Here is a 72,089-nt window from a genome sequence, read left to right on the forward strand (position 1 = left end):
CTTCAATAATTTTGGAGCCTCTATCTATTGCCATGTCTCCAAAGAATCAAGGAAGAAGCTAGAGTCAATAACAGAGTTGGGGGTATTTGTGTGTTACACAGAAACTCCATACAACTATTGTGTGTATTTTCCATCCCTCATAATGATAGTTGTGCGATGGGATGTCAACTTTTAGGAAGACAAATCCATGTGGTGCTCTCTTGAGAGGGAGCTTCAAACCCACCAAAGGAGGATATTTTATCTCCAAAGGAGAAGCCTCAGAATGTTGTGGAGCAGCCATAAGTTGAGGAACAAAGAGTGGAGACAACCACTCAAGCAGAACCATCTAGAGAAGGTAAGAAGAGAACTGGAGAAGCTGAGAGACTTGTGCAGGATGCGAGAACCATCTAATGAATGAGCTAGTAGAGACTGAGCTATCCTCTTTCAAGGAAGAAGTGGAGAACATTGTATGGGTTTATGCAATGGTGGAGGAGAATGAATCCATTGTGAAGAACAATGTTTGGGAAGTAGTTCCAAGACTAGAAGAAAATTTAGTTATGGGTTCGAGATGGATCTTCAAGGTGAAGCAAACAACAAATGGAAGCATAGAAATGTACAAGTCCATATTTGTGGCCAAGGGGTACTCTTAGGTGGAGAGGATTGACTATGAGGAGACCTTTTCTCTTGCAGCAAGGTACTTATCTATCATATCAATCTTTGCTTTGGCCGCACAGATGGGGTGGAAGATCCACCAAATGGATGTGAAAATAACATTACCTAATGGAGTTATTGAGGAGGAGGTGTATATCAAGTAACCAAAAGGGTTCAAGACTTTTGATCGAGAGTCTCATGTGTGAAGACTCAAGTGAGCATTGTATGGTCTTAAGCAAGAACTCTGTGCTTAGTATACTAAGATCGATAGCTATCTCACCAGTTTGGACTTCACCAAAAGTGAAGCAGATGCAAACGTCTGTCATATTTTGGTAGAAGGTAAATTGTTGATTATTGTTTTATGTGTTGATGACTTGATCTTAACTGGTGATGAGAAAGTAATCAGATCTTGCAAGGAGGACCTTTCAAGAGAGTTCTAGATGAAGGACATAGGTCTCATGCACTACATCCTTGGATTGGAAGTATGAACAATGTAAACTTTCCAATGGGAACTGATACCATTACCCGTTTCGTAGAGGTAGCAAAAAAGTGACTCGATTTTGAAATGTGGCGATGCAGAATACACATATTTTTTGTTTAACATAGTTTTGGACACTTTAATTTTTTTATGTACATTAGTTTTTAGAATGTTAGTGATTTGCACGCTGATTTTAAAAAGTGTTGATTCTGCATCAAACCCTTTTTTTAAAAGACCTATTTTTTTTTTTAAAGTTTCTAATGTATTAAATGTAAATAATTATTTTCTAAATTTAACAATATTTGAAGTGGTCTTCTTCTTCATATGTTCTTGTTTTTATTTTATTTTTTATTTTTTTTGCGAGGTTTTTATTGTTTTGCATATTTAAATAAGAAGGTCAATATTTTAAAATTTCGATATTCTACATATTTATATATCGTTAATTAATTTTTCAATGCACATCAAATAATTGTTTCTAAAAAACAATAACTTTTAACAATTGACATAAAAATAACCATTTTCAACATAAATATAACTAAAAAATTACACATTTTGATAATTTTTTGCTAGAAATGACATGTCAAAATCACAATTTTTATAAGAAAAATTTAGAAAAAAATGGTCAAATAATATTTTTTTTTTTTTGAATTTCATGTCAAAAAATATTAATAATCACAAATTTTTTCAAAAAATAATGATTCACATAAAAATTAATGTGAAAATCACATAATACAAATATTGAACACATAACAACATTAATTGAATGCTTATTCTTCTCATAAAATATCAAAGTCAAAACATTACAAGTATAACTAATTAATAGTTACAAAAAATGAGCTTGATTTCCAAGTATAACTTAAATTTAATCAACAATATCACGTAATCCAAACTCTTCATCCTCTAGAGTTTAATCATTGTCTTCTTCCACAATATTTTCTGCTTCATTTTGCTCATTTTCCTCTTCTAATGGATCTTTGATGTCTGTGAATCTTCCAATGTATGCCTTTCCAATCATTCCATGTAATCATGGTTGAGGTTCCTTTGCCTTTTTTTTCCACACGCGATTCACTAAAATCCACTTTATTCAATTCAATTTCTTGCATTGCATCTGGAATGCAATGCAAGAAATTGAACATCATTAATTATTTGCTGAATAAAATTACACTGTATTGGATATTTTTCAATGGCAATGCAATTTCTTCCTTTTTGTAGGCAACATGCTAGTGTTGTACCTAATTATCAAGCACGAAATAAATAATGAAGTAAATTAGTATAATGACATATAAATTAAGAAAGAAGATATTGAAATTTAATTCCATATAATAAAACTTACTTGAGCCAGATAATAAATCCAAAATCCAATCTCCTTCATTTGAAAATGCGTCTATAAGGGAGTTAATCAATAACTATGGTTTTTGATAAATGTTAACTATCTCTCCTTTTGCTTCTTTGTTTTCATATGTTAGTTTTTTCACAATATCATCATAAACCAGTACTTGGCTATGACTCTTTCCATCTGCCTGATAAAAAACCATAGACATATAGCTATCATCTTTTGCCCAACTATCAATATGGATGAACTCACAATCATTTATAAATTCTTGATATTCACAGTTAAGAATATTTTACTTTTTCCTGTAACATGAAATAGTAAAAGTTCAATTAACTTGTACATAAATGAATTTTTTAACATTAATCAAACATACATTTTCAACGCCTTACCATGTAAGCTGCATCCTTGAGTTTGTTTTCCCCTTGAAGCTCGACAATAACATTGCCAAATGTGTGTCTGAATGAAATGTCACAAATCTCCATAATGGTGATGATGTGACTTCTACAAATCCCGCAACCACTTTACTAAGAGCATGATAAGTATAAGTGTCACTATCATATTCAATGTTTGGGATATTGAAACCATGGGGAATATCTGCAATAACTAGGGCATAATCCCTTTTAGATATGAGTTTAGCAATGTCTTCACAGTTGCCTTGTATTACTTAATATTGAATAGTTTTAAGCACATTCCAAATGAAATAAGTAAGATTTGGATCAAGTTCAACATTCCTAAGACGTTGCTTCTTCAATGTTTCAATCTTAACTTTATCAATAAAGGTTCTAAAACTATCTGGTGCTCCATTTTGATCCTTCCCCATATTTAATAAAATAAAAAAATATATGTATAAGTTATAAAATGAAAATAGTATACATATGAATAAAAATGAATGTATAAATCAACATACCTTTTTAAATGAAAGATAAAAAAAAAATTAGTGTTGATGTAGAACTTGAATCTGGATAGTTGCGTACAACATCATCCCAACTATCTTCATTCAACAATTTAACCATCTGCTCTTGCATTTTCATGTAAACTTTGTGATAGAATAGATAAAGTAAAAAAAGTTAATATAATGATATGTATAACAAATACTACCAAGAACATTATGTTATATTTAAAATAAAATTATAATCTAGAAATAAGTAAAAATAATTCAACAAACTTACTTTTGAAATTCCTCATAAATTTCTTCCAATGATAATTCCCTTGATCTCACACGAGATAATATTGCTTTGACAAGTTTTTCATCCTTACTCATTGCAATGCTCTCGAAGGTGTGATAGTCATATCTTCTGGAAGCTGCTTCATTTCAGGCCCTGATTTATTGTTGCTACATATCAATGATTTAGACCTTTTGGCCTTCTTGTTTTTAATGCCAATGTTCTCCCACATGCTAAAAATCTCATTAATCAATTCCATGTCTCTCTAGTTCTAAATGCCAACTGGAAAATGTTATCAATACCTCTGAACATAACAATATTTACTCTGCCACCTTTTGAATTTATTTTCTTCTCAATTTGATATCCTATTTCCATACAACATTCCTTTCGGAAATCTATAGTAACATTTATCTTATCCCCACCACATTTTTCTTCAAATTCACTATGAATAAATCTAACCCTTTGGATCAAAGTCATAGACATCTTACATTCGTTATCTTAATTATGTTCCCATGCCACTAACTTTGTTTCTGTATTTGATAAACCAACATAAATGATACATTTCATTGTTTCAAAACGTGGGTTATTGGGATATTCCTCCTTCAATTGCCTTTGAGCTTTTACAGAATGGTTCCCCCATGCACATAATAATTGTATTCAAAACATTTTGACTTATCAAATGCTTCTTTGTTGGGAACTTGAACTGGATCAACAAGAAGCACATAATTAACCACATGAACATATGGATTGTACCTCATCAATGTCTTCAAGTTGTGGACATGCAGGTGGTGTGGCTTTCTGCTTTGATATTTACATTGTTCTTCACTTGCCTTATAGATTTGTCTCACATTATGTTGAAATGTATGACCACCCTCAATTAAGTTTCTTTTTTTCAAGTTATTTCGAATGGAATTTTGTTTTGTTTTAATAATGCCATCCTCTAAATCAACTCCTGGTGTAATGATTTCCCTATTATCTTTTGAAGTCTCACTAGGATCTTAACTGTTGGTAATGACTACTTGAGAATGTTCAACTTTACTTTTCTTCCTCCTAACATTCTCATCATTAACAAGAACAAAGACATTCTTGGGCATTGTTACCTTTGCTCTCTTATGGATCTTCTCCTTTCTAACATCAGTTCCAATGTCATCCTCAGTAATGGCAACATATTCTTCAGTGTCAGTTTCAACTTCCTCATCTTCAAAAGTAATCTGTCTACCTTTGCTAGATTTATCCACTAAAGGAATTTTTTTTCTGATCCCTTGGATGTAGTTTTTTTAGTATCATAAATTACTACTTTTTGCTTGTTTTCCATATCTTCTTCTGACCCTGAGTATAAACTGCTCAAAACATTCATAATATTTTTCTCTATGAAATGAATGCCTCCCAACATAATTGAAAGAATTTCAACAAAATTTTGTCAAACAAAATATCGTATGTCAATAAAAACTAAGTTATAAAAATATAATGAGACAGTTACAATAACACAAAACACAAAAATAAATAACAATACTTACGATATCTTGTGCAATCTCATTTACAATTTGTTTACACAACTTTGTAGATACCTCTCTCGTGTCATACAGTGAATATAATAACTGATATTTAATCTTATCATGTGACTTGGGCGGTTTTTTATATAAACAAATTCAGTGTTCAATACCAAACACATGTCTATGACCTTTCCCAACACCTCATAAATTCCACTATCGTTAGGGATATCAACATATAGATATATTTTCACATCTTCACCTTCTCTTTCTTTCACATACCATACATTTTCTGGAAGTCTCACTTCTTTTGGTTTCTTCCAGTATGAAATTGTCTTCTTATCGTTTGAGGCACTTGATAGATTTATAGCTATCATCTCAGGTTTTTCGTTCAACAGTGCTTTTTGAGGATCCACCTTTAATTTTAGCAGTCATTCATCCAGAAAGATTCATAGAAATATTCTTTGATGCCATTTTCCTGCAAAAAAAAATACACATATATAAATCAGTAAGTTACAAAAAATAATAGCTTAAATTAACAAACAAAACGATAAATGATAATTAATTTTGTAAAATATAACAATTTAAAAAAAAAAATTAAAATAAGAAATTAAAAAAATACAGCTTCCAGCCGCCTCACTCCAGAAATCGGCCCGCCACCCATGTCAATGCCCAGGCCCCCACCCCACCCCGACAGCCCAATGGCCCGCCACCCGGGCCGGCAGTTGGGCCACCGGGGTGGTGCAAGGGGTTGGCAGCCAACCCCCCTGCTCCTCCCCCATAGGCCTGTTGGGCCACTGTGGAGCATGATTGGGCCCACCATGCCCACTGCGAATGTAGTGGGTAAATTTGAATCAATTAAATTTTTAATTTCTAAAAAAAAAAAAATCATTAAACCTATTCTATTTTAAAACTTGCACACGACAAAAGAGAAACTAACCTTTCAAATGCGATAATCTTTCATTGAATATGTTGTTGATAACAATGTAGATGCTCCACAAATTCACTCTAAGTATTTTAACGAACTTCGAAAAACCTTGATGTGATGTGAGGAATAGCGATAATGAAATTTATGTTATAGTGGAAATTACGGAATTATTTTACTGCACGGTTAATGTGGGACTAATTTGTTTTTATAAAAACTTTAACATGTAAATTTTGTTATGGTGATATAGAGAATTGTGATCAAACAAACATTACAGAATTGTTTTACCACACAGTGAGTGTGGGATTAATTTGGTTTTATAAAGAATTTAACATATAATTCTTGTTATGGCGATATAGTAAACTATGATATAGCGAATATTACAAAAAAAATTTACAGCACGATGAATGTGGGATTAATTTGTTTTAGAAGATATAATAAAAATTTAAAAAATACATTCAACTGTCTAGTAAATATTATATAGTTTAAGTAAAAAATTAATTTAGGTAAAAGATTTAGTTTACAATTTTAATTTAAATATTAAATTTAAAAGATCTATTTCATAAGAAAGTTTTAGTTAAATTTCTTTGATAAATTGTAGAAGAAAATTATGAAAGGAAATACATGGAATGAAATTTTTGGAGGGAAATTTTCATTCTTTAAGCTATATATTATCATTAGGAGAGAGTGCATTTGTATCATTCAACCTCTTCTATTTGAAAGGCATGGATTCTTCGGATAGTGAAATTTCGCTTTGTGAAGCATAAACATCTTCGTCACGTAATAACTCTATTCATATTGATGAATATAACGGAAATTCTTCCACTATGAATAGAGAGTCAAATCTTACACTTAGGCATAATCCTAAGGACTATTGAAGTAGCATTGATGAAATACATGATGAAGAGTTTCAAATAAATAAAGAGTCACGGTTTCCACTTAGTCCTAATCCTATGGACTATGAGAGCAGCAGTGATGAAGAGCATGATGGAGATTTTCATATAAAGAAAGAGTCGCGGTTTCCACTTAGTCCTAATCGTATGGACTATGAGAGCAGTAGTGATGAAGAGCATGATGAAGAATTTCAAATGAATAAAGTGTCACGATGTCCACTTAGTCCTAATCCTATGGATTATGAGAGTAGAAGTGATGAAGAGCATGATCAAGAATTTCAAAAGAATGGAGTGTCACAGTGTCCACTTAGTCCTAATCCTATGAACTATGAGAGCAACAGTGATGAAAAGCATGATGATGAATTTTAAAAGAATAGAGTGTTACGGTGTCCACTTAGTCCTAATCCTATGGAATATGAGAGCAACAATGATGAAGAGCATGATGAAGAATTTCAAATGAATAGAGTGTCACAGTGTCCACTTAGTCCTAATCCTATGGACTATGAAAGCAACAGTGATGAAGAACATGATGAAGAATTTCAAATGAATAGAGTGTCACGGTGTCCACTTAGTCCTAATCCTATGGACTATGAGAGTAGCAGTGATGAAGAACATGATGAATCATTTCAAATGAATAGAGTGTCATGGTGTCCACTTAGTCCTAATCCTATGGACTATGAGAGCAGTAGTGATGAATATTTTCAAATAAATAAAGAGTTGCAGTTTCCACTTAGTCCTAATCCTAAGGACTATGAGAGCAGTGGTGGCAAAGGACAGGATGAAGCACTTAATCCTAATCCTAAGGACTATGAGAGTAGCAGTGATGAAGGGCAGGATGAAAAATTTTCAGTAAGTAAAGAGTCACATTTTCGACGTAGTCCTAATCCTATAGACTACTAGAGAAACACTAACAATGCACATGATGAAGAATATCCAATAAACATCGAGTCAAATTTTCCATTTAGTCCTAATTCTAAGGACTATGAGAGTAACACTGAAGAAGGGCAAGATGAAGAATATCCTCCGAATCAGTATTTCAAAAGGACAGATGATCATAGTGAGGATAACATTCCTCAGAATGATGATGAAAATGCTTATACAAATGATGATCCAATGATGGAGATGTTGCCAAGAATTATTGTATTGAGGAGTTGGAGAAGACCTTTTCATATCAATCCAAAATGTTCTAGTTATACAAGGGGTAGAGAAGAATATCTGATGAGAAGAAGTTATATCAGCGCTCTCATTTCAAGTGAATGTTGTAAAAAAGATTGCTTGAAACATATGGATTTCAAGTTTGCATTAGAGAAAAGGAAGAGATATTTGTCAATGAACAAAAGCATGCAAAATTCATATTTAGTGTGGTGCGTGAAATCTACATTGTCAGGTTATGATTATCATATTGGGTCTTTATTTATCTGTAGAAAGGATTTCAGAATGTTTCATTCAGTGGGTAATTTTCGTCTGTTAAGAATCCAAGAAAATTTGGAAAAGGATCCAACATTTTATTCAGAAGTACATCATAAATGACAGTTTGGGCCATTATCAAATATTGCAATGTCATAGATGAAAGATTTCTTTTCAAAACATGGAGAATGTATGCCAAATAGAGAGACAATACATATTCCATTTAATTTCTCAAGACGAAAAATCTACAACTTATACAAAGAATATATAGAAGATGTTGAGGGACATGGTCGATTTATTAGATATCACTATTTTGTGAAGGTATGGAAGAAAGCATTCAACAATGTCCATATTCCTAAGAAGACAAGGATGGGGATTTGCAGTACATGTGCTTCTCTTAAATAAAAAAGGGATAAATGTGAAGGGTCAGAAAGAGGTAAGTATTCATAACTTTAACTTTTAAAATTTTATAGTCATCAACTATGAAAACGTATTTCTTAATGACTTTCTTTTATGTTGTGTAGATTCCATTGTCAAAGCACTTCAGGAGCATCACAAACAACAAACAAGTGAAAGGAAAAATTTGTACAAGAATCAAAATAAGTGTTATGAGAATCTGAATAAATATTTGGGTTTGATAATTCAAGGTATGGACCAGAAGAAAACACTTTTACCACATTTTGTTTGCACACCCAAAAATTTACAAGAGGAAAATTTTATTCAGTATCACTTGGTCGGTTGTATGGTATTCAAAGGGAAAATGTTGCCAAGGGTATACTTCACAGCTCCAAATATTCATAATGATGCAAATCTGACAATAACCATAATTCATGATGTGCTTTCTCATTGTTCTGGTAACCTTCTTGAAGTTTTGTATCTACAATTGGACAACACTTGTCGTGAAAACAAAAATCAGATTGTTTTTGGATATCTAAACATGCTTGTTGAATTGAGAAATTTTCAGAAGGTAAATGTTGGTTTCCTTCTTGTTGGGCACACTCATGACCATATTGATCAGGTGTTCAGTAATTTTTTAGTCACATTGAGGAGGAAGGAAGTTGGGATCTTGCCATCATTAATTGAAGGTATTAAGAAATCATACATGCCAGAGCCTACTTTTGATGTGTTGGAAGAAATTGTTGACATGTGAAGGTTTATTCTAGGATTGCATGGTGAGGAGAAATGCATTGAACAACTTAATGACATTAGCTTCCAACATCAATTTCGTATCAAAAAAATTGATGGGAAAACACTAATATGGGGCAAGAAGTATTCAACTACTGCAGAATGGGCACCGTCATCAGGTTTGGAATTTTTTAAGTTCATTCCAGATCATCCAATATTTGCATCAAATATATTGTTATTACAATCAGTTGCTAAAGTTCATAATGCACGCAGTTTTAAGGTTTAGATTCTCATAATAGTGGACATGAAGATGAACGCGACCTGGAGCTGCGCGAACCTGAGAGCCTGAAACCTGCGACTGCGCCTCAGTATGGATCCTCCGGATCCACCCCGTGGGGATCCGGATCTGCAAAGGGCCTTTTCTAACCTGGTTAAATCTCTTCCCCCGCAGCGACCCCGACCAGTAGCAACAAAGTTTGTAAAGAAACTCGATGTATTACAGGAAGTTCAACTGCCGCCTGCTACCCCACGCATGGCAGCCCTTTCTCTAGCAGAGAAAGGATTAATTGGACAGTTCACAGGGCTTTGGCCATCGCCCAGAACAGTACAAAGATGGGTTGAAAGGAACTGGTCGGACAAGATTCAGGGCAAAATATCTATTAGATTCTGTGGCAGAGGATATTTTACATTTCATTTTGAGACAAAGGAGGACAAAGATCTAATATTCAGGAACGGACCATATTTTATGGACTCCAGGGGCCTCTACCTCAATAAATGGACTCCGGATTTCGACCCAGAACTTGATATCCCGAATGCTGTTCCAGTTTGGGTACGGCTGCCTCATCTTCCTCTTCACTGCTGGGGGGATGAATCAGTCAAAGCTATAGGAAATGCGGTGGGAAAATACATAGATCGCAGTGAACCCAAAGACAACATGCAGGCATGCGCAAGGATCTGTGTTGAAGTCAACCTAGGCCGAGGACTGCCGGAGGCGATCAAGCTGAAAGTGGATGATTGGAGCCATATCCAGCAACTGGACTACGAGCAGATACCATTTAAATGCAAGGTATGTCACGAATACGGACATTTTGCAAATAGATGCACAAAAATTGTGAATGTAGACAATGATGAGCAAGAAGGCCACTGGGAACCTGTTAAAAAGAAAAAATCATCGCCTCCCCTCAAATCACCTATGGATACTGATTCCCCTGGAACCTCCAATCAGCAACCTTCTTCCCCTCCCTCTCTGATTCCCGATCCACCTCTCCCCCCCTCTTCCAATCCCTTCTCGATCCTTTCTGAGGCTGAATCGGGCCCTGACATCCCCTCCATTGAACCCCCACCCCATTAATCTACTCCTCCCTCCATGCAGCCCCCTCCTGAACCTCTCGCTTCGAGAATTACCAGGAGCTCTTCAAAGGACCATGGAGCGCCCAGTGATGTTCCAAAAAAGCAAGTCCCTGGAAGAAAATCAGCGAAACAGCAAAGGGATGAAAGTGCACAAAAAGATACAACATTGGGCACTCAAACACCAATAGAGTCCTTTATACTTGGGCACCTGGAAAAAGAAAACAGTAATAAAGGACATGAGAGGCGAGCACCTCTCCACATATCAAGTACCTCATGATGAAAATACTATCTTGGAACAGCAGGGGATTAGGGCACCCCTCCAAGTTATTTGCCCTTAAGGATCTAATCCACAGTGAGAACCCTGAAATCATGCTTATACAAGAAACAAAGCAAGATCAATGTGAAATGAATAGAGTCATTAGTCAGTAGAAACATTTTTGTGGAAGCATAAGCGAGGCAAGAGGAGCCTCAGGCGGTATAACAACATTATGGGATAGTAACAAATGGATGTGTAGCTATACTAATGTTCATCAAAACTGGATTCGAACCGCACTGGACAACAGAACCGGAGGCCAATCAGTGACAGTGTATAATGTGTATGCTCCAAATCAGTATAGAGAAAAAGAGATATGCTGGGACACTCTGAAAGCAACCATAGATCTGGACCAGAATACCAATCTCATTGTAGCAGGAGACTTCAATCTAGTGCTGCATGCTAATGAAAAAAGAGGAGGTAATTTCACCCCTGATCCTTCCAGAAGTCGATTAGAGACCATAATACAGGATCATGATCTAGTTGATGTCAGACCCAAAAATCGTAGGTATACCTGGAGTAATAGAAGAATTGGTGCCAGCAACATCATGGAACGGCTGGATAGATTCCTCATTAGCATAACATACCTTTCCACTTTCTCAACAGGATACTCAAATATCCTCAATATGTCGGCCTCTGATCACTATCCGATAACTTTAACTCTCCAAAGCCACTGCCCGCTAGGGCCCATACCCTTCAAATATAGCTCAATATGGAACCGGATACCAGCTGCAAAAGAAGTGGTGCAAGCGACATGGATCCATCATGTAGAGGGGTCTCCAAGTTATATCTGGGAGACAAAACTTAAACGAGTAAGGCAGGCTTTAAAGAGCTGGGCAAGGAGCAATTATCGAGAGCCTGAATTAAATAAACAGAAAATCAAGCAAGAGTTAGAAGAGATTCAACAGAGAATTGAAAGGTAGGGGCTATCTCAGCAGAATAAAGAACAGGAAGGTAAATTATATTCACAGCTGCACCAAACCCTCAGGGACGAAGAAATAAAGTGGAGATTGAAATCAAGGCAACTTTGGTTGGAGGAAGGAGATAAAAACACAGCTTATTTTCATAAGCAAGCCACTGTGCGAAAACTTAGAAACATAGTGAGCACAATAATGGACAATGAGGGAAACTGATATAGTACCCAGGAGTCTATAAAGGAAGCAGCCACCAGGCATTTTTGTCAACTTCTGACTGAAGACAAAGGTTCAGAAGATTACTCAAACATGCTCCAGTATTTGCCTAAAGGGGTCACTCAAGAAATGAACAACAATCTTACGAAAGAAGTGGAAGAAGAGGAAATTAAAGCAGCTATTTGGAATTTACATCCGGATAAACCACCAGGACCGGATGGATTCCCCATCTGCTTCTATAGGGAATACTGGTAAATAATTAAAAAATATCTCTTAAAGATGATTCGATGGGTGATGAGAAAAGGTAAAATGGGGGGATTCACCAACTCCACTTACCTTGCTTTAATTCCAAAAGAAAATCGCCCTTCCTCCTTCTCGAGATTCCGGCCAATCTCATTATGCAACTCAGCCTACAAAATAATTTCGAAAATATTGGCAGCCATACTTAAACCTCTCCTTCCCTCCTTGATTTCTGAAAATCAAGGGGGCTTTCTCCCCAACAGGCACATCACTGATTCTATACTCCTTGTACAAGAGGCCATCCACTTAAGTTTAACCAGGAAGGAAAAAGGATTTGTCATAAAGCTGGATCTTGCAAATGCTTTCGATAGGGTAAGGCACTCCTATCTGTATGCTGTTCTTCATAAAATTGGGTTCGATCCTTCCTTCATCACTATGATTGCAGCATGTATAACTGGACCTTGGATCTCCCCTTTAATAAATGGGAGACCATGTGCAGTCTTCCAATCATCCCGTGGTCTCAGACAAGGTTGCCCGCTTTCTCCCTATCTGTTCATCCTCATGGCTGAATCATTCAGTCAAGTCTTGGACTATAACAGGAGAGTAGGATTAATCACTGGCATCGAGATCGAACATGGAGCAAAGAACATCAATCATTCACAGTTTGCAGACGATACTCTGCTGATAGGAGGAGCATCCACTACAATAGCAAGGCGATTTAAAAAGCTCTTGGACCAATTTATGGATTACTCAGGAGGGAAATTCAACCAGATAAAAAGTTGCATTTATGGATGGAATACTGCAAATCATACCATCCACAGCATAGCAAGCATATTTGGAGTTACTTGCAGTCTAATATGGAACCACTTCTCCTACTTAGGAATGCCAGTAAGTTTGGGGCCCTTGAAAGCTAACACCTGGAATGAGATACTGGATAAAATAAAGAGGAAAGTGCAGCAATGGGGCACAATGTGGTTGAACCCAGCAGGAAGGCTAATTCTACTAAAATCAGGTATTGCATCTCTCCCCATATACCGTTTTTCTTTATATCATGCTCCAGCTGCTTTCCATCAGAAAATGGAAAGAGTTCTCAGGCACTTCCTTTGGCAAGGAGGGAAAACGGATAAAAGCAAATTCAATCTAGTAAGCTGGAAGAACATAATCCAATCTCAGGAGAAAGGAGGATTGGGCATCAGATCCCCAAAGCTTCTCAACTTGGCCCTCGGAGCAAAAATAGTATGGAGACTGATCACAGGGCCTACAGTGTGGTGGAAGAAGGTTTTGGAGGTAAAATACCTAAACTGTACAAGGCAGCAGCTTCTGGAGTCTAATATCCCTAACAGAGATTGTACAAAAATCTGGCATCTTTGTAAGAAGGCAATACCATTCATGTATCAAAATATCTCTAAGGTCCTAGGCGGGGGAAACAGTATCAATTTCTCTATAGACAAAATCCTCGGGCAGCAGCCTATCGGATCCAAAGCAGAGGCAATCCCAATCATAAACTGGCTCAATGATAAAGGATTCTCCCACCTGTCCCAAATATCAAAATGGGATACCCATACTCATGCCTGAATAGGCTGGAATTTTCCGGACCCCCCCAATGAGTTGGAAAACAGCCTCATCGCCCTAAAGACGCTCCTCCACAGCAAAGCTCCGGTTCAAGAAGGTTCACTGGATGGGTATTGATGGGATCCATCTGGAACACAATACACAGTTAAAGCGGGACATCAATATCTTTGTGACAACACCTATCAACAGGAATTCTGGAACCACTGGAAAATAGTATGGAGAGCAGAGGCACCCCCGAAGGTTAAGTTCTTCATTTGGCTTCTTCTGAAAGGGAAAACATTAACAACGGAAAATCTAATAAAGAGAGGCATAATGGGCCCATCTAGGTGCCCAAACTGTTGCAGATCAGAGGAAACAATGCAGCACTTATTTATTGATTGCCCGGTTGCTGGTGAATGCTGGAAGGAAATGGCCTCAATTGGAGAATCACCATGGGAACCCCAGAATACAATTGCAGAAACGATCTATAAATGGAGGAAGAACTGTCCTTGGAAGGAGAAAAGAAGCCAACTGGCTCAAAGAGTATGGAACACCATACCACTCACACTTCTATGGCGCATTTGGCTAGCGCGAAATGGTAAGGTCTTCCAAGAAAAAGGATTCAGTACCAGGAAAATTTGCCATAAGGCCAAAATGTTGGCTCTAGAATCAATAACAAATCACACTAATGGAAAAATTGATGCAACAAATTACAGTACAGAGGAGAGAAATCTTCTCAGCTACATTCTGGAGAACATATCCAGTGCTCAGGAAACCAGCAGGAGGGGGACAAAGGTGAAGGAAGCAAATAGCGCATGGAAACTGAGATTGAAGGAAGAGGAACTTTCTAACTGGATGAGTAACTGCAATAGATTCTGCTTATTCTTTGATGGCGCATCAAAGTCGAATCCGGGTTTGGCAGGTGCAGGGGGCCTTATTTGTAATGCAAATGGAGACCGCATCCTTCAATATGAATGGGGGCTAGGGGAGAACTCCAACAATAGAGCTGAAGGACTAGCCCTGTTTCAAGGACTCACCCAACTAATCAAACTTGGGATAAAGAAGGCAGCGGTGTTCGGGGATTCCTCAATAAGCATTTGACTTATGGCACACCGACAGAGCACCCCAAATATACTCCTCCAACAGATAAATCAGCAAAACCAAATCCTTCACGAGACAATGGAAGAGGTAAGTTATCATCACATCCTACGCAGTTTGAACAAGGAAGCGGATAAGCATGCCAACAGTGCATGCGAAAGGCCCATTGGCAGTCTGTGCTGTAATTCCAGCGTGACATTCTAACCACTGCCATGACCCTTTCATATCAAGTCAACAACACGTGGTCCCCAGCTGACAGAACTAGTGGGATAGATCAAGTAATCTGTGCCGGCGACAGAATAGGACATGTGGGTAGGATTTTGCCCAGATATGCAATCAGGAACCCGTCTAAAAACGCGAGAAGGCACAGGCTCTCAGGCGTGGATTGTCCTTTCAGATCGATCCTCCATGCTATGCAAGATTTGCATCTGATCACTCTGCGGATCAGCAATAATCCCAAGAAGCCCAACTCGGCATCTTCCCGCCTTCGAAGCAAGCAGTCCAATTCTATTTATACAACAGAGAATAGATCTCATCAACGCATTAGGCAAAGTGGTCCGGGTAAGCATTGGCACTGCAGTATTTGGCATAGCGCTCAAGAGAACTGTCCATCCACCAAGCCTGCTCGAGTTATAGTAGCTGCCTCGCCCAGCTACAATCGTGCTCTAGAGACTCGAGTTTCAGTGGCTGATATTTCAAACAGGAAGTCGCCTGAGACAAACATGGATCGCTCAGAAGACTGTCTTCATTGTGCAGACCTTCAGGCAGAATTTGAGGAGCTAAGAGCGCAGCAGCGCATCATGGAGGACCAGTATAGGATTCTTAATGAGAAATACAGTGCAGAAATTAATCTTCTTTTGCACAGAGTGTCCTCTCTCCATGAACAGTTCAGAAACTTGGTGAATCACTGTAGTCATGCAGAAGAGTCGATTTCAATCCTACAGTACATGATGGATAAAAAGAACAAGGCTGCTCCCGGCTCCTCCAGTGCAAAACAGGTGGATCCAGACCCAAATCCGGAAGAGTCCACGCCTAGGCAGATCAGTCATATTGAAATAGATTAATTATGATGTGTAGATGTAAATTTTGGTCTTTGCAATTTGTTAGGATTTATAGTAGTTTAGGAAGTTTCAGAGGCAGAACTACTAGAACAAGGATCAAGTAAGGGACCCTTTTTGTAATTCCTCTGATCCATGATATCCAGAAAGTATTGTATGTATGGAGAACTGACTCCTTTTTTCAGCTCTTAATATAGCAACCGAAATTTGTCTAAAAAAAAAAAAAGTTCATAATGCACGCAGACATAATAGAGATATAAATTATTTTGATTTCCTAGAAGAAATTAAAAAATGTATTACATATACATATGAGTACTTTGATATTGTTGATTTAGTTTGGTGGGAGTCTTTTTTCAATAATCATAGTGACATCATTTCAAGAACAACAAACGAAGATATACCTTTGAAAAATCCATTTATTTGGACACAAAATGTGTCAAATGAACATGAGGAAAGAAACATTATTGAACAACAACAATCGCAAGGTATTATTAATTCTTCATAGGAAGAGGAAAGAGAGATGTATATTGGTTCCATAAGATCTTGTGCACAACGTGAAGCCATGGTAGACATTTATAGGGATTCAGTACAAGATATTAAGGAGGGTTGCATGATCACAGTGCTAGTAGATGGAGATCCCAATGGCTATCCATTCTAGTTTGCTAAGGTTATAAAGGTCATTATAGAAAATGAAGATGTTACAGGTGTTGAAGTGCATTGGTATGCCACAAATACACACCCATTCAATGGTTTGTATAAGCCAAAGATGGTAGTTGATAAAAAAATTGGCAGAAAGAGAAAAAGAAAGGGTACAAATATAAATCATCACTGCACAAACCTCTTAATATTGGAGGATGTTGACATACTTGTTTATGAATTCAATTTAACAAAGAGAGTAAATCTCCGCTTCAAGACGATAGAGATTCTAAAACGGTTGTTACTAGAAGGAACAATGTTGAGATGGGAGTTAGCTAAAACCAGTCGTAGATCCAAAAGAATTTTGAAACCTAAAATGGTGGGCATGCATGTGGACTCAGATGGGGTACTAGTTGATGAAAGAGAAGAATATGGAACATCTTCATCTACATCTAGTCATTCATCTGAAGATGTGAATTCTAATGGTGTGCAAAAAAATATGAGTGATTTTGAATAATTGTCAAAGACAGTTTATATAACTAATGTTTGCATCGTATCTTGAAATAAAAATTTTTATTTCCATATGGTGTTAAATCAGAAGCTATGAGTCATTTTTATGTTTGTTGGATTATATGTTTTAATTATGATGATTTTTATTGTTTAGAATATCTACAATGCAACAATAACTTAGAGATATAATGTATGTTTCATTCAATCTAGAAAGAATGACATTTTGATTAATTTAATCATGTAATTTGTTCATAATGTCATGGTTTTTTAATTTTATGGTTGAAAAAATTCCAAATTTTTTTGTATCTTTAATGTTATGGTTGAAAACAATTAGAATTTTAGCGATCTTTGGCGTCATGTTATTATATGTTTAACAACATGGATGAAAACTAATAGAACTTTAATGTGTTTCAGATCCCATTATTTTATCTTTATCGACATTACTAAAACATGTTGAAATTATACTTAGGAAAGAAAAATGTTATCCTACCAAAAACAGTACTGTGTTTTTTCCTCAAAAACAACTGTCTTTTGCACATAAAAATTTGATTTTACTACCATTTTTAAAAAACTATGAAAATTGACCCTAAAAAAACCATCATTCCAGTATCAACACTTTTCGTTTTCAAGGTGTTTTTTGCACAAAATATTGATTTTCAGTGCGATTTTTAAAACATGTTGAAAATTGACCCTAAAAAAAAAAAACAATCGTTCCAGTATACAAAATTTTTGTTTTAGCACTTATTTTCATGTTTTTTGGGGGGTTTTTTGGCCAAAGTTCCTATTTTGAGTTTATAGTTCCTGTTTCAAATTTTACATTGTTTATGGCAAGGTGTTGGGAAACTATTTGTCTCTCAAGGGAAGTATGCCAATGAGATACTTTAGAGGTTCCACATGGACAGATGCAAACCCATGGAGACTTCTCTAGTGACCGACTGGAGGAAATAGGATGCCACTTCTCGTGAGGAAGTTGATGCGACTTTTTACTGGCAGTTGGTGGGTTCACTCATGTATCTTGTGAAAAATCAATTAGACTTGTGCTTTGCAAACAACCAACTGAGTCAAGCTATGGTTAGGCAAACCTAACTTTTTTGGAGGGAAGCTAAGAATGTTCTATGGTACCTCAGAGGCACTACCTAGTTTGGAATTTGGTACAGATAGAGAGAGGAAGTGCAGTTGTGGGGCTTCATCGATGCAGATTAGGTAGGAAGTCCATCAGACCGAAAGAGTGCATCAGGTGGAATTTTCAGTGTTGAGTCTACAATGATTTCTTGATATAGCGAGAAAAAAAAATCAGTGGCACTCAGCTCGGTAGAAGCAGAATACATGGCTACAAGTCAAGCAACATGTGAGCCAATCTGGAAGAGAAAGATACTTGTTGGCTTGTTTGTTTAGATGATGGATCCTACTGTTATTTACTGTGATAATCAGATTTGCATCAAACTCTCTAAGAACCTTATTTTTCATGATCGATCCAAGCATATTGATATCTGGTGTCACCATCTATGGGATTGTATGTAGAGGCAGATTATGTTGTTGCAGTACATTCTGACAAAGGAACAAGATGTTGGTATTTTGACAAAGGCCTTGTTAAGAGGGAGGTTCGATTTCAATAGGTGCAGGATAGGGGTGGTTGATAATATCGTTCTTGATGAGAGGGAGTGTTGAAAATTCAGCAAGAGAATCTCAGTTTGACTTTGCCTTGGTCAAACTAGAGAAAATTTGAATTTCTATTTCAGTAGAAATCTTGGAGGTAGTTAACTAAGGTGACATGGAAGTTGTCACTCAATTAACTCAGCTAATTCGAGATGGGGAAGCTTGAGTTTAATTTAGTATGTTTTATTTCTAATTTGTAGCAATATATTTCAGTTAATTTGAGTTATTGTTAGTTTAATAGTTCTAACTGTCAGAAGAACTAGTGGAGATCAAGATGTAGAAGTGGAACTTCCACCACACTCAGTGATCAACTAGTTAACTTATCAATCAACCCAAAATAATTGTTGTATGCAGAGAATTCGAGTTACCCATTTGAGATGGAGATTCCAAGGCAATGCACTATTAGTTTTACCATATTCCAACGTGTACAGGTGGTGCATGTAGTCATAGGAAGGACCCTAGGGAATTGCGCAATTCAATAGTGGGAAATTCCTAAATAACATGCGCCAATTTCCCAGAGGAACAACAGAAGGAAATAGGAGCTTAGAGGGCTTCAAAATTGGCTAAGTGTTTTCCAAATTCATTCAGTCAGGTAGAGGGATAAACTATACACTTGTAGGGTGTGCTTAGGCTTGAGCAAGCATATGTATTTCATATCTATTCTTAGATTAATGCAATATAGATAGTAAGGGGTTTTGAGCAGTTTCTTTCCCCTAGATAAATATTTGTGCATGTGTGATGTTTCCTTTTGCATGTCTATGATTTATGCTCTAGATGGTGAATTAACTTCCGCATATCAGTAGAGTAGCTTCAAGTCTTGTGATTTAGTAAATTTCATGAGCAATATTAATCTACACATTAATTTCTATGACATCACCAAAATAGAAAAATATGTCGTAAATATTTATATTCCATAACAAAAACCTTCCCAATAATAAGAACATCATCCACAAAAATAAGGTGGGTAATGGAAATGTTTTTTGAGATCCTAAACCCTGAGAAAGACCCTTTGGAGTGCGCCTCTGAAATATTTCTATTGAAACCATCAATGAGCAACAAGAATAATAGAGGGGAAAGTGCAAACCCCGCCTTAACCTCCTCGATTCCTTGAAGAAACAAAATGATACCCCATTAATTAAAACAATGAGTTTTGTAGAGAAGATGCAAGACATAATCCAATAACGACCATCATGAAAAGACAAATCTTAAGTAAAACCATTCTCAAAAAACCCAATCAACATAGCCATAAGCTTTGAACAAATCTAATTTCACTAGCAATGCATCCTTCTTTTTAAGCTTAATGGAATGCATGCGTTCATGTGAAATTGTCACTACACCCTGAATCTAATGATGTTTTAAGAACCAAAATTACTCTAGCGGAATATATTTTGATAGAGTATCCTTCAGCCGAGATGCAATAATCTTTGAGATCATTTTATATACGATATTTCACAGGGAAATAGGCTTATAATCCATAAAAGATGTACCATTAATTAGTTTTGAAACCAATGCAATAAAAGTGGAATTTAGCACTCCAGAGATTTTGTAGGAGGTCCTCTAGTATGTTCTACATTCATATTCATTTAAAAGGCAATTACAATATTAATTAAATCTTTAAATTATCTAATTCTATGTTATATTAAGCCACCATATCCATATTACTTGAATATAACATTAATGTTATACAACCTCCCCTTAACTAAAAACAAAATTATTACATTGAGAATAAATCCTTCCATTTATTTGTCTCATACATTTTATATTTCATAAATTAATTCTAGGTTTACTTTTACAAATGGTTACATAATGAGGAACTTAGAAACTAATTTTCAAGGAGGGTAAAAAGGAGAGTGAAAGAGGAAGAAGGTGTTGGTGTTTTACTACAATGAAGGAGACTTTATGTTTAGGGTAGTCCAAGGGGCTGAATTTTTATAATGGATCATTGACCAACCAGTGGGTTCACCTCCTGCATTGTAAATTTAATGTTTGATTGTGAGTTATCAGGTTAATCTGAAGATGTTGTTTTCATGCATGCAATAGATTCATTCATTTTGACCTAATACACTTTCATATTATCAAATTGTCAAGGACCATTTATGTTATTGTTATTATCATTTTGATATATTTGTGTTTCTTCGTCCCAATGTATACTCATGCTATTTCCATTGACATTTCTTTATTTTGAATATTTCATTCTATAATTTTAAAGTATATGTATTGTGGGTTAAAGGTGCCTGGTTGATGGACCATGGTTTGAAGACAATAGTTCCAGTGTACTATTGTCTTCAACTTGTTTTAATTCTCCATCTTTAATTTAATCATGAATTTTGAATTTGACAATCTAGGGGATTACCAGAATTTCCTTTAAGGTAATTTAGAACAATTGTTATTTGTGACAATTCAAGTGTTACCCCCTTTGTTCTTGGGGCTAGCAGTTTGATACATAAAGCAAAGAGGTTTCTAAACCTCCACCAGATGTATTAACATTGATTCCTAATTGGGATCAAATTGAGGGACAATAGAAAGCATTAACTTCTACTAACGGATATATCTTGTCTAGAGTAAAAAATATTAAGATGTAAAATCCTTAACCTTAACATGATGTTAGCACCAAATGTGCATGCTAAGATGGAAAAAATTGAGTTATCTATGAAACAAGGTAGCCTTTTCAAAGACCATGACATTTTGGTTGTTTCTCCATTTTAGTTCTTATTTAGCTCATTGGAAAGAGAATTTGTAAACTGAGCTAGATACACCAATATCTGGTGTTAACCATTAAAAATATATCATCATTTTGAAAAATGCTTTATGAGTTCATGACCTAAAAATCATAAATTTCAAGACCAATTATGAAATTGTCCTTTGATAACTGCTTGGATCATAACCTTTGTTTTCATATTGAGCATAAACAAAGTTTGTTCTCTATTGGTGTCTACGTATGAAAAAATCATCCACTCCTTTTCCTACATTAATGTATCAATCCGGGTGCGTATTCTTTTCAAGGCAACACGCAAGGTATATGTAGAGGCAAGGCTATGATCTTCCCTCAACCAAGGGTTTGTGATTGGCAATCAAAACATTGTTGAGACAGAAGTAAAACTCAACTGCAAAATGTAAAAAGGTATTCATAGTTATCTAAGAGATTTGTAGCAGCAACAAGAAATAACACAACAAATAGAAAATACACACAACACAAGGAAACACGTAGCACCTGATCAGAAGAGCGGGCCCAGCTCTCTGATCAGGGTTGCGTTACTCACAGCAAACGATATATCAGCAAAGAGTTTATATCTTATTAATCTAAATAATGTTGTTACAATATCATACACGGGGTCCCCTTGATATAGGAATGACTCGTCTTTTATACAATACAAAGGAGAATAATTCTCCTCGAAATCTGGCAACTATATGCCCAAAGATATACATCAGTTGTATCGTAGCACTAGAGCCGAGAGAACCAAGAAAAGGAATGGTCAAAAACGGGTTGAGAGTAGCTGCAATCATTTATGATGCTTTGTCGTGGTCAATCAGCTGCTGTGAATTGCAGAACTGTTGCGATATGCTGCACGGTCAACACCTGTGCTCCATAATCTGCAGTCATCACAAGTTTTAGTGGTTTGTGTAGGTAAAAACCTTCATGACTCTACTTCATTAATTAAATATCCCAAGAGATGATAAAGGGGAATTACCTCTTCATGTACATAGTAAATATATCCAAAAGAATGCAAAAAGGGTGAAAATAAGAGTGGAAATGCAGGGAAAAGATAAGCCAATTTGGTGCCCAACATCTCCCCCCAACTAGCCTTCTGCACGCCCTCGTGTAGCTCACCGTCGTCGCAGGTCTGGGTTGGATAGGCTATGTGATTCCTGAAGCCGAGTGAGATCATATTCCTCGGCCATTTCTATTGCTGGAACCTTGAACCCTTTTGAAAGGAGAACTTCCTTCCACCAATCATTTGGTACATTATAGGCTGGGGTGTATTGTTCCATTAGAATCCATAGAATAGGGTACTGGAATCGAATTCGCATCCACTAGACCCCACATGTTTGGATGCACACCACATGTCTTGGCACCTTGTTGAATGCCTGTGCAAAATTTGGTGCTCCAAACGGTTCTCTGTTTCGAACAGATGTGGATGACATCATCCACCTCTTCTGACAACTATCCAGGGCTTCAGCGTGAAATGTGACTACTTGCTTAACGCAGAGATCAATGCACACTTTTGTGTCTTCATCATCCATTCCTTGTTTCCCATAATTTCCAAAAATGTAGTGTGCTTATTATACATAGACACTGATCTCTCAGGTTATCCTCTTACCATAAAAGGCTTTGTCGCTTGATTTAACTCGAACATGCCAGAAGTCTTTTGCCAACTTATCTGATTAAAAGTGTAAGAGGTGAGGGCCCTTAAATGAATGTCCCCCACATATGGAACCGGATTAAATTCTCTCTCAGCATGCAAGAGATACCCATGCATATAAAGCTCGCACATTAAGTGTCAAGTTGGCACATCATGGGCTCTCAATATCTGGAGGAACTGTACACCATCCTTGATCTTGTGACTAATTTCTTTCTGGATGCTTTCCAAACAAAAGAAAATAAAGTAGTCATGCAAAAACAAAGAGTAACAGGAAGCGGGAGGGTGACATGCCATGGCTTCCTGTGCTAAATGGAGCATCTGCTCTTTATCGGTTTTTAATTCTGCTACTTGCCTTTCTAGCTGCTCCACTTTGAATTGCTGCTTTGCACGCCTCAGTTGCATTATATCAATGCGCTCTACATATTCAAAGATAGCCGTGGATGCTCGCTCTTGGGCTTTCTTAGCTTCATTCTGATATCACGCCACGGTGGATTTCCAGGTCTGTACCTCAGCCGACAAAGAAAATTCACGGCCCTCAAACAAATATTCTATCGGGTCTATCTAAGTGGCAACAGAAGTTGTTTCCACTTCATCTACCTGCGTCCCTACTTCGGTCATCATGGTTTTGGGCTTCTTAGCCCGTCGCTTATATTTCTTCACTTGATTCTTCAACCGCTGCATCTGTTTCGTCAGCCTCTTAACCTATGTTTTGAGTCGCATCATTTCTTTAAACTAAAGTTGATATTTCTTCTTCATAGGCAGCCTTTGTTGTTCACACAACTCCACCCATTCTTGTTTAACCACCACCTCCTCTGGTATTGCAGCTGGTTCTACAAGTGGTGATTTACCCAAGGGAGTATCCACAGGGTCACTCAATGGGGTTTCTTTGCTTGGTTTCTCTTCCTGGGGAGCAACCATTTCCTTACTATCTCCTACCTCAGCCTATTGTGAAGCTATCTTGACAAGTGGCGGGCTTACTTGGTGAACGTCCATCAGTGGTTCAACCAATTTTTCCTTTCTAGGTTCCCTTGTTTCAAAAACATCTGCCTCTTCCTCTGTTCTAGGTCCTTGAGAGAGGTCTCTGTGGGAATCTGTGGCCAACAAGCTTATGGCAGCTAGTCCCTTCTTTGACCCATCATATTTCGGCAGAACGACCACCTCCTCTTCTGTATGTTGGGCAGAGCGAGCACCCTTGCCTCTTTTGGAATGGAGAAGTAAGAGGAAAATTGAAATAATTCTCCTACTTGATCTATTTCAACCCCAGTTGTGGTCTCGGTCTCTTTCCCTTTGTTTGTAGCGTCTCCGCTTCGGGTTAAAACCTCTGCCTGTGCAGTCCCCTGTTATGAGGTTGACACTGGTTCCTGTGGAACAATCGCCAATCCCGACATTTAATTCCTCTGTGGTCTCCAAAGTTGGACAGGTTGATGGTGGTTCTTGTGGGACACCATCTTCCATGTCCAACATTTCTTGAATAGATGATGCTGGAACTGTTTCTTCTAGCACGACATTGATCTAGATGGATTCTTGCATAATCACATTGGTTCCATCCATTAAACCCCTATCCTCTTCTTCTATTGGCCCCACATTTCTTTTAGCTTCGGGACCTTCTCATTCTAGTTCTTCCTCCATTGGTTCTACGGTCGAGGGTGGTTCTTGTGGGACACCCTCCGCCGCAATATTAATGAATTCCTCCACCTCATCCTAATGTCGTCCTTATTCACTTATTATAGTGGTGCTGATTTTCCCTACTAGCTCTATAGTCGAGGCTGATTCTTGAAGGATAGACTGGGTTGTGGTGCTAGTGGCCCTTTCTATATTGGCCTCTTGCTGCAACATTTCTTCTTCCATTGGTTCTGAGGTCGAGGCTGGTTCTTGTGGAGCAGCCTTGACTGTCCTTCCTGGTTCATACTCCTGATTCTGTTCTCACTCTTTAAGTTCCATCTCCATTTCCTCTGGTTCCTCTTGATCTATGTATTCATCCTTTGCTCTGGTTCCTTCCTCCATCTCTTCCTGCTCTTCCTCTCTAGAAGCTCTAGCAGTTGTTATTTCTTCCTCTGTAGAATCCCGGAATGTTTCCCACGGGATTTGAAATCGAACAATTGCATGCATGACTAGCAGCTAGACCAGGCCATGGTTGGTAATGACTGCTGCCACTTTTCACGAACGTCGAGCAGAGTATACCATCAACTGGAGACTTCTTAATAGGAAGAAAGGCATATTCAATGAGAAGGCTTCCACTTGTGGGAACCGGAGGTGAGCCAATATTCTAAATTGGTACTTAAACATGGTGGTATACCTCCCCTCACAGGTTAATGAGTTTCAGCCATACCCCCGGCCCTTCTGAACAATATTTTCTCCAGCCTGTAAGAATGCTTCAGGGAACTCCGGAAGGGTGGTTCTTCATGAAAACCATTTATGCCCCTGCTGGGGTAGCCCGCTATCCTCTGCAATGGTTTCTTCAGTGACAAGGATTTCTATCCCCCGGACCTAAGAGATTTCTTCTTCTAGATTAAGTGTGAATTCAATCACAATTGCCGCGTTAAATCCTTGCAACCTGTCAAAATAAATGTTCCACCCTGCATTTACGAAGACCTTCCATACCTTCGAATTGTTTCTAACCATTTTCGTGCCCTCCAGCTCATGGTGCACAGCCAACCCACCCATTGCTGTGAGAACTGGATCAACATGATGGGTACACTCGGCTGGTAGGGGGAGAGTAACAACAACCCAACTGACGATGACAACATTATTAGCATGGTGGCCATGGGGTGAAAGGATAGTAATGACTGGTACGCCTCGAAAAACACAACAATTAATGGAAGGGTGTGGCAATATAGGTGAGTGATTATGGAAATTGAATTCAGCGTACTGGGGAAATGACCGGTAAAGTTCTTGGCGTACAATTTCAAATTCCAATGTGTGGGAATCATAATTACAAAATCGCACAAAAATTTTTTTGTTTCCGTTTTCATTAGATTTGGTAATGATGTGATATGATTGCAGATTAGGTACACCGTCGTCTATTTATGACGAGACCCCCCCAAAGCTTAAATGCGGCCATCTGTAGCACGTACTAGTCTCTTTTTGGATTATTTTAACTAAATCTGTAAGAGTCAATGAAGGTGTACCTGGCGACCTACCTGGCGATGGAGTAACAACAAAGATAACTGGCTGAGTAACGAAAATAGTGGAGTAACAACGTCGATGGAGTAACAACATCGGTGGAGTAACAACGCCGACAGAGTAACAACAACAGTGGAGTAATAGCACCGGCGGAGTAACAGCATCGGCGGAGTAACAACAACAGTGGAGTAACAGCACCGACGAAGTAACAACAACCAGTGGAGTAACATCAACAACAACAGTGGAGTAACAGCACCAATGGAGTAACAGCAAAAGTGGAGTAACAAAACCAGTGGAGTAACAGCACCAGCGGAGTAACAACAACCAGTGGAGTAACAACAACAGTGGAGTAACAGCACCGGCATAGTAACAACAACCAATGGAGTAACAACAACCAGTGGAGTAACAACAATAGTGGAGTAACAACATCAACAGAGTAACAACAACCAGTGGAGTAACAACAACAGTGGAGTAACAACACCGACAGAGTTACAGCAACCAGTGGAGTAACAACACCAACAAAGTAACAACAACCATTGTTACTTGAAAAATTTCTCCGTTTCTCCTTGTCATAATTCAGTTCTTATTCCTGCAAAAAGACAAACAAGTAAGTAGTAACAGCATATTATTATTATTATATATATATATTTTTTAAAAGGCAGAGGGAGCATTCTCTGCACCAACAACCATCAAACCAGATGTATCAAAAAGATGTTTTATGAAGGCATCTTTAGACGTTGGACGGTGGTATAACTTCAGACGATGTCCGTTCACTAGGAAGGAAGTATGATTTTCATCTACTGTAACCAATCTAACTGTTCCATTGGCAAATACAACGTCCACTTCATAGAGTCCCATCCAACGAGTGTGAAGCTTTCCTTTAAAATCTTTGAACCGGGAGTCATATAACAATGCCCAGTCCCCTATATGAAACACCTTGTTCTTGATAAATTTATCGTGCCATTTCATTCTCTGCTGTTGATCAACAATAGTTCTCTAGACAGCTTCTGAATGAATCTCGTCTAGCTCATTGAGTTGTTCCAGTCGGTGTTTCTGGGTCTCTGATAAGTCCAATCCTACTTCCATAGCTTTTCTGAGCATACTGATTTCGAATTCAACCAGAAACAAGGGAGATTTCCTGTAGACTAGCTCAAATGGGGAAAACCCGGTTGTATTTCGCCATGTTGTCCTATATGCCCAAAGAGCTTCTGGAAGTTTCTGTGACCAATCCCGGCGATGACTTGCTACAGTTTTTGTCAAGATATTCTCCAACACTTTGTTTGTACTTTCTACCTGTCCATTCGCTTGGGGATGGTAAGGAGTTGTCACTCTGTGTTTGACCCCATATTTCTGCATAAGCCTCTCTATCATGTGGGATGTGAACTGTGCTCCTCCATCTGAAACAATTTCTCTCGGGGTACCATATCGGGAAAAAATCTCTTCAAAAAGGAAGTCTGCCACCACCTGTTCTGTTGCTTTCGCAATCGCTCTGGCTTCCACCCACTTAGTCACATAATCGATATAGACTAGAATGTGAACCTTCTGATGCGAAGGTGGGTTGATGGGTCCAACAAAATCGATGGCCCATTTCTCAAAAGGTTATAGGACTATCTAGGGCTGTCATGGCATTTCGTCTGATTTCCTAGGTTGTCCCATACGTTGACAGTTGTCACATTTTCGGACATAATCTCTAGCATCTCGAAAGATAGAAGTCCAATAGTATCCCATTTGCAGCACCTTGTGGCCTGTTCTTTTATCTGCAAAATGTCCTCCACAAGGCCCACTATGGGTAGCCTTCAATATCTCATAGATATCATCCTCTGATACACAACGCCGAGTCTGTTGATCCACCCCTGTATGGAAGAGGTATCCTGCCATCCATGAATATCGGGTACTATGATGAATAATTTTCCGTTGGTCCTTATATGAAAAATGATAAGGTACCTTTCCTGTAGCAAGATATCTAGCAATATCTGCATACCACGGAGTGTTAGCAGAAATCGCAAAAATATATTCATCTGGAAAGCTATCTTCGATAGGTGTACCTTTGGTATTGTTTTCTAATCTAGACAGAAAATCCACAACCACGTTGTCCTTTCCTGGTTTATCTACTATGGTAATATCAAATTCTTGAAGTAGCAAAAGCCATCTTGTAATACAACCAGGAATAACATGTTTATTCATCAAATACCTGATAGCTGTATGATCTGTGTGTACAAAGGTGGGGTAACCAGTGATATAGTGCCAGAACTTGTTGATGGCATAGATGACAGCGAGGAATTCTTTTTCAGTCATTGTGTAGTTTAACTCGGTAGAGGCCAAGTTCTTACTAACATAGTAAACTGCATATGGTACCTTATCCACCTGCTGCCGTAAAACTACCCCAATTGCTGTTTGGGAAGCATCAGAATGAATATGGAATGGTAATGCCCAGTGTGGTGCTCTAAGGATCAGAGCGCAACAGACCAATTTCTTGATCTTCACAAAGGCTGCATCATAGTCATCTATCCACACAATGTCTGCATCTTTTGTCAGTAATTGAAAAAGTGGATGTGTTGTTTTAGCAAAATTTTCTATAAAGCGCCTGTAATAACCAGCACAACCGATAAAGCTACAAACTTGAGTGGGTGTTTTGGGTATTGGAAAATGTTGTATTACCTTTATCTTGGCTGGATCCATCCAGATTCCTGTCGCTGAAAGCAAGTGTCCTAGGACTATTCCTTCATTCATCGTCATATGGAATTTTTCCGTGCTTAAGGAGACATGCGCCTGCTTGCATCTTTCAAGAACTTTTTCTAGCTTTCCTAATGCTTCTTCGAATGAATCCCCATATGTCGTGAAATCATCCATGTAGATTTCAACACTATCATCCATCAGATCAGAGAAAATCCCTAAAGTTTCCCTATAAAATGTTGCAGGTGCATTACAGAGACCAAATGGGAGGACTCTGTATGCAAATGTTCCCCATGGGCACGTAAATGTGGTCTTATCCTAATCTTCAGGAGCTATCTGGATCTAGTTGTACCCACTAAATCCGTCCAAGAAGGAAAAAAACTTCTTTCCTGTTAATGTATCCAAGACTTGGTCAATGAATGGTAATGGAAAATGGTCTTTCTGAGTTGCCTTGTTTAATTCTCTGTAGTCCACGCATATTCGCCATTTATAATTTTTCTTAGGGACCATTACCAATGGGGAAACCCATTGGTTGTCTGAAATGGGGTAGATAAATCCCATGTCCAGCAGCTTCTGGAGCTCTTCCTTAATGATGTTTTTCAGGGCAGGGTTCATTCTTCTCTGGGGTTGCCTTACAGGACGACAGTCTTCCTTAATGTATATGTGATGATTGCATAGATTAGCAGGAGTTCCCTTCATATCTGAGTAGTCCCAGGTGAAGGCTTCTTTGTGTTTTTGAAGAACATGCAGGAGTTGTTTTTTCTAGGTATCTGACAGCTCTAGATTGATATTCAGGGTTTTTCCCAGTTCTATTTCCATGGAAACACTGTCATGGGGCATAACTGTAGGTAGCTTCTCGAATCCATCTGCTGCTCCAATACTTTCCTGAGTCTCATAGCTCAAGACTGATTCTAGGATTTGTTGATTCAAATATAAAACAAAACAAGGATCACTGATAAAGGTAGTAATTGCGTCATCTTCTATTTCATCTTTCAACTAGAGGCCCTGCCCAATAGTGAGAACTGGTCTTAATTCCTTGTTTTCTGATTTAGACTCTTTCTTGCGTACATATTTCTTGTGGCCTGCTAGTTTTTCTAATGGGTTAGGTTCTGCGGGAGGATATAACACTAGATTCTTAGTGTTTTGCCCATTTGAGATGATCATATATGCCCAGAATGACACCCAATATAAGCGTTTGTGGTTTCCAATCACAGTCTTCCCAAAATCAAGGGATGGCCTCCAGCTCGAGAGTGCGTTTGGAGTACTAGGAAGTCCACAGGGTAGTGCCATGAATCCATTGAAATCGTGATATCTTCTAATTTCCCTACTGGTTTGACTATAGATCGATCTACCAGTTCTAACACCGTAGGCATATGTTTCAGGTTACAAAGTCCTAATGCATGCATGGCTTTAGTAGTGATGACATTTATGGCAGTGCCCAAATCTACCAGTACATTTGGAATTTCTACCCCATTAATGTGCACGGTCAAAATTGGGTTCCCAGGATCCCCATACTTTACAGGCATGGACCTTCCCATCATGAAATCTGATAGTTTCCCCGTTACATGAATGGTGAGCGGATCTCTCAATTTCTTTTTAGGCTTCTTATCACAATATTCCCTAAGAGTTTTTGCGTATATAGGTACGTCCTTCATGGCTTGCAGTAGGGGAATCTTGAAAAATAAATCCTGTAGCTCCCCTAACAAGTCAAACTCAGTTTGAGGGGTTGGTTTACTCACAACCAACCTTTCTGGATAGGGCGGTTCAGCTTGGGGTTTCTGAGTATCTAATGGTTGAGGAGGTGTATGATTTTTGTTAACTCGGTTTGGTTCCTCTCCGACCATCTCTGGTTCTTTCTCCTCACTATCAATCTGCTCTATGATAACTGGTGAGGGCTGAGCGCCTATGGGTCACCCAGATCGTAAATGCATCCCATAAAATTCTGCAGTGGATATGCTGCATGAAGGCAGGTTGAGGGTGTCAGCTTGCTGAACCCCTTTATTGTTAGGATTCAGATTGGATTGGATAGGGAGTGGAGGACGAATAGGCTGATTTCCAGGGGGCACATTAGAGGGAAACTGAAGTTGTTGTTGTGGCATTGACTGAGAAAACTGACCAGGAGGAGAAGGTCCTCGCCAGTTCGAAGCCCACGAGGAGCTTGAACTAGCTTGAGGAGCCCACTACTGCCAAGGTGGAAACTGGTATTGGGGCCATACAGGCAGATAAGACATAGTCTGGGGGCCCATATTGAAATTGCTAAAATATTGAGATGGATCTAGAAACATACCTTGATTTCCCATTGACGGCGGAGGTTTCCATGACTTTTTAGGTCCCATAAAGGATAGCTACTCCATATCTTCTCATGTCCCTTGAAAAACCGCTTTTAGCCCTGGCAAAGATGGTCATGAACTTGTCATGTGCTTCAGTTCATAGATTACACACTCTATAGATTTCAACAGACATTCCCTCTGTGGATGTTTCTTTCTGCATGTGGGGCAAAATACAGCCATAGTTCTTTCCAATTCTAGTTGTTTCTATTTTACCTGCAGTGTGTCTATCTATTCAGACAAGGTACTCAGGATATCAGTCCTCAGGTTGTCCAGTAGGTTCCCAATTTATGCTTTTGTAACACCTCTGCCAGATACCTTTGTTAATCGAATCCCTTGTTTATTTCTTGCAACTCCTCTTGAGCATTGAATACACAACTCACAAATGGTATCAAAGTCCTCCTTTGATATATCTCCCTTTCCAACTATATTCAAAAATTCCAAAGAATCTTCTCGGAAGGCCTGGAGGAGGATAATTTTCAAAATGTATCTATCCAGGTCAGAGTGACCTGACCTCTGTAATGTGTATTTAAAGCATTCCACACAGTCTTCCATACTTTTTTCCTCTTTTTGTGTAAATTTAAAAAGCTCTTCTTTAATATCTTGTGATTTACAGTAGTCTTCATATTTCTCCAAGAAAGCAGTTCTCATTGCTTCCCATGTGGTGATAAACCATGCCCCAAGACCCATGAACCACCACAGGGTTGTTCCTTTTAGCGTAGCAGGGAAAATTTTCAATTTCTAAACATCTGTTATGTAATCATACCCTCGACACACAATGTCAAATTCAAACAAAAACGTGTCAGGGCCTTTTGAAGTAAGCCCATGGAAACTAGGTAAAGTTGTTAAAGGGATGGGCTTTGTTGGTGCACCAGTCCCCAAATCCCTAATTGGGAAGTCAATGGTAGAGGTTGTAGGTGCCATGAATATCCTCCAATACTCACTAGGGATTTCAGCTGGCTCCGTAGGAAGGGATTTTATCACAGGGGTTCGAGTTGCCTTAATAACACTTCCTCTATCCTTTGGTGATAGAAATGTTTCTACAATCTCTTCCCCCCTGTCACCGTGGCTGGACCCTTTGGATCTCCTCTCTGCAATTTCTTCTACCCTACTGGAATGGACAGTTCCTCCGAATGCTTTACTTGTAACTTCTTCTTCTTCTGTTGCAAGCAACAAGGCTCTTGTAGCACGTGTACTGTTGCTTGTCTCTCCGGCTACTAGAACGGTCTATTGTATTGAACCGGCAGGGGGCACTGTGAACAGCACTGGTTGATCTATAAATTGCCCCTCCTATTTTGTTCGTGCACCTGGCCTCACGGCTACACAGGAAGATTCCTCCAACTCAGCTTTTGCAATGATTTGCTGGATGTAGGTGTTCCTTCCCAAATCCTATGTTCCCTTCTTTGGGGCTCTCCCTCTGCCCCTTTTATTTGGCTCTCTGTTCATATAAGTTGGTGTGGCAGAAAAAATCAAACCACAATGCTCAAGGCTTGGAGTAGGGTGTCATAGGACCATTCCCTCCCTAGGACGAGAGATCACTTTGAAGAGAGGGCAGTTGACCATAAAAAAAAAGGAACACAGGAACCTAGGGTTCAGGACCTGGAGCAGGGTGTTAAAATACTCCTCCCTCCTTGAATAGACCCTAATCAAGAAATAACGCACACATGAGAAACCTTAATACTTCAAGACTTGAAGTAGGGAGTCAAAGGACCCTTCCCTCCTCAAGGCGAGAGATTGGATTTCTCCAAATCAAAACAAGAATGCTAGGGAAAAATCTAAGATCAAAGCCTGGAGTAGGGCGTCAAAAGACTCCTCCCTCCCCAAGGCAAGAGATAGGCCCTACTAAAACAAAAAAACAATAAAAGCTCAAAATAAACAAAATACCTGCGCTCAGACCTGGAGCAGAGTGAGAAAGCTCGTTCTCCCCCCAGGACGAGAGATTGACCCTATGGTTAACACAGATTGTGTCTTGTGCCTTGTTAGCCTCCTTGGCAACAATGCCAAAATGTTGGTGTCCAGGTATGAACAAATCATCCACTCCTTTTCCTACATTAATGTATCAATTCTGGTGCGTATTCTTTTCAAGGCAATATGCAAGGTATATGCAGGGGAAAGGTTACGATTTGCCCTCAACCAAGGGTTCATGATTGGAAATCAAAACATTGCTGAGACAGAAGTAAAACTCAACTGCAGAATGTAAAAAAGTATTCATAGTTATCTAAGATATCTGTAGTAGCAACAAGAAATAACATAGCAAATAGAAAATACACACAACACAAGGAAACACGCAGCACCTGATAAGAAGAGCAGCCCTAGCTCTATGATCAGGGTTGTGTTACTCACAATGAACGATAGATCAGCAAAGGGTTTATATCTTATTAATATGAATAATGATGTTACAATATCATACCCGGGCTCCCCTTGATACAGGAATGACCCGTCTTTTATACAATACAAAGGAGAATAATTCTCCCAGAAACCTGGCAACTATATGCCCAAAGATATACATCAGTTGTATCATAGCACTAGAGCTGAGAGAACCAAGAACATGAATGGTCAAAAACGGGTTGAGAGCAGCTGCAATCAGTTATGCTACTTTGTCGTGGTCGATCAGCTACTGCGAATTTCTGAACTGTTGCGATATGTTGCGCGTTCATCACAGGTTTTAGTGGTTTGTGTAGGTAAAAACCTTCATGACTCTACTTCATTAATTAAATATCCCAAGAGACGATAAAGGGGAATTACCTCTTAATGTCACACAGTAAATATATGCGAATGAATGAAAAAAAGGTGAAAAGAGGAGTGGAAATGCAGGGAAAAGATAGGACAACTTGGTGCCCAACATTCTCCTCAACATTGAATGAATATTGACTATCACATACCTACTAATTAATGTATATGTAATTTATATATTAGGGAGTTTGAATAGAAAAAATACATCATTTCCTTTTGATCAACATATTAGGAAATGTGTGGTAAATATTATCGCTTATTTGGAAATCCTCGTACTTTGATATTTAAAATTCTCCATAAAAACAAAATACATGTTTTTTTATTAGATAGTTTACCCCTAGTTCCAACTTGATTAATGAACTATTTTCTTATTACCCCATTATTCATGTAGAGAAAGCCATACATGCATCTTTTCAAATTTTAAAAATGTACTTAATGTCAATCTTTTCTACAGTGTAAAACTTTTGACTTTCTCCACTTCAAACATTTAAAAAGATCCATTTTCCATGTAATCTCCACCAAATTCAATGTTTTAAATATCCATATATCTTTTTCACTTATCTTTCTCCACCCAGAATTTAATATGATTTTATCATATTCAAAATATATAAATACATACAATCTATTTTCTTCCTCTCATCATGGAGAAAGAGGAAAAAAAAAATTCACCATAAATATTCTTGCTTAGATTCACAAATGCAAAATTAGAACCATAAACACTTGGACCCCTTCAAGTCCCCATTTGCTAATTCATAAGTCTAATTTTTTATAGGGATGACTCTTATTAGTTCCAGGTAAAACTATGGAGATGATTAATATTTGGTGAAAGAAAAATAAGTTATATGAAAGAAAAACAAATTATATATAATATAGTATGAAGTTGGTAGAGAAAAGGTATATGATTTTATTGAATAGAGTGAAGAGAAGTTATTGAATAAAGAAAAGGGATTTAAAGTTAAAATCAATAATATATGGTTTTTATATGGTTTGCAATAGGTTAATTGTTGAGAGATGTTGTTGTTGTTTCTTTTAATGGTGGTTCACAGATACTGGGTGGTCGCTACATCCATGGGAAAATCCAGGAAGATCAACCCCAAAGGGAATCATATCTTGTCAGCCAAACTAGTTGGGCCTAACCCCAAGGGCGTTGAGGAGAATTAACCCTGTGACATCCCAATCAGTGAGGTACTTAGCAATGGGAGCTCAACCAGTTAAGCTAACCCTTGGGGCTTATTGTTGAGAGATGTTATTATGTTAATAATTTAGAATTAAAATTTAATGAGTGTTTCTGAAGTGGAGTAAATTTGTATATAACATAATGAAAGTGTAAATTTTTGCACATGATAATTTATGAAAGTGTGAAATTTATTATAATGTAATTTAATGATTAATATTAAAATTATTATATTAAAAAAATAATATAATATGTAAAACCATATAAAGATGGAAATCTACGATCAATGTAAACTTATGGATGATTAATGATGATGTATATTTGTGCACATGGTGCGTAGGGTGTGAAGGTGTAAACTTGTATATAAGTCTACACCTTCACTTACCATCCTTCCCGTAGAAGTTAAAAGAGAAAAAATATTTACATTTCAAATTATATTTATTATAATGTAATTTAATGATTAAAATTAAAATTATTATATTAAAAAAATAATATAATATGTAAAAACATATAAAGATGGAAATCTACGATCAATGTAAACTTATGGATGATTAATGATGATGTATATTTGTGCACATGGTGCGTAGGGTGTGAAGGTGTAAACTTGTATATAAGTCTACACCTTCACTTACCATCCTTCCCGTAGAAGTTAAAAGAGAAAAAATATTTACATTTCAAATTATATATATATATATATATATATATATATATATATATATATATATATATATATAATATATATAACAGTCTTTTATATTAAATATTAGGTTGTTTACATATTCGATATAAACCAGAATATCACCATTTCTGATGAAAACCAAGTAACAACGCATGCAAGCTCGCCAAATAACCCTGTAGGGAGCACCAATTATAACCCAAAAAACGAGAAACCAATCTTAACTATGTGGGTTGGTAAATCCTTGACCCATAAATTGTTGTGGATATTCCACATGACAATTTGTCACAATAAATCTGATATTATTATATTAAAAATTCTACATTTCTGCACTGCTACAATTTTATTAAACCTCTAGATCTACAAATTTAACTATAATTAGTGCATGCATGTGAATGTAAATTATGCAGAAAAGTAGAGAACAACAAAATAAGCTCACATACACACATAAGACATAATATATGCTCTGGGAAACCCTTTCCAGAGAAAACCCAGTTGGAAGGTGAGGTTGCTTCACTTTCTTTCTCTGTCTGGAAAATAAGGCTAGAGGTACAAAGAAATAATGTTTGTGGTCCGGCTAATACAGTGCACAGATCCTCTCTATGTGCTCCACCTCCTATATTTCTTGGCTATCATTGCACATCTATGGAACAAAATGCTCTTGAAAGAATATAATGTATCTTCCTCCTAGTGCCCCAGTTATAATAGCTCGATAGTCTACTAGTGGTTAAGATTGACTACATCAACTCTTAACTAGAGTTAAAATATAGACACTTATAGAGTGTTTTACATCACAAACACGTGGCTATCCCTTGTTCCATAAATAATAGGGGTTGACACGACATCATTCAGAATCATAGCTGTGAAAATAGGAAGGTTAACTTCTGAGTGACATAACTTTTGCCTACAGACTTCGATTGACACACTTCTTGCGCTGTTTGAAAGATATTTGTGTTTAAATTAGCATTAAAGGGTTTCACAACATAGCGGTTAATTTTTACCCACAAAAATGTCATTTGATGCCTCAAAACGCCCCTGAAAGGTTTCAGACCTCGTTTTGCCAAACTAGGTCCCGCTAATAAAAATGGTCCCATGAGTTGATTCCTCCAATTTTTCCACTATAAATGCATCAATATGGATAAAAAAAATATAATGATCCAATTTGGATCAACCCTAGCAAAAATATGAAGTAAATAAGGGAAAAAAGCCTACAAATAAGACCTAAAATGGTTGCATAACTATGTCATTAACAAAGAAAGACTCCTTGGCAATGACAAAAGATACTTTGACCAACAAGAAAAATAAATGTTGAAAGATACTCTGACAAAACATAAATGCTTGGAGATTCTCTTACAAGAATCATTACACGCACACAAAACACTGGGCACAACGGCCTCCAAACAAAACATGGAACCTGGGCACAGGTTGCCTAGGAAATCCCAAAGTAAACATATTGCCTCCCCTACAATCTGAGCCACATGTTTTGGCCAATTTCTCAAGCCTCAACTTGCTCAAACTTTCCATGGAGGGTTTCAGGGCCCAAGAGCTTGTAGCCATATCAGGGGCATGTGGGAATCTCGTGGAGTTTATTTTGATTTGTAAAGGCCATGGTTTCATGTAGAGGTCAGGGTTTCATAGCCATTGCAACTAGCTACATTCATATGGGTAAATTAGAGTTTTAGGGATGGCGGAAGATCGTTAAGGGGTCTTCACTTTTGTGTCAGTCCACTTAGTAAAACTCTTGTAGAGTTCATGGTTTCATGTTGTAAATATCTTGATACTGTTGTCACTTTAAGATCCCTTGAACCAATATGTGAGAGCGTGAGAAATATCCATAGGGATAAGTCAAGTAATTTTTTCTCCACCTCGAAGGTTGAATTCAGTTGGATCTTCTACCATTTCTAGCTTTTAGAGCAAAACCATCTAGTTTCTGCTGGAAATTATAGTGTCAATAGATGGGAGTAGAATCTAGAGTGTGCTTTGGGACCATCCTTACAATTGAATCCTCCTTAGTTTTTCCCTGACCTCAACTGCACAAATTTCGATTTTGGTTGTATCGATGAAAAATTGGAGCCTGGATCTCAACCTTACTGCAAGCTCATAGATTTTAGAAATTTTTGAGGAAAATATCTTTGAAGGACATGAAAAAATTTCTGAGGAAAATTTCTTCGAAGGAAATGAGAAGTGGATTCCCTTGGGTTTAACAGGTATGTGCCTTATGTTGGTATGATTTTTAGAGACATGAATGTGAACGGAAAAGATCCATAGATGGAGTGACTATTTTATTCCAATTTCAGTGCGATTTTGGATTTGTCATCTACGGAATTTGTGGACATTTTTGGGATAAATGATAAGCATCGAGAATAGTAGGAAGTCATAGCATATATTAATTATGATATGGAAATGATGGGGAATTCATCTCAAATATAGGGTGTAGAAGGGGAGGCTAGTAAAATAACCTCCTCAACAAACTTAGAAGATTGAGCAGTTATACAAAAGGAATTGGAAATGTATATAATATAGGGAGAAAACCAAAAATGTTTTTTTAATTGATTGTTCTTTGCAAGGACCAACTTATTGTTACAATCTTTGTAGGGACCAACCTACAGGAGGAATCCATCCCCTTTTATTTGAAAGAACTAGCCCACCAGAGACACCAATCCCTTTCGTTACTTTGTAGGCACCAACCTATATAAGACACCAATCCCATCCACTTCTTTGTGGGGACCAACATACATAAGACATCAATCCCCTGTGATCTTTGATCTATAATTATTTTCTTCTTTGGTCCACTGTTCTTTTCTAAGTTTTAGTAATCACATCATTATATATTTTATATGTAATGTTTTCTTCTTTGGTAGAATCTTCTTTTTTGAATTTTTACAGTTACGTCATCAAACCTTTTCCTAGAACCTGGTTGTTCCTTAAAATCCCAACCCCTAAAGTTGCAGACTTTGTAGGACTTTGTTCTTTATCACTCTTTTATCACTCAACATTCCTTTTACCAATGCAATACTTTCATATATGGTGTTTCTTCACACCCACTAATCAAATCTACACTTTAAAAACGTAACTCATATTTTATTTTGGTGCTTCCTTTAGCCCAATCTTTAAAACTTGGCAATTATCCAACTAAGCGATTTATACCACATCTTAAGTAGAACTACCACAGTAGTTCCTTTATAAGCTATTCCTCTCATATAACTATGTCTTGTGCCCAAGTGCTTATTATGCTAGCTCAATAACTTTATTATAAATTAGTATATTAGAGCTCCCTTCAATCTAACCTTTTCACTTTAGTGCTTATGCATATAATTTCGACATCATATATCAAATCATGGAGCCTAAGAGATTTTATATTAGTATATCGAAGAATCAATTTTATCGAGTGGATGAGAGATAAACCTCAAATTTCCTTGTCGATACTCACTTTAACTCATATTGTGGCAGGGGGCATTTGAGGTCCCAAAACTCCAAATTTCACTTTTTATAAAGAGATCGAGAAAAACTTGAAATCATTTAACATTGGAAAATGGAATTTTTGAGGGCCTTTAGCTCTAGGTGCTAAAGTTTAAACACCCTGCGTTCGTGGGCTATAACATAATAATTTGCTAAATCGTATCGATATATTGGTTGTTTTCTACACAAGTTCTCCTTAGAAACCTCTAGTTCTCAATGTGTCAGTAGAACTAAGTCCTTAGTGATATAACTAGGATCTTCATGACCAAGAGGATGATTGGGAGCAATTTATACTCATATATTTGAAAAATTCTAGAACCTTCACTTTTTGCTACAATGATGATATGTCAATATGCCAAGGGCTCTTAGCCTTCGGGTGCCACACATTAGCACCCATATGGCTGAAGTTGTGACTAGGGGTTGTATATGTCAAATATGGGGAAATCACAAGAACTAAAGCATTTTGCTGATATTTTGACATGTCGAGGGCTTGGGACCTCATGTGTTATACATTATCACCACATGACAAGGGGTGTAACTAGGAGCTACTCCATACTAGGATATTTATGAATCCCATTAACTCTGCCTTTGTCAATGTCGATATGTTGATATTCCAAGGAGGGGCTTAGCACTTACATGCTACACCTTAGCACCTATGCGACCAGGGGCTTGACTAGGGGATCTAATACACCAGAATATCAGAAAATATCATGAACTTATGAATTGTAAAGTCTCTGGTATGCCAAGGTTGTGGTAGATAGATCACTAATTGACAATGAAATGTTTACCCATTAACTAAGGTGAAGGTCCAAAAACATTGGATTTTTGGGGCTTTCCATGTTATAATGAAACTTGAGGTTTTTTCCTTGTGCTCCACCTTAGATCAATTTTGAGTTTTTCCCATTTTTCTTCTTTCCATGCCCAAATGAGCTCCCACCTTGGACCAATTTTGAGGATCCTTTATGGTTTTCCCCTTTTCTTCTTTTCATGCCTTGGCCAGTGCTCCCGTCTTTGGATCCCCCCTAGCTTCCCCCTTAGGTTGTGCTCCTACCTTTGGGTCTCCCTCTATCTTTAACATCAATGACAACATTATTAAACATAACCCACTCCTAGATACACTACTCACCTATAAAACAATAACAATACTAAAAAAATGGAATACCTTCTCTTTCAAAAGGCCCAATATTTAACATATCCTTTTAGTTGTCCAAGGTTAGGGTTAGGGTTTTTTCACACCTCAACTATCAATTTGTGTTAGGGTTTTGGACCCTTTAGAATATTCTTAAAATTCCACATGTGACTGGACCCACATGTGTCTGTAATGGGGGATGCTATGGAATCCACTTAATACCATGGTGTGTAACAGGGTAAGTCAACTTGTTGGATGCATAACTTCCACATATGAACTTCAATTGAGGTTATGTTTGCATCATTGGAACTCTTTCAATGTGTGGATCATTGCTAAGGGAGTAGGAGCTATGCTTAAAACGTTTTGACCCAAATAAGTGCCATTTGATGTCTCAAATGGGCTGTCTCAAATGGGCTCTATAAGGTTCCATATTGCATATCACCAAATTAGGAGCTTCCCTTAAAATGGGCCTTACAAATCAATTCCTCCAATTTTTCAACCCAAAAAGTACAAAGATATATGAAAAGTTATATAATAATCCATTCTAAGCCATTGCAAGAGTGAAGTTGTGGATTAATAGATAGCAAGGATGAAGGTGTAGATTTATGCACATGGTGGGGTATGAAAGTGTAAATTTTGTTGTTTGTGGCTTAATGGTTAAAATGTATGTGATTAGGTAAATAAATTAATATCAAATAGCTAATGTCTACTTTTATGGGAGTGAACATGTTGATTTATGTGTGGTGGGAGATGAAGATGTAGGCTTGTGCACATTGGGGAGGATGAAGGTGTAAATTTGTACACAATTCTACATGTTCACCCATCATCTCCCTTTTTGTAAAAGATAAAGAGAAAAGGGATTTAAAATTAAAATAAACATCATATGTAAATCGTTTATTGCATTTAGTTTTATTGTTGAGATGGATGTCATTAGGTTAATTTTTTGATATCAAATTTTAACTAGTATGTGGGAGTGAGGATGTGGAATTCTATATAGTAAGGATGATAATGTTTAAATTTTTGTACATGGTGAAGGATGAAAGTTTCGTATTTTTTGAGTTGTAATTTTTTGAGATGAGTAATATTAAATTAATGATTTAATATTGTTGAACCAATATCTTTTTTTTTTCATTTTCATTTTCATTTTTCTATTTTTTATAACTAGTTTGTACGTGACTTATGGGACTAACCTCTGGTTAAGTAAATACAACCCAAGGGTATCTAAGCCATAAAAACCACTCAAGGATCGCACTTAGCCCGACCCACACCAACCCTTAACATGGTTGGGTTTTTTCTATCCACGGGGTTTCGTACCGATGAACTTCACATGAGTGTCTTAAAAAAACACCTTCTTGTTGACTATCCTATGTCTCGTACGTAACCAATATATATTTTCACTAAAGTGAAAGTGTGAATTTATACATGGTAAGAGATGAAAGTGTAAAATTTGTGCACATATTAGGGGATAAATATGTAAATTTGTATACAAGTCCACAACTTCACTAGCCCCCACCATTTGTGTGGAAGGTGAAGATGTACACATTATTAGTCCATTATTTTTGTTGAGAATTTGCAATTTTAACCAAAGTGTTGGGAAAATTTTGAATATTCATATTTTTATATAAATTCAAAATTAATTTTATAATTCTAGAAATCTCATTTATAATTTTTCGCTGGGTAAGAGAGCCTTGATGTGACATAATTCCCCTAGTGGAAGGAATTTTATTTTTGGTCTTTGTCAGTGCTTGAAAAATAATTTTAAAATAAAAAAACGCTAATTTTGCGAGTGGCCATTCCGTTGGCGAGTTCTTTGACATTAACACTATTATGCTACTATTATTCCCAATGATTTTAGATCTGATGTGTCTGCATGCACTTTACATGGGGGGGGCTGTTACATGGAATTTGCATCTACGGATAAACACATTTTCCCTAGGTGGGTGGCTACACCTAGAACAATAGAAAGAAAGTAGTTTAACCTTTTCTTATAGAAGATAGATGAGATGAAGGAACTTAGTTGTAGTCTTTCACTTCCTTGATCTCTTTTGAATCGCTCCTGTCACTCCCACTTGAACTAAATTCGCTCAAAAGGTACCTGCATCAAGAGAAATAGAAACAAGAAACGATCAAAGCATACATGATCTATCTACTATAAAACAATGGAATCAAAGACATTGAAACACATAATCATCATAGATATGAACAATCATATGAGAAAAGGAATAATCTCTTTATTAATGTAGAAGGAAGAGTATCACCCAATACAGTTTGATCTTGTGCCACTCCTCCAGCTTCAGTCCAACCCTCGCCACATCAAAAGCACACAACTCCAACAGCATAACATTGCTTAACATAAACTGAATCCTCAAACCAACATAATTTCCTTACAAACATCAGATTCTAGCCCCCCGATCACTATGACGAGTTCTTAATTTATAGGAAAATGGAGGTGCTTTTGTCATAAATGAGGGTATTGAATGGCCTTCCAAACTTGGAGTTAGTTTCCATGGAGCAAGGGATGAGAGATGGGAACCTTTTAGAATCATCTAGAATGAAGGAATATTCCCATAACCCTATGAAAATTTCGCTCAATCTCACCCAGCACAGGCTAAAGAGGGAATAAGTGCACTGCATTGTAGACCACAGTGGGCCTTCCTACTCTGTAGCGCACTGTCTCAAGGCTTAGGCTGTGTTGGTGTCCCAAGGAGGCATTCCAGGAAGGCTTCAGGCCATGAAAATTTCATAGAAGGAAGCATTCAATGAGTTGACTTGTCTAGGGCATGTAACAAGTGAATTAGGGTTTGATGAGCCCTAAAAGTATTGATTTGAATGTCAGGAGTGATGTGCCCAAATAGACCTGTAACATTTGCCCCCTAAACCATGAAGTCGAAAATGATAATGTCGAGTGATATGCTTTATGATGTGTCGGAGAGGAACTGAAGCAGACGGTGACCTACATCGATTACAAAACATAACATCATGATATTTTGGATTTTTCATGAATTACTGAGGGGAGGCATACCCATACTCAACATATAAACTTTCATTACATGTACATAGATAGTTGTCTATAGATATAGACCCATGATGGGATGACCATCAGTGTAAAGCCATCATACAGATGATTTAGTACTCTCTTGAATCGCAGCCCGGATGGATGAAACTAGATCCAGGGTCTTCTATCTCGTCGAATCCTTTGCTCAAGTATGAGTCTAACCATGTGAATATGTGATCTGAAGTCAAACATGGGAAGGCACCGTCTAATTACCAGCCAATGATGTAATCCTTTAACAGACACGAGAGAGATCACCGATAATGATAATGATTCTCAAGGTATGACAGTACATTCTGCAAGGTGTGAATGGATGTTTGGATGTCGAACACCATACAAAGTCTTTCGGTCGAAGGCCAGTGATGTCAACCTGTCACCGAAAGCAAGAAACTTTCCATTGATGTATGCAAGCCTCAAGATACTAGAAGGGTGTTTCTAAGTCAACTTCTTGGATAATGTGCTGATGTCGACAAGAAGCAACTCATCACAGGAGGGCCTTGATGTGTCCCACATTAATGACACGAAATGAGTGTAATGATTTTCGAGATGGATGTGACTGATGACACAAGGTTCAGTAATGGCGGTCATGAAAATGAAGGTTTATGAGTATTGCAAAGGATGAGGTTTTACTGAGTGACTTCTCTTGAACATGTTGGCAACAATGAATGAATTGACAACATTGAGCCAAAACCAAAGTGATGGATGGTGTAATAGACCATAGATATGATAACCGTCAAGTAGATAACCCAACCCAAATAGTCACAGAGATGAAGTGAAAGTGTCATGTTCAAGAACGACTTACTACCATAAAGTGATTTATCCCTTTTCCCATTTTTCCCAGTAATTGTTGACCAGTGCCTCTTTATTTTTTAACAAGCTTGAGGAGGATAACATATGCTTGTAACATAATTCCACCCTTCGGGTGAATCCATCACTATGTGATGTTTTAACGAGCGTGGCGAAAGTGAAACTCAGTCTTGTCATGATGGACAAGTTTGTTGCTATTTGATGTTTTAACGAGTTTAACGATAATGAGAACTCGGTCCTTTTCATGTTTAGAGAGTTTGAAAAGAAAAAAAAAGAAAACTCCACAAGTTCTTTTTCATAAGTTTGTCTCTCAAGTCCGAAAAAGTGTAAAATAATACAAGAGAGAACCTATTGACCATGTTCGATCAACGTATTCCTTTTTCATAAATAATATATCTCAGTCTGGAAAAGGGTTAAACTTATACTGAGTAGATGTCATTTCCAATCCGTTAATGAGTTGAAAAGGACAAGCACTCGACAATCTTTTCATATTTGAGAGTCTGAAAAGAGCTTAAAGAGGACTCTAGCGGGGTTCCTTTTTCGATGTTTAACTGAGCTCGAAAAAGAGATAAAAGTATGCTCTGTGGTCAAAAGTACAATTCACGACCGTGCACGTCAAATTCATTGTATCAGCTGTAAATCTATTCAATCAAACATCAAATGGATTAAACATACCTATTTCATTGGTAAAATGGGTAAAAAATTATAGTTTATTAATTAATTGACATGAAATAACTATAAAACAAGAATTTACCAAGTCATTTTCACCATTTGATATTTACCATTCATTTTTGTGCTCTGAACCAGTTTTTTACCTCGAACTTCAGTAGTTGATTGCGAGAGATTATGTGGATCATTTGTCGCGCCGTCAGGACCATGTAGGAGATCTACCTTTTCTCTTCCCTTTAAGTTCATTCTTTTGCAATTTCAGGCAAGTTTTTTAGGTTTTTGGGGCCCCTAGGGTAAATATAATTCGCCCTAGGACCATCGCAACCTATCACATCGAAAACTACACTACAGTGCACCCAAACAGAAGGGTACCTGCTCTACAGTGCACTGTCTCTAGCCCTGGGCTGCGCTGGGCACAGTTGATAAATTTGTTTCTCTTGTTTTACCCAAAAATCCTTCAATTGTTTGCATGAAATGGATCCTAACTAAGCTTATGGTTTGATTTCAAGCTTTAATCGGATCAAAATGACTATTACTTGGCAAGAAATAGAGCATGAAGAACATGATATGGTGGCCCTTAATGATCCGGGCATAGTTGAGGCCCTCAGAGACTGTGGGTTACTCAAATACTTCAGGATGTCTGGGATGAGGCAAAAACTAGAACTATTGGAGTTCCTAGTTCATTCATGGGATCTGGTAAATCAAGATTTTTGCATAGGAGGCAAAGTGCTTCTTATATTGATCGATGATGTTTACTTCCTTACAGGACTTTCGAGACGTGGTGCCCCCATATCTCTTTCAGGTTCTACCCATGGGGGTGAATCAGTGAGGGGCTACATTCAACAGTTCTTTCAACCAGGTACACAGCCTAGCAATGATGGGAAGATCAACATTAGGGATGTTCCTGATTTTATTTTGCGAACAATCTTTTTCAATATCACAAAGTTGGCGGGTAGTGCAACACTTCATCTGGCGAAAAGATCATATATGCAGTTTGCACTTGAGTGCCTTGAGTCAACTACATTCAACTGGTGTGAGGTAGTTATCTCTTCGATGAAAGAGTAGCTAACCAAGGTAAAGAGCGGCAAGATGAAGAATTTTAGCTATGGTTCGATCTTGATTGCCTTTACCTTAGAGAGAATTCCATTGATGCAACCTCAGTATGTGTCACTGAGTTTGACTGGTCCTAGAGATCCATGGATGCAGAGATGGGTTGAGTTGATGGCTCGACATGCTGGTCAATGATCAATCTCATTTCCTCTTGCATTCTTCAGTTATCTCATTCGACAACACCTTGTCATCGAGGAGCATCCATATGCGAGGATGGACTTTCATGGAGATCCAAATTTGAGGTTACTAGTGGGTGCCCAATGGGGTGCTATAGGTAAATTGTTTTGACCAAGTGTTTTTAATTTTTTAATTTTCTACATGTTTTTGTGTTTTTGATGTTTCCAAGACTAAACTAAAAATGTACTCATGCATGGAAATGTTGGTACTGTTCGACCCATGGGTAATCGACAGGAGGCAGGTGAACCAGCATGGAGAAATGTTGGAAGAGCAGTTCTCCAAGATTTGCATTTGACCAAGACATTGGCAGAGTTGCAGGATCATATAGAGGGGTTAACCCTCAGTATTCCGGATATCCAGATCGAGGAGTTACCGATGAGGCTACAACGCCATACTATTGGTGTACCTAGTTGTTGGATGAGGCTATTGCGCATGATAGCTCAGGTTGTGACCTGTTATCATGAGCATCATTAGGTCTACTTAGGATGTTTTTCTATATGCATTTTGAGTTTTGAGGTCAGATGACCAACATGTCTTGGACACAAATTTTGTAAAAACTTTTAAAACATCTATCTATTTTTCTTTCATTTTTTTTATATATGGTTATGTGCAATCCTATTCAACTATTGATGTGAATTGAAAAAATTACTTTTACACATGTCGCAAATGTTTGTTTAACACATAGTTTGCTAATGAATCAGTTAATGTGTTAAATTTCCTAGAAATGTGTTGATATTGCATGTAATCAAAATGTCTTTCCAAGAGACGAACTCTAAGGAACATATGATAAATTGTTGGATTTCGGACGGTATAAACATTTGTTAGTTGCAATACAACAAGTTGTGAGTCCAGCCTAATGATGATTTGGCAAATGCCCAGTGAAATGGAATCAGAGAGGAGTTCGATCAATGTGATATACTCAGTGATATTGTTCATATAATAACCGATATAAATCCCTTGAAAACTCACTAACTCGCCACTTGGAGCGAATATGGCCCATGCTGCAGAATATAGGTTTTGCGTACTACGACTATCACCATCGACATAACCAACAAATGGTTCCAAAGATTCCGACATCTGCAACAAATGCAAAGTAGATTACTTAACCACATAAAAACTCTAAAAGTCACACTAAAACACACACTTGCAAACAATGCATATATACAGTGCTTATTACTATGCAAAATCAGGCATAGTAACGTTTCAAATACAACTCGTTATGAGGCTGCGCCAATGGAATTCCATCATAATAAACTAACTCATAAGCACCTTTTGCCAAAACACGCTTGAAAATATAGGGGCCCATCCATAATGGTTCAAATTTCCCTACTCCTAATTTATCAGCTTCCTGATCATAAAGTAAGACTAGGTCTCCTTCTAAGAAAATGCGAGGATTGACATTTCGATCATATGGCGCCTTTATTCATTTCTTATGTGCTTCGTTAGCCAATGCGGCTTGACAATGAGTTTCATCTAAATGGATGAGCTCTAAGAAATGTGCTTCCTCTTCAGAAGTGTCAGGTAACAAGTCAATCGCAAGTTTTAATGACAAAATTTCACATTGTACAGGCAAGATTGCCTCTAGACTATACACCAATTGAAAAGGTGTGAATCCGGTTGCATTTCTCACCGAGGTTCGGTAAGACCACAAAGTCGAGTACAAGATTAAATTCCAGTTTCATTTATGAACTCCTATCATTCATTAGAGAATTCACTTAAGTATTTTGCTGATGGCTTCAACTTGTCCATTAGCTTGCGAATAATAAGGAGTAGAACTATCATGTGAAAGTCCTAACTTGGCAGTCAATTCAGTCATCATATGGTTGCGAAAATGCGACCCATGATCTATGACTATAGCTTGTGGCACACCAAACCATGCAACCACATGGTTGAAGAAAAAAAGAGCAATCATCTCACCACTGTTGTGGCCTCAACCCATTTCGTAAAATATTCCACGACGACAATTATATACCCATGCCCCCAACTAAGGTAGGGTTACATCTCATAGAATTGATGCCCCATTTTTCAAATGGTCCAACTGCGATGATATGATGCAATGGTGTAAGTGGTAATCGTGTTTTCCGGTCAAAAATTTGGCATGCATTACAACTTCTGACAACAATAATGCAATCATTGAATATAGTTGGCCAGAAGTAACCAACACGGAGAATCTTTTGTGCGGTATCATAACCAATAAATGTCCACCACAAGCACCAGAATGGCAATCATTCAAAATTTTCTCGGTTTCCTCGTGAGTGAGGCACCTCCATAAAATCGTATCGATACCACAACGGTAAAGAGTGTTGCCAATGATCAAATAATCATTTTCTTGGTAACGAATACATCGCTATTGCAAGCGAGATGTATCAGGATCGAAAGTTTTGGTTTGGAGATAGATCAGTATATCTCCATACCACGGATCAAATGACGCAACTAGAAATAGAGACTCATCAGAAATTGATGGTTCTGTTGTTGAATCGATATCAGTAGAGGGAAGGTCGCAAAGAAGATCAACGAAGACTAGAGATTTCTTTGACTTGGATTTGATGAATTCCAAATCAAATTATGGAAAAATGATGATCCATTTCAAGTACTTGTCCCCTAGAAATTGATGTGACAGAATGTATGACATAAGGTTGCAATCCGAAATGGAAGTGGTCTTTTGGAGCAGGATATAGTGGCGAAATCTCTGTACAGTTTAAACAGTAGCCAAAGCTAACTTTTTGACATAAGAGTACTTAACTTTCGTATCATTGAGATTGTGACTCAAATAATAGATAGGATGTTTAGTCCCATCTTCTTCTTGGAATAAAACCATAGAAATGGTTGTATCTGCAGCGGTCAGATACAAGAAATAGTTGTTTTGATAATTAGGGGCATACATTAATGATGCTTGAATCAAGGTATTTTGAAAGCATCAAAGGAAGCTTGCACAACCTAGTCCCAATGCAAGGGTATCCCCTTTTTCAGAAGATGAGTAAATCCTTTAGCCATTTTAGCATAGTTTGGAATGAACCTCCTTAAAAAGTTAGACGTCCCTTGGAGTCTTTATAACTGCAGTAAATTGGAAGGTGGAGGCAGGTCAAGAATTGCCTTAACCTTCAAAGGGTCGAGTCAAATTCCTTCTTTATACACTACGAAACCAAGCAAACGACCATAACCAACACAAAACACACATTTATGTGGATTGAGTCGAATTTTTTAGTGTCGGCACCATAAAAATATAGCTCTCAGATATTGTGGGTGATCAACCCGTTTCCGTGAATGAGCAGGTAAATCATCTAGATAGGGTTGAACAATGTTTTTGATGTCATGGAAGGCATAATTCATTTCCCTCTGAAAAGTTTCCCCAACATTCTTCAAACCAAAAGTGAGTTTCTTATATGCGAATGTGCCCCAAGGACAAATAAAAGCAGTTTTATATTAGTCTTCTGGGCCAATATTGATATGATTATAGTAGGAAAAGCCATCCATAAATGAGAATATTTCACATCCGTCATAGTCATCAATTATCTGGTCGATAAAGGGAATCAGATAGTTGTCTTTTGGACAAGCATTATTAACATCCCTATAATCAACACACACTCGTATTGTTCCTCTTTTTTTTTCATGAAAGGAACAAGATTGGAAACCCAATTGATAAGAGGAACAAGGTAAATGAAACCAACATGCAAAAGTTTTTCAATTTCTTCTTTTATGGCATCAGCCTTCTTTGGATGAATAGGAAGGAGGCGTTGTCATACCGGTTGACATCAAGATACATTTTAATCTCATGTTCAACTATACTAGAATCAATTCCTACCATTTCCTCATATGACCAGGAAAATATGTCGCGGAATTCACGGAAAAGAGCACGGTATGTTTCAAGTTCAGACAGAGAGCAACATTTGCCAACATGAATGTTCTCTACAATTCCAAGTTCGGTCAAAATGTCGATAGAAATGGTTTCTTCAATATTTGACAAGTTTCGATCGGAATCGACTGTGTCTATAAATACAGAATTCGAAAGGAAATCAACAATTGAAACATGATTTGGTTCATTTGAAACATCATCTACATGATCTGGAAGATGGGATCAATGATGATAATCTTCCCATGGTTCTTCTTCTGTCATCATTGATTGGATGATTCCTTCATCAGCAGAAAATGTACGTGAAAAAGGATCAGAGGAAGTACCATATTCTAACGGACGATCAACCCATACAATTGGTGATAATGGATCTCGGTCTTTCACACAATCCAAAAAGATTGATTTCCATGCAAGCTTAATGGGGCTTAGCGGCATGGTTTCATTATGCATATCATCTTCAGAATTGTTGGAAATCTTCCATGAATCAGATGAAGTGGAAGATAACATGTTGCAAGTCTCAACTTTTGAAACTTCCGCCATTTGTGATGGTGACGGTAACGAAAAGGTACCCATTAGGGAAGGATCTTTAAAGAGACCTACTCCAACATTTTGAAGAGATATCGGAGGTCTGTGAACTAACGGAATGCTTCCAATAACATGTGAACTAGAGGCAAAGAAGCCGAGTTGATCAATTACTGTGATTCCACCTTTGTGAGGGAAAGCAATCATACGAAAGTATGTCGAAACCACAACAGCCATAGCATAAACCCAAGGTCTTCCTAGCAAAATGTTATAGTCAAGGGGTCCGTCAACGACCTTAACTTCAACAGTCACAGTTTTTTCCCCTAGTTCTATTTGCAGGTTACTTAAAATTCCACAAGGCGTATAAGTGTGACCGTCAAAAGCTTTTAAAGTTGTATGTGACTGTGACAAAGGCGGGGAACCAAGTGTTTTCTAGCAACTCATTGACACGATACAAGTAGATGCACCCTCGTCAATGATGGTTCAAGGAATGAGTTTATTCAAAGCCTTTACTTGGATCAGGAAAGCTAATTGAGCTGGTAATTGTGGTGTATATCCCGCATGGTTGAAAACCACAAGATTGGAATCTGTTGGATCAATTCTACCAATTTCTAACAATAAAGCCTGCTTTTGGGAGGGATAGTTTTGAAGCACCTCAAGCCTCAACATAGCAGAAGGTGATTGAGCCAGATCTTCTACTATGTTATATTTTTGTGCTGCTCAGGCTCGAGGGTTGAATGTAGACTTATGTACAAATCTGGTGCAATGGGCAGTGGAATAGGATCAGACGAAGTCGAAGTCGAAGGATTTGGTTGATCTGAAGCCTAGTTATTCAATGACGACAGTGGATTACCATAATCTTTACTTCTCTTAGACACCAAAACATCAATTTTAGGCTTAGAGGCAGATAGCATAAGCACTTGTAAAGTGGAAGCATGATCTGTAGCAACCAAATGAGTCTCTGGATTCAGAAAAGGATCTGTCAACACAACGGATTCACTAGAAGTCTTAAGAAGCTTTGATACTTCAGAGCGGTGAGGACAGTCTCACGTAAAATGCTCCTCGTTACATACCAAACATGGATAATGAGGTTTCTTAGCTGGAGAATAGGAATCAAATGATTTCTCTTGAGAGGGAGGGTTTTGTTTCTTTTTAGCTTTCCCCTTCTTCTTGCTTCCAGGTTGCTTTCCTTTCTTGCCTTTTTCAGATGACATGGCATTTATTTCGGAAGCAGGAGTATTAACAGATGCATTAGAAGTTTGATTGGAAATAGCAAGTGTTTGACCAGATGATCTACCAGCTGTTTATGTGCTCAAAGAACCAATCACATCGTCATCGGCATGAGAGTCTTTACTCGATGGGGGTGGAGGAACAGTAAAATCTGGTCTAGGTGCATTTGGAATTTTGTCATAGAGTGTGTCAGACTAGGTGTAAATCAAGTCTAAGTATTGGGCATGAGAAATTAATTTCTCTTCAGTGACAACTCCTCCTTTAGCCACATCCTTGGTGATAGATGGCAACAAGGATTTTATAAAGCACTCAGCTAAAAGATGATCAGGAACATAAGTTTTCACCATTCGACGATGATGACACCACTCATGAATATGATCAGAGATGTGAGTAATAGTAGTCTGTTTAAATTTGGTCAATAGTTCTGTTCTAGTTTCATATCGGATGGGTAACTGGAAGTGGGTTAAAAACAGGTGGCTAAGAATGTAAAGTTATCAACAGAAGCTCGTGGTAATTCAATGTACCACTTTACAGCTGGACCAGTAAGTGTTCACTAGAAAAGACATAGTCTAACTGAATCATCATTCAGGGAGTTTGATGAACACCATAAATGAAAATTCATAACATGGTTAGACGGGTCTTCTCCAGGGTTTCCATTGAATTTCAGAATATCAGAAGGCAATTTATGAGGAATCACTGACCACCAAGGTGCATAAAGAATTGAGTCATTGGTAAGCCGATTTAAATTTGGTAATTCAAGTGTTGCGACAAAAGGCAACTTTCTATTGAGGTTAGGTTAAGCATAACCAGGGTAATATGGAATTTCCTGGGAAATAGGCATTTGCATACTAGCATAAGGCATCCGCTACTGGTAACCTTGATAGGGGTAAGTTTGTTGAGAAAATCCAGTATAAAGTGGTTGTTGAGCACCAGGATAAATTTTCTGTTTTCCAAACCCAACATAGGCTTGTTGACCAGGACCTGCGTCAACTTGTTTTTGACGAAACCCAACATAGGCTTGTTGAGCAGGACCTGGGTAAACTTGTTTTTGACCAAACCCAACATAGGCTTGTTGACCAAGTCTGTAGAAATTCCCACTGTAGATCACCTGATAATCAATGTACTAAAGCAATATACTAGATCTACTTCTACAAACAAACTTGCAGAAGCTTAATCAATTTGAGAAAGATCAAATAGAACACATATAATAGATGAAGAAGAAATCAATCACACATAACACAGAAGAATAACCTGGGGAAAGCCTAAGCTAAAAACCCTGATCTCTGTATTATCATACAAGTGGAAATATTTCAGGATTACACAAAGCTTTAGCTCTCAAGCTATCCAGCTCTTAGTACAATCCCTCATTGTTGCTCATAGATAGAATAGAAAACACATATGTCTTCCTTCAGTCCTCCAAGCCTCCTATTTCCTTGTGCATTTTCTCCTGGTTCCTCCAGCTTCAACCTGTGTGAATCTCACCTCACACACAACTCTGACCTCTGAAATAACTATGTAATCCTGAAGGAGATAATTCCTTCTGCATGGATGAGTTTCCTATATAGGAAATATCCTCCAACTAATAGTACATTGTCCCTTCCTCTGATCTCAACTGGGTCTCTTACTGAACTGACATGCATGAGTTATTTATGAGAGAATAGTTAGTTATCTGAGGTATAGTAGTTACATGCATGCATGCATTAACTAATTGAACTCACAATTAGTTCCACGAACTGTTGGAACTAATCTAACTAGATTTAACTCAGTTAACCGAGCTAACTAATTACAACTCAAAGTACAACTCATCCAGATCTCCTTAATCAAGGGTGGAGAAACTATTGCATGTCTTCACATAGGCTTCATGTTTGATTTCCTACAACTAATTAACTCAAGATGAATTAATTAATTATTTTACAAACAACTGTTAAGATCAAATTCGAATTTCAATTATCAATTTTAGTTTAGGGACTAACTAAAATTGGAATCTATCCCAAAATACTATTTAAAGCAATTCTATTTTTAGTATTTCCATTTTTTCATTCCTTGTTGCTATGTCCAACACTGGTACCTGAAATGCTATTTATAGCAATGATATTTTTAGCATTTCTATTTTTAACATTTCTTGTTGCTATTTCCAACACTCCCTCTCAACAAGAAAGGCATTCAACTTGAACCCAATCCTGAACCTTTGGAATGTTCTGCATGCAACACTTCTCCCAAGTGTTGTTGCTCCAACAACTCTAGAAATAAAAAAAAAAAAAATCTCCCAACTAACCTCCTTGTTGGGCTAGAAACATCCTCTGATGCTGAAGCTTCCTCTATCGCTGACAAGTGCTCCCTCTGTGACCTCTGCACTGCTACAACACTCCATGTATCTCGCACCATTGCACACCTCTCTGTGCCATCCTGCACTGGTGCAACACTCCTATGCCTCTCAAATTGTTGCAGCCTACTAGCTCTGCGTTGTCTTGGTATTCCTGCATTGTAGCTCTCTCTTCCATTCCATCTGCATCTGTCTCTACCCACTCAACCAATCCTGCTACTCCTCATCGAGGCTCTAATAGCAAGGTCTAATCAAAGAGGTTGGGTACCTTATGATCCTACCCCTATTCCAGCCTTCTTGTTACTGTCACTCCACATCGCCCCACCTCTGACCTGGAGGTATGGATGCATGTGATCCCTCTGCCCACTTGGCTCAAAATTCCCCCCTACTGGAGGTCTCTACATGAGTGGATGCCTCCACTCGGTCTCCTCTTGGCTTCTCCAGTTGTGGCTACTCCACAACCTCCTGAAGCTACTTCACCAATTGTGGCTCCTTCACAATTGTCTGAGACTTCTTCTGGCACTGCATGTTGAGAGGTAATGTACTTTCCCTCTCAACCACCAAGTCTCCACCAATTGCCTTACTCCTAAAAGCTTTGCATGCATCTTGAACCTCAAGAGCATATAGGTTCTTGACTTGTGAACCGATCAGCTTCACTTGTCTTGTGGTGACGTGTCTAAGGAAAACCTTTCCCTTACTGAAGACCACATCATAGCCTTTGTCTTCCAGAATTGCGATCGATACCAAGTTTTTCTTTAGTCTTGGCACATACTTCACATTTGTCAAGGTAATGCAAGCTCCATGCTCCCTCTGAAAAACAACTGTGCCTACTCCTGAGACACTATACTTTTCATCATTACCCATCGCTACGAGTATCTGGAGATCTTTCTCCTCCAAGGTACTGAACAAACTCTTATCGCCGATCATGTGGAATGAAGCTCCACTGTCAAGAAACCAACCACATCCCACCATGGATGAAACCATGCATGCAAAGAGGGTGAAATCCAACTCAAACTGTGAGGCCAATGCCTCACCTTTAGATCCTTCCTTGGATCCCATCTTGGATTTATTCAATGGAAAATTTGTTGCAAAATGGCCCACCTCATGATAATGAAAGCATCGCACTTTCGATTTGTCAAACTTCTTCCCACCATGGGAAGAACTCGATTTGGGATGAGAATCCACATTGAAAACAGTGTCTCCTTCCCATGGAGGCTCAAGACTATGTGGTCTTGAACTCCCTCCAGAAGGATTCTCTTTGCTCTAGCCACACATTTCTTCCATTCCGCCAATTCTATAGCATTAGCTGCTACTGGCTTGGGGACTTCTTGATCAATGAATTCCTTTAGACCATTGTCCTCTAATACTGCTTCCATGTGATCCTTCTAGGCTATATAATTCGAGCTGCCATCAAGGGCATACTCTAGTCTTAAACCGTTGAACGCCATTGGTGAAATTTGAGATGTGATAAGAGTTAAAATTCTATAATCAGGAACTTGAAACTTGAAACTTCTCCTTTTTTTTTATATTGTTCTTTGCTTTGATAACCTGGCTCTAATACCATGTACAATTTCCCACTGTAGATCACCTGATAATCAATGTACTAAAGCACTATACTAGATCTACTTCTACAAACAAACTTGCAGAAGCTTAATCAATTTGAGCACGATCAAATAGAACACATATAATAGATGAAGAAGAAATCAATCACACATAACACAGAAGAATAACTTGGGGAAAGCCTAAGCTAAAAACCCCGATCTCTGTATTATCATACAAGTGGAAATATCTCAGGATTACACAAAGCTTTAGCTCTCAAGCTATCCAGCTCTTAGTACAATCCCTCACTACTGCTCATAGACAGAATAGACAACACATATGCCTTCCTTCAGTCCTCCAAGCCTCCTATTTCCTTGCGCAGTTTCTCCTGGGTCCTCCAACTGCAACCTGTGCGATTCTAACCTCATACACAACTCTGACCTCTGAAATAACTGCGCAATCCTGAAGGAGATAATTCCTTCTACATGGATGAGTTTCCTATATAGGAAAGGTCCTCCAAATGATAGTACATTGTCCCTTCCTCTGATCTCAACTGGGTCTCTGACTGAACTGACATGCATGAGTTATTTATGAGAGAATATTCAGTTATATGAACTGCAGTAGTTACATGCACGCATGCATTAACTAACTGAACTCACAATCAGTTCCACAAACTGTTGGAACTAATCTAACTCAACTTAACTCAGTTAACTGAGCTAACTAATTACAACTCAAAGTACAACTCATCCTGATCTCCTTAATCAAGGGATAACTTCCTCAATCAATGGAGAAACTGTTGCATGTCTTCACATAGCCTTCATGTTTGATTTCCTACAAATAATTAGCTCAAGATGAATTAATTAATTATTTTGCAAACAACTGCTAAGATCAAATTCGAATTTTAATTCTCAATTTTAGTTTAGGGACTAACTAAAATTGGAATCTATCCCGAAATACTATTTATAGAAATGTTAATTTTGGCATTTCCATTTTTTCATTCCTTGTTGCTATGTCCAACACTGGTACCCGAAATGCTATTTATAGCAATGCTATTTTTCGCATTTCTATTTTTAACATTTCTTATTGCTATTTCCAACAAACTCCAGGATAAGTTTGGTGTTGCTGGAATTGTTTTTGTTGATATTGTGGCTGCCATGGTTGTTAGTTTAACAGTTGTTGGCCACCAATGTAAGTTTGACTAGGTTGTGAATAAACTAAACCAGTGTAATTCTAAGTCATTCCAATAAAAGGTAAACTAGCCTGAGGTTGTTGGATTCCAGGCACAAACAGTTGTTGTAAAACAACTTGAGAAGATTGAATCTGTAAACCTAAAACTTGGGGGTTAGAGGTTGAAGGACCAGCTTGCAAAGGTTGAGATACAACCAATTGAGCTTACGACTGTGGTAAAGTCATAACAACAGGCGTAGTAGGTATGGATGAGATAGATTGCATTGGTTATGATGGAAACACAAGCCTTGGTTGAACGGGAATTGTTGGCTTCCACTGACAAACAATCATTCCAGGATGACATAAAGACGACGACATAACACCATATGGTTGCCCCCTAGAAAATGGAGGATAAATAGATTGTGCATATTGTTCTCCATATTTGGGTAATCCAATGTAAAGTGGATACATTGGATGGTAACTAGATGAACTAGATTGATATTGACTTAATGGATCAAGCTGTTCAGTATCCATAAGTGAAGAGCCAGGTAAAATTCTTGTAGAGGACATGGGTGAAGACCATGGACTAGAAGCAACACCTGAGTGGGTTCCAGATAAAGATTAGTAACCCGGTGCGATGGACGAAACACCATACAAATGTGACTCAGATGTTGTGGTAAACATCGAAGAAATAGAAACAGAATATTCTACTGCAGCTGTAACAGATGGTACAGTCTGGGATGTTGATTCTACCATAGTCAGATGTCCTAATAAATGTCCTAACGAATCAAAGGGAGTCTGAAAGTAATCAAGATCAAAAGGAGCAGTAAAATGAGGAGTATGAGGATAAAGATAAAGTTCAGGTCCAAAGCAAATTGGAGTTCTGGGTGTTTCTCCTTCAGGTTCTTCTTCAATCGAAATCAAACCAGGTGGAAGGATTTCACCATCAGGTCCGTAATAGATTTCTGGTATTTGACTCTGCAGTAAAGGGGAAGTATCAACAGTTACAGATGTATGAGGATAAAATGGTCGATTATCCTCCATTATGGTAACAACTTCTGATTGTTCAGCTTCAAGATCCAAGTGTTCTGGTAAAAGAACAATAGGTTCAGGTTGGGCTTCTTGAACAACTTCTGGTTTAGAAGTAACTTCTGATTGAACAGTGATAGGTTCAGGATCAACTTTTGGTTGAAAAGATTTAGGTTCATAAGTAATTTCTTGTTGAACAACTTTGTGTTGAGAATCAACTTCTTGTTGGACAACTTAGGTTACCATTTCACTAGGTTCACTTTTAGTGTCCTCAGGTAATTGTGGAGATTCCACTTCAGTAATAGATGTACTAGTAATTGTAGGAGTAACTGGGGTCACAGTAATTACTGGTATAGGTGACTCTGGTAATTCAAAGGAAGAACCAGAAGTTTGTGATGTACTGGATTCGGTTAGACAAGACTGTTTTTTCCGGCTAGGTGTAGCTTCAAGGGGTAAAGGTGGTTTACTTGTTTTCCTCTGAGAATGACAGGGTAAGGGTTGATGTTCCTCCACGATTTCTGATTGGTTTTATTAAAAAAGAAATAAACAAAAAGAGGGTAATCTAGGCAAAAGGATTACCAAGCAACTATGAACTACAATACACTGCCTCAGTAAACCAAGGGCTTAACATACATGCATGCAATCTCCCCAAATGTTGTGTTCGGTGTATCACAGAGTACAAGGCGACCAATTCGGTTACCTAAGGATGGATAGTAACCTAATGTAGTCCTCCCATATATACCCGAAAGTACACGGAGGCCCAATCTGTGTTAGCGTTGTCTAATGCGAAATCGCAGAGTGAGAGAATTCCTTTATAATTTTCGTACTATAACACCACCCTACATACCCAAAGGTACATGGACGAGCTACCATATACTTACATACGTGGAATGAGGTTTCACACTCGGAATGTATCGCAAGGAATTAATGATAGCTGCTATGTTTTACGACGTCGAAACACGTCTCTAGCCTAGAACCTCTAAATGTTATTCGTTAGGTGACAATGCTCCATTAGGTTAATTGAGATAACTTTTAAGTTGATCTTGATTAAGATTTTGTCTTTTAGGTTCACCGCATGATGTCTTTGAAATTCCTAGAATGCAACTATGATGAGAAACATTCTTTTCATTATATTTTGAACAATGAAAAGCCTTAACTACAAGGGATAAAGCAATCAGAATGTTTAATCAAAGAGAAAAGAGCACATCTAATGCAATTTCCCTATACTATTTCTGCAAGCACACACAAACCTCTAATTGCATAATGCAAGTTTTTCTTTTCAATTCCCTTAATGTTTAGATGAACAAAAGGAAACTAATGCACATACAATCAATCAATCTTTTTGCAAGAAACGAAGACTTTACGATAGTTCCTTTTTGAAATAAATGAAGACTTTACGACACTTCCTTTTCAGAAAAGATTAATCGACTATAAGCTAACTTTGAAAATGAATTGATAATGATAAAGAAATCATCTAAGAAACGCTAAACAATTAAGGCCAAAGTAGGGCTAGGAGGAAAAATACAAGTTGATTTCAGAACCACAAGAATCATTGATCTTTTAGCAAACAACAAGAGAAGAAACTTTGGAAAAATCAGACCAAAGGTAGGTTTTTTAGCCTAAGAGGAATTAGCGCAGGAAAGAGAGGGAGATAGTGCACTGCAATGCACTGTCTCTAAGGTAAGGGCTGATATGTAGCACACTGTGTCAAGACCAACACTGCGCTGGTGCTAGAGAGTCAAATCAAGAGACATTCAAGCACAATTTTTTACTAAAAACACTTAAAATGCTGAAATAAGATCGATAAAGCTAAGCAAAGTCTACTAGGGTGTAATATGATGAGGGTAAGCCACCAAGAATGACAATCGTTCCCCAGTATGGTGGCCAATTCGTTACATGGAATTTGCATCTATGGATAAACACATTTTCCCTACGTGGGTGGCTACACCTAGAACAACAAAAAGAAAGTAGTTTAACCTTTTATTATAGAAGATAGATGAGATGAAGGAACTTACTTGTAGTCTTTCACTTCCTTGATCTCTTTTGAATCGCTCCCATCGCTCCCACTTGAAGTAAATCCGCTCAAAAGGTACCTGCATCAAGACAAACAGAAACAAGAAACAATCAAAGCATAAATGATCTATCTACTATAAAGCAATGGAATCGAAGACATTGAAACACATAATCATCACAGATATGAACAATCATATGAGAAAATGAATAAGCTCTTTATTAATGTAGAAGGAAGAGTATCACCCAATACAGTTCGATCCTGTGCCACTCCTCCAGCTTCAATCCAACCCTTGCCACATCAAAAGCACACAACTCCAGTAGCATAACAGTGCTTAACATAAACTCAATCCTCAAACCAACAGAATTTCCTTACAAACTTCAGATTCTAGCTCCCCAATCACAATGATGAGTGCTCAATTTATAGGAAAATGGAGGCGGTTTTGTCATAAATGAGGGTATTGAATGGCCTTCCAAACTTGGAGTTAGTTTCCATGGAGCAAGGGATGAGAGGATAGGAGGTTAATGGATCCTTAGCCTATCCAATTTGGAGCTCATAGGAGGAGATAAGAGATGGGAACTTTCTAGAATCATCTAGAATGAAGGAATATTCCCATAACCCTATGCACATTTCGCTCAATCTCGCCCAACGCAAGCTAAAGAGGGCCTAAGTGCACTACAGTACAGGCCACAGTGGGCTTGCCTACTCTTCAGTGCACTATATCAAGGCTTAGGCTGTGTTGGTGTCCCAAGGAGGCATTTCACGAAGGCTTTAGGCTAGGAAGGTTTCATAAAAGGAAGCATTCAATGAGTGTACTTGTCTAGGTCATGTAACAACTGAATTAGTGTTTGATGATCCCTAAAAGTACTGATCTGAATGTCGGGAGAGATGTGTCCAAATAGACCTGTAACAGGGGGGAGCTGAAAAAGTTTCCATGGAGTAATACTCTATTTGGAGTGCGGAGGAAGTTCATTGTGCAGAGTGAAAACACTGCATTCCGCATTCCGCACAATTATATCGTGAGAGCCATTGATCTCCATGCATAGAGTGGAACAGATGGTATCGATCTAATTTTCTTGGGGAGGACTTGTGTAGAGTGCGGAGGACATTAGAGACTCTAATTGACAAGGTATTTTCAATATCTTCTAATCCCATCAAATTTCTTCCATCCACCATGGTGCTTGCATTCCAATTTATATCACCCACTTTCACTAACAGAGGAAATTGCTACACTACCAATAAATATTTGACCACCTTTCCTTTAATTGTCTGTAGGATTTCATGCTCTGTTGCTCCATTCACCGATAGCTACAAGCCATTGGATGGGATGCTATACTACGTGATCACAACTAGAAACGTGTTGTAGACATTGAATTCAAAGATCCATAAAGTAGTGGATCTGTTGTCTTACAAGCTCAAATTTCCTGATTTTGTGCACTCATTATTGTCAGTTTTGGTGTTTGGCTCAATGGCTCTTTTTGGAATTGGAAAACACTTAAACTAGATGTGAGAAGACAATCAAAATTTAAGAAGATCACCATGAATTGATCCAATTGTGGGTCCACTCTGACACTTATTGTAGGTACATAGTGTTGAGTTTGGAATTTCTAAATTAGATCATCCAACTTTGAAACTACCTCCGAGGGAAGGGGGCCCCTACATGAAAACAAACAAAATAAATTATGGAATACCTACTTTTTAATATGGAACTACATAATTTCATTGGAAACCAAGAGCAAAGTATGAAAAAATATATTGCAAATGAGAGGCCGTGTTGTAAAATTATAATACGGCTTTTGTTCAAGTCTAGAAATTTAGTCATGAGTCATCCATAAGGCACAAACTTGTCTGGATTTTAGTTAAACACATTCAACTAATGATCACAAAAGTGGAGATCAATAATATCCAAAAGAATTGTTCATTAATATTTCTTCCACTTAAGTTATTAAAAATATTATCCCTCATAGATCTCCTTTACCTTTTGAAAATCTATGTAACCTACGACTAAGAGATGATATTGTACATGAGCTATAATGTTTTCTCTCAAGGCATCAACTTCATTTTGTCTACAAGAACATGATCTATCCATATCCACTTCCAGGGATGTTACCTTCTGACATTCCTGCTGCTGTGGAGGTAATGAAGTAACTAGAGGAGTGACAACAAATGAAGTCTCAACATAGGCATGGGGGCATCACCCCTCTTATTTCCTACAGATCATCTCAAATTTCCTTCCATTACTATTGCAAACTTATGTTTTCATTGAAGATATGGATGAATCAAGGATGACAACCTGCTTAGGAATAAATTGTTCCATGACGAAATGACTGGCTCCTCCTCCTTGATGCAGGAGAATTCAAAATACATTTCAAATTCCTTTTGACTAAACTAGGGGGTTTATTTACCAAGGGAGTTGGTTCCCTAATTGATTGTAATTATTTAATTATTTTCCAAAGTGTGTAAAGAGATTCTAGAAAATATGTGTTTAGTAATTAAAACTGTAATCAGATCTATTCCTATGAATAAATCTCAAGAATATTTGAGAATTAGAGAGATCTAGGGGTAGTTAAATATCATAGAGAGATTTGAGGATTCATAAATACTAACTTAGTGTTTTTGGTGAGATAATCATGGATATGAACTAAATCAGATCAAGATCTTGTTCTTTTGTAAATATGGACATTAAATGAATAAAGTAGAGAGACAAGTGAGAGGCTTGTTGGAAATCAAGAATTGGCTTGAGACCAAGATGGGCTTTATTGTTGATTAGGCCGAGAAATCCTGTTATATTTATTTTAAGTGAATGATCACTCTATTTGAGTGTTTTTGAGTGATATTTTCCCCAAAAACCAACTTCTTCTACAATCTTGCATATATATATATATATATATATATATATATATATATATATATATATATATATATATATATGTTAACATATGTACAATACAAGACTGTAACCCCAACAATTTCAAGTTTAATGATGACAGGATCGAGAGGGGGATTCATTTAATAAATCCATTCAAAGGTCAAGCTCAAGAGGGATAGGAGCTTTCAGGTTTACAAGAAACCTTAACCAAGTTAGCATTGGGAAGGATGAATTAGGGGAAGCCACGAAAAAAAGTCGAAGGGGAATAGAGCACAGAGGAATGTTCGATACTTAATCATTTTATTGATTAAGTTGATGAGGATCCATCACTTGACAACGCCAGAGACATTACATGACAATTCCTGGCCAGCATAAGTTTTCCCAGGGGTTAACATGGCAACATTGCAAAGGATTGGGTATTTGGCATCGAGTAGAGTCTATTAGATGACAATGTCGAGAGACAGAAGCTAAATTTTTTCATCATCTGACAAGCGTCAAGCCAGAGAATTTAAGATGAAAGGATCAAGGAACAGATAAAGAAAGAGAGCGGGCATGAAGGACTGAGCTCACATGGACTTTGGTCCCACCAGGAGGTTCAAGAAGAGCATATCATGGATTATCGGTCGATTGCACGTTGGGAAGATGTGGCAAGTGGGAACCACCCAAATATTGAACAGCTCGAGGATTTATATGGCATATAAAGTTGATATGCCATGTTGGATCAGAGTGGGTGGATCCCACATGGCTAATGCATAACCCAATAATGATATTGGAAGTACCCAAGGCTATGTGTTAGGAAAAATTGAATGGGCTCATGTGGCAGAGAGGGTCCCACCTGAAGGCTTACCGTGATAGCTCTTAGCGAGTGCGTTGATGGTTTGTACTAAGATCTATAGGGAGCAGGTTTGACTATTGATTGTGGACCCCACTCGATGGGCTTACCCTGGCAGTCCTCACGAGCATTCATTCCTATAGTGTTGGGCTCTTTGTGTCAGGCTTATGTGGCATTCACTACGCTTAGATATATATATATATATATATATATATATATATATATAGATAACAGTCCACTTGCGTAGAGTTGGCTATCCCCAATTGGATCCTCCCACTGTACATGCTTGCTGTGAATTTTAATAGCACTTGGCATATACACGCTTAGTGTATAGTGCTTGTCTTCAAGACTTGGCTCTAAGGGCTAGTATGAAGAGTTTTGGCTCTAGAGTTGGCTATCCCCAATTGGATCCTCCCACTGTACATGCTCGTTGTGAATTTTAATAATGCTTGACATATACATGCATAGTGTATAGTGCTTGGCTACAAGACATGGCTCTGAGGGCTAGTATGAAGAGTTTTGGCTCTGAGATCCATTATGACGAGTTTAGGCTCTGAGGGCTATTTAAGAGGAACTTGAGCTTGGTGGTTTGCAAGTGAAGGAAGTGCCTTTTGACCCACAGTGGGCATTATGAGGTTTGATAATCCTCGGATTTCAGGAAGCTTAGAACTGGGTTAGAATCAAGTGGTATCAGAGCTGGAAAAGCTCTGAAAATATCAAATTATAGAGGTCAAAAGAAGGATGTGAAAGAGTAGAAAGAATCCACACAGGTAGTAGACAAGAAGCCTCTGAAAGAATGCAAAATGTAGAGGAAGTGTGGAATTGGAAACACACAGCGTAGGACAACGTTGGGAAGCTAGAGAGATTGTAGAGGATATTGAGGACAAGATAAAAAGGATGTGGAAGATGCACAGAGAAGCTAGAGATAGATGTGCAAAGAGGTCCTGGGAAAGGAATTTGGTTTTTTCTTTTCTTTTTCTTTTTTTCTTTTTTTTCATTTTTTTTTTCTTTTTTTTCTTTTGCTTTTGAGAATGCAAAAAATTAGATTGTTGTAGGTGCTTTAGTTACAACAAGTTTAATTCCAAGGATAGATTGGTATAGGAAAAGTCCAGTGGTTAATAATTTCATAAGAGTAGAATGACAGGCAGGAAATAACTAAATAATGACAACAAAAGAGACAGAGGAGAAGAGAGTGGGAAGGGCTCTCGTAAAGAAGCTAGTGGGTGAGAAGAGTGGAAATAGATTGCAAAAAAGAGACAATGAAGTATTAGAGGAAAGAAGAAGAGGTAGAGAATAGTGAGCATGGATTTGTAGCGGCCTAAGTGCAAGAAATCTCTAGTGGTTCCAAGGAGGTGAACCAAAGAAGGTGCCAAAAGACTAAGCTCAAAGGAGAGGAAGCTTGGTGAGGTATCATGTGGCAATAAGAGTAGAAGTTTGCTACAGTAGAGGTTGGTTGTAGCTCACAGTGGGCATTGAAAAGCTCACAGAGGAAATACTGATGAAGAAAATGGTAGACGGTTGAAGAGGAAGCTTAGAGGAAGACCACAATAGAAAGGGAAAGGTTATCATAACAAATTCTACAAAACATCAGATGAATGCAAAAGAGAGAGAGAAAGATTACATCAGATAAAGGAAGAACTCAACAACCTAAAGAAGCAGTTACAGGAAAGAATGAGAAGGATGATAAAAGAGTTGAAGAAAGGAATTTATGTGGGAACAAGTGTAAAGTGGCTTGTCAGAGAGTTGTACGTTGAGAAGATAATGCAGAAAGTAGAGGAAGAGGAGGTATTTAGAGCAGTTGAGTATGAAGTAAGAGAATCCATTTGTGAACCTGAGAAAGGATGAATCCTTGGAGAAGAATATGGTGATGATAATGAGGTGCTCGAGGTATCTCTTGAGACTAGGCAGTCTCATGTTTTAAATTTTAATAATGCATATAATGTTGTGTTTGCAAATAAAGCAAATATATCAATGGAAGTGCCAAAGAGACTAAGGAATGTTGGTAGGAGATAACAGTTGGATGGGTAGTCTCAGATAACAGCCATAGGAAGTGGAATCCATGAAAGGATTCACAAGAAAGTATTCCAAAGGTGTAAGGAAAAATTTAGAGGCATGATGGCTTCAAACTTTTTGTTTCTGATGTTTATATATTTACTAGTTTTTGAATAATTTACCTATCTTTGGAGGAAAGGAAAAGGAAGAATGCATAAATGGAAGAATGCAGGTAAAGGAGAATAAGATGGACAAAGGTATCTAGTTCAAAGAGATATATTAGTGGAAGCTATGAGAAGGAAGAATCAAGAAGATTACTTGGAAAGTGAATGAAGAAGACCTTTGAAGACAGAGAATAGTGCATGTGTGGAGCATTGCAAAGAAAGCATAGCATATTTGCAGTTAAAATTTTGGAACAAAATTGGTTCCATAATGTTGAAGAAGACAACCATATAGAGTAGGAGTTCATCAACAGTTTGTTGTACTATGAAGTCCCCTCACAACAACTTGAACTTGGGACAGTTGAGGCACCAAAAGAAGAAGAATCCCATGTTTTCAAGACTAAAAATTGGTGTGTGTATGTAGGTTTGGACTAGGAACATGATAATATGTTTATGCAGGTAAATGAAGAATTAAAGCTCATTGGTGCGATGGATGGAATAGGGAAGTTTTTTGCACACTTGTTTGATGGTGATGAAGTTGTTGCAATAGAGGAAGATGAACCAGAACAACCTTTAGTCTGTTTTATGGAAGAGAATATATTAAATGAGAACTTGTCCTAAGAATACCTCATACATGAAGAAGCAAGCAAGCAGGGAGCTGAAATTGAATTTCTGGAATGGCTAGAAGAGGGTGATAAGTTGGAAAAGAACACACTTATCAAGTATGAGCAACACAGATATGAGAAGTTGATTGGTAAGAGTTTTGTAACTCTTATAACAAAGAAGGATGTGCAGAAGTATGACGACATGGATAACATCAGTGGATATAAACCAAAGATAGAGGTTGATAAGGTAATTGATGAAGTGTGTGTACTGATGAGGAGACCATCAAAAAGAGGAAGGAATATAAGGCAGAGGAGAGTAAACTACACGGAGAGGTAGCTGATAGAAGAAACTTGTATCAGCAGAGAAAGTGGATAGAAACAACATAATATATGTAAGCATGAAGAACAACATCAACACATCCAAGAGACATATTACTTACAAACTAAATTTTTTGATCCAGGAGAACTTTCAACAATACATGAAAGCACATGGCCAAGATACCATGGTTCTTTTCGACCTTGGGAGTCTGATGCAGGAGCATTCAACATCCAAGTTAAATTCCTTTTGACTAGACTAGGGGGTTTGTTTACCAAGGGAGTTGGTTCCCTTACTGATTGTAATTATTTAATTATTTTCCTAAGTTTGTAAATATATTTTAGACAATATGTATTTAGGAATGAAATTTGTAATCAAATATATTCATATGAATATATATCGATAATATTTGAGAGTTAAAGAGATATAGGGGTAGTTAAATATCACAAAGAGATTTGAGGACTCATAAATCCTAACTTAGAGGTTTTGGTGAGATAATAATGGATCTGAACTAAATCAGTTCGAGATCCTTTTCTTTTGTAAATAGAGTGGAGAGGCAAATGAGAGGCTTGTTGTAAATCAAAGGGGATTCATTATATGAATCCATTCAAAGTTCATTCTCACGAGCGATAGGAGCTTTCAAGTTTACAAGAAACCTTAATTAAGTTAGCATTGGGAAGGATGAATTAGGGGAATCCACAAAAATAACCTGAAGAGGAATCGAGCATAGAGGAATTGCCAGTACTTAATAATTTTATTGATTGAGTTGATGAGCACTCATCACTCGGAAATGCCAAGGACATTAAATGACAGTGTTGGCCTGGAATAAGGTTTCCCAGGGGTTAAAGTGGCAACATTGTAAAGGATCAGGTATTTGGCATCGAGTAGAGCCTGTCAAAGGACGACACTAGGAGACAAGAGCTAAGGTTTTTTTTCACCTGTCAGGCATTAGACAAGAGAATTTAAGATGAAAGGATCAAGGAGAAGATAAAGAAAGACAACGAGCATTAAGGACCGGGCTCACATGGAATTTGGTCTTGCCCAGAGGTTCAAGAAGAGTGTATAAAAGAGTGATGGCCAACTACGCGTCAGGCAGACGTGGCAAGTGGGCACTACCAGGAGATTGACTAATTAGAGGATTTATATGGCATATAAAGTTGCAACCCCAGGTTGGAACAGAGTGGGTGGAACCCACCCAGCCGATGCCTAACCCAACAATGATATTGGAAGTATCCAAGGCTATGCATCAAGCAGAATTGAACAGGCTCACGTGGTAGAGAGAGTCTCGCTAGGAGGCTTACCCTGGAAGCTCTTAGCGAGCACATTGATGGTTTTTGTCGGGATCTATAGGGAGTGGGTTTAACTGTTGACTATGGAACCCACATTATGAGCTTACCCTGTCGGTCCTCACAAATTTTCATTGCTATAGCACTGGGCTCTTTGAGTCGGGATTATGTGGCATCGACTATACATCGATTATATTGAAACCACACAGGGAAGCGTTGAAGCGGAGTTTTGGGTTAAGGTGGACCGTGGAGGTGTAGCGCGCGCACACACACACACACACACACACACAAACACATATAACAATCCACTCACGTAGAGTTGGCTGTCCTCAATCGAATCCTCCCACTGTTACATGTTCACTATGAATTTTTACAATGCTTGGCATATTCCTTTCTTGTTGAGAGGGAGTGTTGAAAATAGCAACAAGAAATGTTAAAAATAGAATCCAGAAATTCCAATTTAATTTGTCCTTAAATTAAATTGTGAGCTAAAATTGTAATTTTTTTCTCATAGCAACTTGTAATAGTTAACTAAGATAAGTTGACATAGTTAGCTTAGGAAATTTGAGTTGGAAGTATATATGGAGTCATGTAAGTGTGATCCCTAAGTTTAAGGGGTACAAATTGAGTTTATTTGACTTGTAATTAGATAATTCAGTTTGACTGAGTTATAGACAGTTAAACTAGTTCTAATTGTTGGAGGAACTAGTAGAGGTCTAGTAGTGAGTTGGTGCACTAGTGCATCCTCAGTGCCACACCAACTAACTGAAGATTCACTCATAAATAACTCATGAATTTCAATTTAGAGGAAGAGCCAATTGAGACTAGAGTTCAGGGACAATGTACCATTAGTTGTATAATTTTCCGAGTTGTACATATGGTGCATGCAATTGGTTGAGGACCTATGTTTGTATTGCGTAGTTATGAAGTGAGGATTTCCCTTTAAATACGAGCTAATTCTCTCAGGAATTGTGCAAGGAATTATAAGATTGAAGGCTAGGAATTTGGCTAACTATTAGCCAAAGGAAGTCATCAGGCAGAGGATAGGAAATACTTGTGTAGGTTGAGCTCAAGGTTGAGCAGAGCATATCATATTCATCTAGATTCTTTGACCAGGAATGGCACAAGGAAATAGGGGCTTGGAGAGCAGAAAAATAGGCTAAGGTTTGGCTTGAGCTAGCTTGTGACCAGAAAGTTGATCATATTGTGCAGGAATTGTTCTAGTGGTAACAAGCTTTGTATTTTCACTCAGATTTATGATTAATGCAATATAGATAGTAGGGGCTTTGAGCAGTGGCTTTCCTCAGATAAATATTTTCTTATGTGCCATTGATGTTCTTCCTCTTGTTGATTATTGTTTTTCATCAATCTATTGGCTTTCACTGGTTGAAAGTAGAAGTAGATTCTTGTCATGTGTTTTAGGAAATTACATGAGCTATAAATCTGCAGGAAAATCTACATGGTATCAGAGCTAGATTTGTACAAATTTTCTACATGGTATTGAAGTTGAATTCAATATAATAGAGGATATTTCAAAGTTTTGAGTTTTAGGTTACAAGTGAAATTCGAATTTGCAATACACACTTCAGGATTGGCAGATGGTGTTCTACTGTTTGTGGCTTGAGTATGCCTTGGATGGCAGCTCAAATTACATAGCCTAGAATGACGAGATGGAGGTTGTGTTGGAGGATAATGGCTTGAAGGAATTCATTGATCAAGACATTCTTAAGCCACCAACATCGGATGCAAAAATATCTAGTTGAATGGAAGAAGTGTGTGGCAAGGGCGACGCAGATAATCCTTGAGGGACTTCGATACCACATTGTCTCGAGTCTTCATGGGAAGGAGACTCTGTATGCTATGTGGAAAGCATTGACAGACCTTTTCCAAAACAACAGTGACCATAGGAAGTTGGCACTAAAAGATAAACTTTGAAAAATCAAGATGGAGGTAGGCGACTCAATTCCAAATTACTTGACCAAGTTCACTCATTGTTGAGATGAGCTTGGAAGTGTTGGAATCACTGTTTCCGAGGATGATATGGTGAGCCTATCTCTTCTAGGACTTCCCAAAATTTTGCATAGTTATCAAGACTCTACTAATGGGAGGGAGAAGCTACCATATTGGGAACGATTATGGTCAGATTTGGTACAAGAGGAGTTTCGACGGAATACTAGAGATGGGACCTATTCCAAGGAAGTGGAAGAGGACTTTGCCTTAGCGAGCAAGGAAAATAAGACCAAGGGAAAGAAGCCCCAAGGCGAGGCAGGCGGAAAGAAGATGGACTTGTTGTAATTCAAGTTTTTTGATTGTCATGAGCACGGGCACTATGCAACGAATTGCCCACAGAACAAAGCAAGCAACAAGGAGCCTACATTAGCTATAACAAGTGAATCACTACCTTCACAATTTGAACTTGATTTCACTCTCATTGCATGGATGGCCAACACTACCATGGGAGGCATGTGGTATCTTGACATTGGTGTCTCTTTACATCTGATGGGGAACAGAGATCTCTTTAGCAATTTTGAGGAGAAAGACCTCAGGTAGAGCATAGAGTTTGGAGATGACGGGAGGTATAAAGCTATCGGGATCGGTACGGTTACCTTTCAGAGGGAGTCTAGCTCCCTTCTCAGGATCACAGATGTGATGTACTTTGTAGGACTAAAGAAGAATATTGTTTCAATCGTGGTATTGGAAGACCCTGGCTATGATGTGATTTTTAGTAAGGGAGTGATTTTCCTTAGACACATTGCCACGAGACATGTGAAAAGAATTGGTGCATGAGTCAAGAACTTGTATGCTATTGAGGTTCAAGATGCATGCAAAGCCTTGAAGAGTAATGAAAAGGTTAGAGACTTGGTGGCTGAGAGGGAGACCAAATTACCTCTCAACATGCAGCCCAAAAAGAAGCCTCAGAATCAGCTTCAGGAAATTGTGGAGCAGCCACAACTAGAGAAGCCGAGAGGAGACCAAGTGGAGAGATCCACTCAAGCAAAGAAGAAGCAGTCTCACCAAGTTGTGGAGCAGCCACAATTGGAGAAGAAGAGAGGAGGCCAAGTGGAGGCATCCACTCATGCAGAGACCTCTAGTAGGGGGGATTTCGAGCCAAGTGGGCAAAGGGAGCACATGCATCCATACCTCCAGGTGTGAGGTGGGGAAATGTGAAGTGATAGTCCTAAGAGAGTTGAAATTGGGTAGGCTCCATTGAGAGATTTTGACTCATGAATCATACCTTGCTACGGGAGCCCAAAGTAAATAGTAGCAGGAGGAATTAGTGGCAATTGATGCAGTCAGAGATCAGAGTGACAGAGGCTGGAGTAGTCAGATACTGAAGAGTGCAGAGAAGAGTTGATAATAGTGCAGAAAGGCAGAGTCAACGAAAGTGCATATTTTTCAATCAATAGAGGCAGTAGCGGCCAGAGACTTTGATGACAAATGCATCATACTGATTCGGGTTGGATGTTTTCTTTTTCAATTTCAGGAGTTGTTGTAGCAACAACACTAGAGAGAAGTGTTGCATGTAGAACATTCCAAAGGTTCAATATTAGGATATAGTTGAATTCCTTTATTGTTGAGAGGCAGTGTTGAAAATAGCAACAAGAAATGTTAAAAATAGAATCCAAAAATTCCAATTTAATATGTCCTTGAATTAAATTGTGAATTAAAATTGTAATTATTTTCTCATAGTAACTTGTAATAGTTAACTAAATTAAGTTGACTTAGTTAGCTTAGGAAATTTGAGTTGGAAGTCTATCTGGAGTCATGTAAGTGTGATCCCTAAGTTTTAAGGGTCCATCTTGAGTTTATTTGGGTTGTAACTAGATAACTCAGTTTGACTGATTTATAGATGGTTAAACTAGTTCTGACTATTGGAGGAACTAGTAGAGGTCTAATAGTG

Source organism: Pinus tabuliformis, chromosome X (genome assembly GCF_031772625.1).
Source record: "Pinus tabuliformis cultivar Carrire ecotype Pingquan chromosome X, CPIR1, whole genome shotgun sequence".
NCBI classification, from domain to species: domain Eukaryota; kingdom Viridiplantae; phylum Streptophyta; class Pinopsida; order Pinales; family Pinaceae; genus Pinus; species Pinus tabuliformis.